The sequence below is a fragment of the Amblyomma mixtum genome, chromosome 10 (assembly GCF_055824585.1).
Source record: "Amblyomma mixtum isolate Tamu chromosome 10, ASM5582458v1, whole genome shotgun sequence".
NCBI classification, from domain to species: Eukaryota; Metazoa; Arthropoda; class Arachnida; order Ixodida; family Ixodidae; genus Amblyomma; species Amblyomma mixtum.
In genome coordinates this window covers 57201670-57259655 of record NC_143021.1, presented here as the reverse complement: position 1 = coordinate 57259655, position 57986 = coordinate 57201670, and the positions used below count along the sequence as shown (strand labels likewise).

General features: G+C 46.4%; 1 long non-coding RNA gene and 1 pseudogene across 1 annotated transcript; both read right to left on the bottom strand.

Annotated features, from left to right (window-relative positions):
* Positions 1-6398: 6398 nt before the first annotated feature.
* On the bottom strand, positions 6399-8708 carry LOC149325866 (uncharacterized; annotated as a pseudogene).
* Positions 8709-36252: 27544 nt separating this feature from the next.
* LOC149325865 (uncharacterized) lies at positions 36253-39443 on the bottom strand. The gene is made up of 2 exons (XR_016286582.1): positions 39144-39443; positions 36253-36421 (listed from the first exon to the last, which is right to left on the bottom strand). It is a non-coding gene; the product is annotated as an uncharacterized LOC149325865 (long non-coding RNA).
* Positions 39444-57986: the final 18543 nt, after the last annotated feature.

Below are 57986 nucleotides of genomic sequence, written 5' to 3'. Positions count from 1 at the left end.
CCCACACTTCAAGCTTTTCAGGAGTTTTTTCGCTACCGATGTGAGGAGGGGCTGCGGGTATCCCGAGTGCGTTAGCCTAATAACTTGACGGGAAAAACTGTCTGTCAAAAAGTGCTCACAGGATTTTGTGAGAGAACTTATGAAGGTTGATCTTACAATGTTTCTTTTTACCAGTTTCAAGTGAGCTGAATCGTAAGGGAATCGTAATTGTTGGCTTTTGGATCAAAAAACCAGCACACGTGATTTTTTGGAGAAAACTAACTGTACCTCTAGAAACCGAATTGCGTTTTTTTTCCGGCCATTCATGCGTAAGTTCGAGGGGTGAAACCATATCCGAAAAAAACTTGAAGAACTTTGGCTGCTTCTGAAGTGAAAACGTCACTGCTGCAATCCAGCAAGACCAGATAGTCATCAACGTAACGGAAAATTTTAAGAGCACGTGAGTTTTGAAGCTTGTCATTCAAAGACCTGTCATGCATAGCTAAGAAAAGGTCGCTCAAAATGGGGGCAATGCATGTGCCTATACAAATCGCCTGCTTTTAGATAAACCGGGAGCCATTCCACTCGGTTACAGTTGATTTTAGGTAGGTACAAAGCAGCTCAATAAAACCGTCCACAGTGATGCCGCAAGCATTTTGAAAGGATACCACGCCGTGACTGTCAATGGCTTCACGCACACATCTTATGAGGACGTCATGAGGTATGGAATAGAACAGGTCTTTAACATCGATGGAAAAGCGATTCAACGCCTTTGTTCTATTTTCATGCAGAAACCTAACAACCTCTTGGGCGTTTTTAACACGGAACGGGTCGCTGATCGGGAGCCTCTTGAGAAAGCCCTGAAGAAAATTGGCAACTTCTTTCTGCCAGGTCATCTTCTCCGACACGATCACACGCAAAGGGCAACCGGTCTTATGTGTTTTAGCTGTAAAGAAAATTGCAATTCTTCTTTGCTTCTATTTTGCGTGAAAGGCTATCTAAACTAAGACTTTGACATAGCTTCCTAGCGTTATTTCTGAGTTTTGATTCGGAGACACTGCATTTCTTAAAATTCCTGTTAACAGCTTCTGCGGCCTTGCTCATAAACACGCGTTTCGGAAGAACGGCAAACCCTCCTTCTTTATCGGCGGTTAACAATGACAGGTTTTTCTTCTGTAAGTAGGAAACGGTTTTCTTAATTGGGAATCTGTGCTTTTCGGTGCTGCAGCGCGTGACAAGGTCCACTCCGTCCGCGAGACAACGGTCCCCTTCCGCCTCTGGGGCTAGGCTGGAGACTTGCCTGACCATGGTCAGCATCTCTGGCGCTGTCCTCCTAGGTTCCACGGCGAACTTGGGTCAATGGCTAAGGAAACGCTGGACTTCCCCTGGGATGCTCGCACCTCCCACGAGGTGGACTTGATCCCCGGTCGCCTTCCTGTTTCGAGGCACGAGGGCGCGCAGACTCGGAAGTACCTGCTGCCACATCCACTCTGTCGTGCTGCTGACCAGCGTCGCAACTTCCCTCCACCTCCTCGCTGATGCTGCTGGGGATTACGGCGAAGCAGACGCCAAAAGCCGCAGGTGTTCTCTATGGCTTGCCTGATGCTGCCATTCCGACCGCAAGATTTTGCACAGGCGGGAAGCGTGGCCGGCTCTGGGCTGGAAGCCACCGAACAGCTTCAGAAGTTCAGGGAGAAGAAACTTCCGTCGGATGCAGAAGCCGAGAGTCCTTGCCTGGCAGGAGGATGCCGCGGCGAGGTGTACAAGGAAGCTAGGGTCGGCTTGAAGAAGGACAGGGCCCGTTGAACGAGAAATGAAATTGAATAACACAATCTGGCGGGCTAGTTGGTGGGAATCCATACGATTTCAGCAGCGCGAACACGGTTAGGAAAAGACAGACAGAAAGTGGGACAGGACAGAGCGCTGAACTATCAACTTTCTTTTCCTACTATCCAACTGTCTTTTCCTAAACGTGTTCGCGCTGCTGAAATCGTATGGATTCCCACCAACTAGCCCGCCAGATTGTGTTAATGTGCTTTTAAATCTGCTCTTCTTCATCACCTACGTTAACTACTCTCCTTATTGTATTTTATTTGTATAAGTATACTTACCACTCCTATCTGTAACGCCTCAACGGCCCCGATAGTAACGAAATAAATAAATAAATAAATAAATAAATAAATAAATAAATAAATAAATAAATATCTCAGTAGATAGGAAAAGCAATGCGAGAAAGTTGCGAACTTCTGTAGACACTTGCTTACTCTCCGCTGGATATTTACTTATTTAATCGGTAGTTAAATTATACGAACTTCAGACTTCATTCAATTTGCCCATTTTCACACCATTAGTAACATTTTGTGAAAAGCACAAAATATAAACAGGCCTAAATAGAGCCCTCATAGGCTACTAATATATCTAAGCATCACCTGCCATGTCACCATTCAGTAGCAAGATCGTGGCAGAGCGATGTGTAGAAGTACTGTAAAATATCCACCACATTGACTGCCCATCTACCATTGTTGTCCTGCACAAAACCTGTAAAATTGTAACCAGAAAGGCTGACAGACAAGCAGAGACAGACTCCCTTCTGCTGTTCATCGTGCGCTTGCGAGAGGTTACTTAGTAGAGCAGAACGGTGGGCCAGTTGGTGTACCGACATATTCAGCAAAACTTTGCGCAGATTAACACAGTACGAGAGGGAGAAACACGCACACACACACACCAGCGCAAACTTGCTACTGTATTCTTTATTTATTTATTTTTATTTATTTGGTTACTATCAGGGCCGTTGAGGAGTTACAGATAGGAGTGGTAAGTATACTTATACAAATAAAAAAAATCTCTGCCTCTCCCGTAAACGAGAGTAGAGTAAGCATGAAATGTTTACGGGCCTAATGTCATCTCGGTGGACACCCAAACCGCACCGTACAGGAAGGGAGGAACGCCACCACCCGTTCAGCGCGATGCCTTGCCATTTGAACGCAAGGTTTTTTGAGGAAAGGAAATGGCGCAGTAATTCTCTGCCATCTCGGTGGACACCCGAACCGCACCGTAAAGGAAGGGAGGAACGCCACCACCCGTTCGGCGCGATGCCTTGCCCTTTGAACGCAGCGCTTCTCCCCCGGGCCCCTGTGCGCCTGCGCGGCTTTGCTTCGATGCGCGAAGCCCCTAAGAGATCACGTATGACAACAAAGTGTAACGTGGCATTTATGTGCTTTTTGCACGCGTTATTAGAAATCGGAAATTATAATTCCGTGCATTATCAAACCCACAGCTCCACTGATATCTTGATAAACATTGAGAAGGCACTGGCAGCAGTTATTTTTTGTCTCGTTTGGAGACCAACCGGCGTTTGCATGCCGGTCGCGTAGGAGGGCTTAGAGAGTCTCGTTAAATCTCGTTAAGTCTCGTACGGTGCCCGGATGTTCTCGTTTCAGAGCCCGGATGAGTGGATTTCAGTGCCTGGATGATGGCTCTCGGTCTCGGCGTGACGTCACCACACTGCCGACAACGGGAGCTAAAAGCATTTCATGCTTAATACAATAAGGAGAGTAGTTAACATAGGTGATGAAGAAGAGCAGATCTAAAAACTTCTGGTTCAGAGATGGAGACGATGCTTGCGGGCAGGTGGTTCCAGTCTGAGCGGGTCTTGGGCAGGAAAGAATAAAATACTGGTTAGTTCTGCAACTTGGAACACTCACTTTGAGTCGGTGATCAATGCGAGATTATACATAACTTGGAACAGCGAAAAGACTTTGTTTTAGCGATTGATTTGTGTAACATATTTTTTGGAAAGTGAAAAGTCTAGAAAGATGACGCCGGAGTGAAGAGAGAGAGAGAGAAAACTTTATTTACAAAGGAATTCGGGGCACGCCCCAGGGTCCCCGCACGACCCCACTGCACTCAAGTGTTTATGTTCCTGAGGTCCATAACACTGGCAGCACGGCCGGTGGCGATGGTCTGCACGGCCGGGTCCTCCGAGTGCAGCAGGGTCTCCCAGTCCTCCCAGGTCTTGAGGTTCTCTAGGTCCCGCGGGGGAGGGTCCGCCGGGCAGAGGGAAAGGATGTGGAGGGAAGAAGCGAAGGGTTCAGGGCATAGGGCGCAAGCAGGAGTGGGGAAGGAGGGATGATAGTGGGTTAGGGTAAGGGGCGAGGGGAGAGTATGTGTTTGTAATCTGCGCCAGAGTGTTGCGTGTCTGTTATCTAGGGAGGGGTGGGGCGGGGGGTAGAGCTGGCGAGAGGCTCTGTATGCCTGGGTCAGCTCACTGAATGAGTGCATGCGATCCTTCGTGAATCCCCGATCCGAGGCCACGCCGGAGTGAAAGATCTAGAAGATCTAGAGTTCTCTTCATGAGTGTGACGCTAGAGAAACGCGAGTAGTTAAGTAGAACGTGTTGTCGGGCTAGTTGGAGTCCCACCTCTGACCTGAGGTGGGACTCTCACATTGCTAACATCACGTCTACTGCTTTACGGAAACTTCTCTTTATCAGGAGACGCTTGCGGTCCGCACCAGTATCTTCTAAACTCCTAGCCTACAAAACCCTTGTAAGGCCAGTCTTAGAATACGCGAACACAGTCTGGTTCCCCCAATCAATAACTAACATCACAAAACTTGAGGCTATACAACGCAAAGCCCTACGAATAATTCACAATAAATACAAGCGCACAGATTCCCCAACATTGCTTGCAGCTTCATCCGGTCTCTAAACATTATCCGCAAGAGCAAAACAAGCGCGCTTAAAATTTTTGTTTCAATTATTACACGAGCAGTACAGGATAGATGTGAAAAAATACGTGACGTACTCACAATCGCCACCTTCACGGCACAAACATACGAACACACTAACCGAGTATGTGTGCCATAATGACACGTTTAGGCATTCCTTTTTCCCTCTCTCCATTAGTGAATGGAATCGCTTGGATCGTAACATCACCTGCACTCAATCCTTATCATCATTCGTGTCGCAGATAGAGCATTTGTCGTAATGCACAGTGGCGATGCAGCAACCGTGACTGCAAATCTAGGCAAGAAGACAACCCCTTCTAACTTGTCATGTATGCGATTTTGAGTGCATTTTGAAATTGTGCCTACCATTGTCGAAGATCTGTTCTGTATATCCTTTTGCTATGGCCAATTCACTTTTCCCTACCTTTGCCTTTATGCCATGTTTGCTGCCTTTGAATAATATGTTTATATTTGTTTTTTGCACTGTACTAATTGCCCCTGCTATGGTCTTGCAATAAGACCAGCAGTATTGTAAATAAATAAATAAATAAATAAATGAATACTTCAGACATCGCAGTTGCGCGAAACACACACACACAAGACAGGTTACGGGACGAGCGCTCGTCCCGTAACCTGTCTTGTGTGTGTTTGTTTCGCGCAACTGCGATGTCCCGAGTAGTTAGACAAAATAAAACGGGCTGAACGATTCTGAATTGATTCTAAAGTGTTAATCAGTGACTTAATGTTGGGGTCCCATAGAGAAGACGCATATTCTATTTTAGATCGGACGACCGTTTTGTACAGTAGTAGTTTTAAACTAACCGGAGCAAGTGAAAAGTTGCGGCGAAGGAAACCAAGCATTCGATTAGCATCGTTAGTTATGTGTTCGATATGCGTTTTCCATGAGAGGTCAATGGTAATGTATACGCCAAGATATTTATATGCAGACACAAAAGCTAAGGGGGAGTCATTTAGAATATATGGATGCGGGTTCGCTTTCTAAGGTATTCGTGTTACTTTTATTGCTTTACATTTAGATACATTAAGCTTCATTAGCCAAGTGTCGCACCAAGCAGAAATGTTATTAATGTCAGACTGAAGAACCAAAGTATCGGATGGGCTGGAAATTTCTCTGTAAGTTACACAGTCGTCAGCGAACAACCTGATAGATGATGTTATGAGATCAGGAAGGTCATTAATATAGATTAGGAAAAGGAGAGGTCCTAGAACAGATCTTTGAGGAACGCCCGATGTTACTGAAGAAAGATTAGAATCATGGTCATTAACTGCTACATACTGAGTACGAGCGGCCAAAAACATTCAATCCATTTTAATACATCACAATCTATGTTTAGTTTGCTGAGTTTGAGAAGTAGAAGAGGGTGAGACACGGTATCGAAGGCTTTAGCAAAGTCAATGAATATGCAATCAACAATCGAAGAACCATCCAAAGCTGCAAAAAGGTCGTTAGTAAATGCGATTAACTGTGTTTCACATGAATGATTTCTTCGAAAACCATGTTGATGGGGTGTGAAAAAAGAATTGGACTCAAGGTGACTCATAGGGCAGAATAGATTGCATGTTCAACTAATTTGCATGGAATAGAAGTTAATGATATTGGTCTGCAGTTAAAAGGGCTGTGAACATCACCAGACTTGTGTACTGGAACCACCTTGCCCACCTTGCAGTCGTCAGGGAGCATGCCGGCCTGCAATGACTTCCTGCAGAGAAAAATTTTCGGACAACATGAGTGAAGAATAAGTAATAGTGCTTTTCAACATCTTGTTGCTGATACCATCAGCACCTGCAGAGGATGACACTTTAGCACTATCAATAAGTTTATGAATTCCCTCCCAGTCAATAGTGATGGCATCCATGAACTGGGAGTCAAAGGTAGGCATGTCGGGAAGAGTAACTGGCGTGGTTGTTACGAAAGACAGATAAAAAGTACGATTTAATAATGTGCAACATTCGTTTAGTGGGATCAGGGCACCTTGGTTATCTTTCAGTATCATATATTTTATTGGTTTCACGTTAAGGATATTCCAGAACTTGCGTGGGTTTGTAATCAGTAGACTAGGCAAGGTATTTTGAAAAAAGTTGCATTTCGCGTTGAAAAGAGCCTTTTTGTATTGTGATGCCACAGTACGATAAGCATTCCATCGCTCTGTACAGTTAGATGCTGTAGAGCGCCGAAAGATGCGTTTTTTTTTTAGCAGTCGCCTCAAGGAAACACTGAACCATGGTGAACGTTTGGTGCACATTATTCTTCGAAGTTGGATGTACTTATCAGTGAGGGCTTCCAGTTTGTCTTTGAAAAGAGACCAGTTATCGTGCAGTGAACTTTCCCAAAATGTGGGGAAAAAAATGTCAGCAAATTTTTTTAGTTCGGTGTTAAATGCAGAATAATTTCCATTTTTGCAATCCCGAATTACCTTATAATGTTTGACTGGGTGGGGTGCACGTGACGGTAGAGTGAAGTTGATAACTAAATGGTCGCTTAGTCCAGGCAGAAGTGTAAGAGATGAAACGGAGTCAGGGCAGGTTGTTAGAACAAGGTCCAGAGTGTTGGCAGTGGATGCTGTAATGCGAGTTGGCTCTTTCACAAGTTGACAGAGGTTAAATGTTGAACATAATTCAAGGAAGGTTACCGATTCTGAAGAAGAACAAACAACGGGGTCGTCTTCCGTCCATGATATAGCAGGGAAATTAAAATCGCCTAAGAGAAAAATTGGTGCTTTTGGAAACCTAAGTACTATTTTGTTAAGACAGTCATGGAGGTTATCACAAAAACTGCTCGCTGATTGGGGGGTCGGTAACAGGCACAAAATATGGTTTCCTTATGGTTTATCTTAATACATGTGCAAAGAAATTCAAGCTCCGAGGATATAAGAACATCATAAGAAAGCAAGTCATCCGCAACAGCGATCAAAATCCCGCCACCCGACCGCCCAGAGCGATCTTGTCTATAAACAGTGTAATGTCGTTCGCAATCAAACAGGTCAGAGTTATCAATTTTGCCAGACAACCATGTTTCAGTGATAATAATCACATCGGCACCACACGTGTCTATCAGGGAGGATAGGGCGTCGCGTTTATTCATGAGGCTTCGAATATTTGTGAAAAGGAATCTGACATCACGAGTGCATTCGGCCTCAACGGCCGCTGATCCCTAATCACCGAGAACGGACGAGTTTGAAGAGCCTCCTGCTCCAGTGACGTGTGCAGATGTCAGCGCAGGCTCAATTTCACACACACGATCAGTTTGTGGACAATAAACGTAGCATTTCTTGCTCACATGTAGCTTGTTGTAGCGCAGATTATAGAACGCTCCGGTGCTTTTACCGAATTCAACCAGCTTTTTCCGCGATTGCCTGGTCGCCTTACAGAAATCTTCTTGAACACTAACACGGGTCTTTTTTTAACTTATCCTTTTGCGATAAGATGCAGTCTTTGGTCTTCGGAGAAATGAATTTAACAATTATCGGCCGGGTTTTAGCTTGAACGAAAGGCCCCAATCTATGCGTGCGACAGATGGCCTCATCACTTAGTTGCAGCGAGAGGGAATCTGTTAAAAGTGTTCGTACTTTTTGCTCGGTTTGGGCCCAGGTCTCATTCGCTTCATCTTCAAGTCCATAGAAAATTAAGTTGTCTCGGCGTGATCTATCATCATACTCATTGAGGCGAGCTTGGATCATGGAAGTCTCGTCTTTAACAGCATCTGTGATGACGCGACTAAGTTCAGCAGCATCATGGATTCCTTCAAGAGTGTCTACTCTGGTCTCAACCGCTGCCAGTCTCACGGTGACATCAGACGCACGTTCCTCGAGGATCTTTTGGCTAGATTTCACCTCATTAAGGGTTGACATTACTTCTGCATGACGCGATTCCATTGTACTTGCGAGTGCTTTGATTGCCGCCAAAATTTCGATGCTGGTGCCGTCAACATTTTCCCCAGGGCCGGGGTTGACCTCAACGTCACCCGACATGAATAGCAGCATCATAACAGGCGGCTCTAAACACGCACTTTGTCCTCCCCTTATATACGCTCGCGATATCACCCAGTCCACACGAACCCTTCCTGCACCCTCTGCCACCACCCCAAAGCCACTCTCGACCATATCCTTTTCCTCTGCCCGGCGGATCCTCCCCCGCGGGGCCTGGAGCACCTTACCACTTGGGAGGCTTGGGAGACCCTACTGCGCTCCGAGGACCCGGCCAAGCAAGCCATCGCCACCGGCCGGGCTGCCAGCGTCATGAGCCTCCGGGACATGAACGTTTGAGTGCAGTGGGGCCGTGCGGGGGCCCAAGGATCGACGTGTCCAAAACTCCCTTGTTACAAATAAAGTTTTCATCATCATCATCATCATCATCATCATAACATCTACGCAATCAGAAGCCAAAAATGACAGAACATGTGGGCATGGGATCACTTCCAAGTGGCTGTCCCGTGTTTACCCACTTTGCATCCCTGATACCATTCACAAATGTGAACACTATATCCTTTCCACGATATTTAGTGCTGCTAAGCACAAAGACACGGTGAAAGGAACTCGAGTGACGGACTGGGACCGATTTCGGCAATACAGGAATGACACAGTGAACGGGGAAATCGAGGACTTAGGAGCCTGGATTGTCACACTCAAGCAGGCCGTGAAGAGTACCACAGAAGAGGTTCCGACGGAGGAGGAGGGCTTTACGGCTGACTCTAGATTGTTACACATGTGGGAAGCACATGCGAGTCTCCTTCGGAGGTGGAGGAAACAAAGGCATAATGGTGTCCTCCGTAGGAAGATGGCCAAGCTAGAACGAGAAATCGAAACGTACACATTGGAGTTGCAGTGCAAACAGTGGGGGCAGATTTGTGACCGGATGAATGGGCAATCCGGATGCAAAAAAACATGGCAGTTGTTGAGGCACCTTTTAGACCCGGCGGCAACCAAATCTGCGGAAGAAGGGGCAAATGGCTAGGTTAGTGCATCGGTATCAAGGCACGATTGGGGAATTTATACATGAACTCCGAAGTCGTTACATAAACAGAGAGGCGGGCGGTTGCTTGCCGGATTATTCGGGGGAGGAAAACCTTGAATTGGATGCAGACTTTACGGTGGCGGAGGTAGAGTTTGCAATGGGCCAGCTTCGTACCACGTCAGCAGCGGGTCCGGACGGGGTTACTAATAAAATGCTGAGGAACCTGGATTTCAAGTCAGTGGGGGCACTCACGAATTTAATGAATAAATTTTGGGCGGCCGGGGAGATTCCGCCAGAGTGGAAGCATGCTAGGATTACATTTATTCCTAAAGCAGGGAAGAAGCTCTGCATTGAGAATCTGCGTCCCATCTCGCTAACGTCGTGCTTGGCCAAATCGATGGAGCATGTAGTCCTGAACAGGCTTCAGGGTTATGTAGAGGACAATGAGTTGATACCTGAAACAATGATTGGCTTCAGGGCTAATTTATCGACGCAGGATGTCCTGTTACAGCTCAAAAAAGACGTGGTTGATCCTGGGTACGGCACGGGCACCAAGGCTATCTTGGGGCTCGACCTCACTAAGGCCTTTGACAATGTTACCCATGAGGCAATATTGAGGAACCTATCGGACATAGGACCGGGGGGTAGAACCTTCCGGTACATCAGATCGTTTCTGGAGGGTAGGACTGCGGAGATTGTAGTCGGAGAAATGAAATCGGATCCCTTCCCATTGGGGGGCAGGGGGACACCGCAAGGGTCGGTATTATCGCCCTTCCTATTTAATCTCGCCCTGATCAAGATACCACCCAGGCTGCAAGGGATATCGGGACTTAAACATACATTTTATGCAGATGACATTACTCTATGGGTAACAAGAGGCAGTGACGCACAGTTGGAAGAAACTCTACAACAGGCGGTGGATATTGTGGAGGAGCTAGCAGGGGAAGCAGGACTCTCGTGTTCTCAGCCCAAGTCCGAGCTTTTTGTGCTGAGGGATAAACCAAGAGGGATACATGCGAGGCACTATGTGCCGCCACCACCTTTAGAGGTGAGAGTAGGGGGAGTACCGGTCGCTGAGGTCCAAACGATCAGGATCCTGGGTATGTATCTGCAGACTAACAGGAAGAATAGCGAGTCATTGCAAAGGCTTAAAAATACGGTCAATGCTACCGTGCGGCTAATCAGGAGAATCGCCAATCGTAAGAGAGGTGTTAAGGAAAAAGACTTGTGTAAGCTAGTGCAGGCATTTGTGCTCAGTAGAATAGTGTATGCGACGCCTTATTTGAAGCTGGACGCGGCGGAAAAAGGAAAGGTGGAGGCTATGATTAGGCAGGCGTATAAAGCGGCCCTCGGGTTGCCTCAGAATGCGTCTACCGAAAGGCTGCTGGGATTAGGGGTGCACAACACCCTAGAAGAACTACGGGAGGCGCACTTGGTTATGCAGCTCGGTAGGCTTTCAAAAACAAAAGCAGGGAGGGACATATTGGAAAGGATCGGCATTGGAGTTGACGTTCCAGCCGGTGACACGAAAATTCAGGTGAGGCGGGAAATGCACAAGGGCTTGTACATAAAACCTTTGCCCAAGAACATGCATCCAATACATCACGAGGACCGCAGGAAGGCAAGAGCCAAAGCTTTACATGCTAAGTACGGGAAGTACGACGGGGCAGTCTATGTAGATGTCGCCGAGTATAAGAACAAGGATGCATTTGCAATTGCGGTGGTGGACGGGCGGGGCCACTTGATCGCCTCTGGATCAGTCAAAACCCGCTCCCCAGAAACTGCAGAGGAAGCGGCAATAGCACTAGCTATGACTAGTAGTAATGCTGACCTGATCTTCAGCGATTCAAAAACAGCCATCCGAAATTTGGCGAGGGGCAGAATATCTGTCACAGCGGCGCGGTTGTTGAATCGGGCCACGGAGCGAGGGATTACGGAGGCGGAAATTGTCTGGGTACCTGCACACTCTGGGAACCCTGGGAACGAGACGGCTCACATGAATGCTCGAGGTTTCGTCAGCCGAGTAGGTGAGCCGGACGTCCCGGGAAGGTCCACGAGAGATGGGCTGGTATCCTTTCATGACATTACTACTCATTTCAGACTTAACCGGAGGATTTACCCACCCCCGGACAAGCAATTGGTGAAGGCGCAGGAATGCGTCTGGCGCCGATTGCAGACCAGATGTTTCTTCAACCCATACGTGTTGAGCAAAATCTACCCGGACATTCAGCCGGAGTGCAAATGGTGTCACGAATTGGCAACCTATGACCACGTATTATGGAGCTGTAGCATAGCACCGCCACCGGCGGACATTATGCGTGATCCTTCCCTCGAGCAGTGGGAGGCCGTGCTGGCCAGCTCAGACCCGGTCGTCCAGACCAGGGCCGTGGAGTGGGCCACCCAGGTCGCCGTCAGCCACGGGTTGATGGCCATCTAACACGGAATCGTCCACACATGCTCTCTGACGAAAATAAAGTTTTTCCATCCATCCATGTGGGCATGGGATGAGCAGCAAGCACCGGTTGCTTGTGCGCGTAGAATAAAGGGAATAAGACTGACTAACCTGGGTAGCAAAAAAAAAACGGATGATGCAGCGTCTGCATCGTTGCCGCTCTCCCATGCCCACTGGCGCGCGCACTTGAGAACACGCAATTTATAGGTGACGGCACTGCTGGCGCTGGCAATGTTCTTGTCTTGTAGTGACAGAGCACCGGTGGCGTTCCAAGGATGGGAGGTAGCAAAACCAGAACCGGCAAACCGCAAGCTGCTGGAGGAAGCTGACGGTCTTCGTCGGCGAATACAGGCGTCGAAAGTTCCAAGGGCACTCTAGGGAGGACAGCATACCATGGGTAGCAAAAAAGACCGGATGAAGCAGCGTCTGCATCGTTGCCGCTCTCCAATGCCCACTCTCATTCTCAGAAACGACACCCATGCCCATTCTCAGAAGCGATACACTACCGTAAGAAGCAGAGATGGCGCAAGCGTACAATATCCACTGCAACACCTGTGGGAAAAAACAGCCAGCACATGGGAATAGCAAATATTGTGTCAATGATAGGCACAAGCAAATTCATACCGGAACTCAGCGGAAGTGCCCAGAAACCAGGAACAACAAAGGCAGGTTTTCTATCCCGAAGAAAATCGTTGTTTTTTGAGAAGGGCTACCGATGCCTTACTCACGCAGACTTCCGTGGTACAAATCTCCGAGGCCTCCATAATTTCCCGGGACAGTCTATCGGAAGCTCTCCCGATAAAAAAACCGTAGAACGGAGGATAGGACGGCACAGCTGTTTCTTCTTCTTAATCCTGACAGTGTAGCGTTTGCCGTGTTAGCCGCCATTTGAGCCGAGGAAATTGGCACACTCCACGAGCCTATCATTTAGACAGCGCCCTGTCTGACCTATCTACACAGACTCACAGCTGAGTGGAACCTTAAACACCACACTAACAGTGCACAGCACAACCTGAGTTTGGTGTTGGGCGACACATTTTTTCTTCTTTGTACTTTTACCTTGGCACCTGCTGGTTATGGCGCACAGTTGGGACGATTTCAAGGCGGCTGTAAAAACATCAACTCCGAACTTATTAGTCACCCTTTTGACATTGTGCGATAGCTTGTGCACATATGGGTAGACTTGAAAAGGTATTTTTGCTCTTGCCAGCGTGAGGTAAGGAACATCGACGCCCCTCAAGCCTTCTAAATTCTTTAAGCAGTGACACCGCCACAGAACTTATTACCTAACCCGGGAATCGAGCTCGCTCCAAACTTTCAACTTGGTGGTCAAAACTGGATTTATACCCTGTGCGTGCGCGACTTTCAAAGACTGATATTAGACATGAAGAAGCGATGCCAAGTTTTATGAGCTTAGAATGAGATAAGTCAAATGGTAACAAGGCTTTCTTGGAACGCGGCATTTAAGCCCAACAAAGGTGTTTGTAAAGGGGTTTGTCATTAGTAAAAAAACGATTTTAGACCTAAAAATTGTAGACAGTTCTCCTGTGGTCGTTCAAACGTAAAAGTCACTCTTGGAGCAAGCAAAAAACTTTCCCAAAACTGAGTCCGCAACCGTAGAAACATCACTGTTCATATCTAGTTGTAAAAGGTTGTTGAGGATTTGCGGGGTCGCAGCGGAGCACCAGAGCAAGATGACCAGCGTGACAGGCTTCTAGTTCCGAACAGCCCGTGCCGGGCGTGCGCTCCGAGCACGCGCTGTCCATCTTTATTTTCTTCTAGCGCGCTGGTTACGCCGATCTCAGCGCCGGCGCTTTACAGCGTCGCCGGGTGCAATAGCGCCCCCCGCCTAGACGGAACGGCGAAATGTACGCGAAGACGGGGCACAGATGGAGGTCACACGATGGAGGGAGGGTCCGGTATGTTTATGTCAGGGTCCGAGAAGAGCCGTCGGGTGGAGGGCGCGGGCTCAGGTGAACGAGCCTGGCTGCTGCGCAATGGGCGAATGATGCAGGGTGCCGAGCTGACAAAGGATATTAGGGCAATGGAGGCCATGGTCGGGTCGTCACCGACTGTAGTGCTGCCCGCTGGCACAAGTGTCATTGGTGTTGGACAGTTGCAGCTCGTGTCGGCGAGAAGCTGGCACACAGAGTACGCCGTCGCAAGCAAGGGAGCGGCCGAAACGGCTCCGTGGACAGATGTGATCTTTATCGTGGTGTCGGGTCGCTGCTGTAGCGCAAGCTTCAAGTCGTCCAAATAGGTGGAAATGGCTGGCTTACATGGCGCAGGTGCCCCTGGTGTAGGGCGCGAGCAGTGCGGGCCGGCCACTAGGGTTGGCACAGGTGTGACGGACGAGACAACGGTGACAGCTGTGGTGATGACGGAGGAAGTTGCTCGGTTCAATGCCAGGTGCTTGGGTAAAGCGGGAGTGGCAGTCCGGAGCGACTGGCCAGTGCTGATGCGCGTGTGGGCATGGTCGGGCTTGAGAGCAAGCGCTGACACCGGGTCAGGAACCGTTTCAGGCAAAGTGGGGCTGGTGGCAACCGCCATGCTTGTTACTGCTGTCACCGGGTTGGCCTTCTCATCCTGCTCCTGATGACGATTATTGCTCTGCGGACTTTCTGAGGGGCTGGGAGTGTGACAAGCAGGCTTGGTCGTTCTCGAGGGCTCTTTAGCATCAGCGGGCGGCAGCTTCAACCTCACAGCAGAGGCCAGCAGAGCTGTTGGCGGTAGTGACGCGGTAGATGGAGATGCCGGAAGCCTCGGCACGGCTGCTGCCGCATAGTCGTCCTTGGCTGCAGGAGGCTCTGGCGACAACGCCGCTGAAGCGCAAGAAGGCAGAGCAAGAGACGCGGGTAGGATAGTAGTGGGAGCAGGACATGAGGCGAAGCTTGTGCGGATTCCACCTGGTGTGGCGTCGAGAGAGACAGCCGGGCTGGAGATGCTGTGCAGGAGTGGAGGCGAGGCGGCGAGGGGCTGCTGAGGCGGGCCGGGTTCTGATGAAGGCTGCGTGGGCGCGAGCGAGGCCGGTGCAGGGCCAGAGGCTGGCGGCGGCGAAAACGGGTCCGCTGCGTCGTAGAGCGGCGGCGGAACATAGTAGGCGCCGAAGTCAGCCAAGACGGCCGCACGCAGCTCATCGTATGGCCGGCAGCCCAAGGCAGAGTAGGTGAGCTGACGCAGGAGGTCGGGTGGCAGGATGTCGCAAAGGACTGCGTGTTTAAACGGCTGAATGGTAATGCCGTTCATTTACATCGCAGCCTCCAGTCGGGCGAACCACCCGCCGACGCCTGCAGGCCGGAACGCTGGGAGCGGCGGGTCGAAACTTGGGTCCTGCCAGTACGCCATGCTAGGACGCCGCTGGGATAGAAGGCACGGTTCGCGGGGTCACCACTGTTGAGGATTTGCGGGGTCGTAGCGGAGCACCAGAGCAAGATGACAGCGTGGCAGGCTTCTAGTTCCGAACAGCCCGTGCCGGGCGTGGGCTCCGAGCACGCGCTGTCCATCTTTATTTTCTTCTAGCGCGCTGGTTACGCCGATCTCAGCGCCGGCGCTTTATAGCGTCGCCGGGCGCTATAAGGTCTTTTTTTTTATTCATGAAGTCTCCCATGAGGCATAAGTTGAGAAAAGGGAAGTGGAATGTAGGTTACAGAAAGTTAAAAGAAGGAGTGTAGACCAGTTTCGGCGAGGTACTCGCATAGGCTGCTGGTGTAGTGATTGTCCATAGTCCACTTCACATAGTCCCCGTCGCGGTTCCACCACAAGCCGACCTCCCTGAGGAGCCGTTTTCTAATAGGGGCCGTCGCTGGGCAAGTCCACAACAGGTGCCGCACATCACAAATGTCCGGTGCAGAGCCGCAGTGAGGGCACCTGTCAGTTGCTGGCAGATATTTATCACCCCACCGATAACGGACAGATGGGGTCAGGGCCGCCCCTGTCCGAATCCGGCGCACTGATACCTCCTCCTGCCGAGTTAGACTACGGGGGAGAGGGTGCGAACACGGAGGAATTAGAGCGCGTGTTCGCTGGCGCAGAGCTTGTGAATCGGAAACATGGGACAGGAACGGATCTGGGGGAAGAGGGGAAGGTGGCGGGTCGTCTGATGTGTCAATGTGAGTCATAGCATCTGCTTGAATGTTATGTGGATCGTGAGCATGACCGCGAATCAGTGTATGCGTACAGGACATGGGTATTTTGCGCAGAGTAGGTGAATTGATTGTGTAATCTGGAATGTGCGTCGAACAGCCTTAAGCTGTTTAAGGGCGGCGAGGGAGTCTGTATAAATATGAACTGCATTGAATGTGGGAACGAGCGGAAGGGAAGCAGTGGCATTGTAAATGGCTTGAAGTTCCAATGCCAGGGGGGTACATGTTTCTGCGGTGTACGTCGCACGAGAGTTGAGATGCGGATGGTAGGGACTATATGCAGCTGTAACTCACCGCTCTGCAGTATGTGATGCATCGGTGTACAATATGCACCCTTCAGGCAGATGCGCGGCTGATACCGACGGGGAAACAGTGGAGCGATTGTCTGTGAGCTGACAATACGACCACGGAGGGAGCGAATTTAAACGATGAAGTTTTAGAGACTGTTAGCGAGCTCTGTTTGCCACCCGCTGGTCGATGAGTTCACTAAGAGTATTAATTTGGGCGAACTCCTGAAGCACGGGTATGGGTGTCAAACGAGGCAAAAATGTTATTGCGCGCATAGCCTCACGACTTATAGCTTCAAGGGAGTCCCACTGTCTGCGGGTGAGACGTTGAAATTGTGCCTGATATATTATCCGTGGCTGAAGGATAGAGCGCACAAGCTGGCGGGCCGTATGAGCAGGTGCGCCACCAGATCGCATAGCTATGCGACGAATCAGACCTATAGTAGCGTGAGCTGATTTACGTGTGGCTGTCAGCCAAGGGGTGCCAGTCCCAGAGGTATGAAGGAGGAGGCCAAGAATACGAACAGTTTCTACCTGAGGAATCGGAGAACTATCTACTGTAAAGTTTAAAGGGACTGCTTTCCGTAAGCCGGCTTTGTTTTCAATGCGAATGAAACATGACTTAGTAGGCGAGAGGGTTAGACCCAGAGGTGGGAGGCGAGATGTCAAGACATCTAGCGCATGTTGGAGGGCCGACTGATGGATAGACGCATCTGGGTGACAGCACCACAAGGTTATGTCATCGGCGTACGCAAGCACACGGATAGAAGGGATGATCTCTAGGGCTCTAACAAGAGGAATAAAAGCCACATTGAATAATGTGGGGGCGAGAACGGAGCCCTGGGGCACTCCTCTATTGGAAGTGAAGTTACCAAAGGGCTTTCCATGGACCTGTACACTGAAGGTACGATTTGTTAAAAAGGCGTGAATGGATAGGAGAAACCGGTGGGGCAGACCAAGAGTTTGAAGGGAGGCAAGAATGGCAGAGTGAAGGATGTTATCATATGCCTTAGTTATGTCTGTCGCGATCACCGTTCGAACGAGGTGACTCTGCGGAGAGTAGTGAAGCACGTCAGTAGCCAAAGTAGCAAGACCATCCTCCGTTCCAATTTGGGGATGGAAACCTATTTGGGAATCTGGGCAACAATCGTGTGATTCTAGCCACCACGACAAACGTGCGGCGAGAATGCTTTCGTAAAGCTTGCAGATGGTAGGCGTGAGAGAAATTGGACGAAGGGCCGAAAGAGATACTGGAGGCTGACCTGACTTGGGTATTGGGACCACAATAGAATGCTTCCACTCTCCAGGGATGACACCAGAACGCCACACTTGGTTGAAAGTATCCAGTAGGGTTTGCAAAGCAGACCCATCCAAGTTACGGAATAAAGAGTTTGGTATGCCGTCGTGCCCGGGAGAAGTGGTAGTTTTGAGGCGTTCAATGGAGGCTAGCAATTCTGCCATGGTTAGATAAGAAGTAACCTCATCGGAAGGCTCTGTAACCGATAAGACTGGAGGAGATGTAGGCGTGCAGACATGGTGTGGAAAAAACTGACGGGCCGCTTGTGCAAATGTATCTTCGTCCACATTCAGCGCGAGGCGAATGCTTTCAGTGTAATCTGCAACCTGAGAAGGGCGCTCCATGGCGTGAAACACTCTCCAAAGATGTCGATTGCCCTGCGTAGAGGACAGGCGAGCACACCATGCAGCCCAGCGTTTCCTGCCTAGTTGCTTTGCATAACGCCGCGCTCGGGCGGTAGCTCGGTGAAGAGAGGGAAGAGCCAAGGGGTCCTCAGGGTTGCGAGAAGCATAATGATCGGCCTGGCGACGAAGAGCCCACAGATTCAGGAGGTGTATGTCCGGGTTTGGGTCGCCTTCATTTACAGTACTGGTAATAGTATGAGTTGCAAGCACATCAGAGAGGGTATGCACTGCTGACGACGGGTTGAATGTTGATAAAGGATTGTCAGCGCGTACAGAGTCCCATGATGTTATGCGTACGCTGCGGCGTACTTTCCGTAGACGCGAAGGAGTGAGGGAGATAAAAATAGGGCAGTGATCACTACCCCAAGAATCTGATTCAACATCCCAACGAGGGTTACCGGGCCCTAACCACCAAGTCAAGTGAGGTGAATACGGGCCACCTCTTGGGCGGGTAGAAGTATTCGGGTGGTTTAAAAGTTGAAAGGAATTATCTGAAAAGCTGCCTTGGATGTGCGCACCCTTTGAGGAATCTGCTGGGTAACCCCACGAAGTGTGTGCGCCGTTGAAGTCTCCACCAACTAGAATAGGGATACCCGGGTTGGTACAACGAAGGAAACGTACCCATCCAAGATTGGGAGATGCGGAGCTAGGACGGCCATAAAAATAAACTAGAATAAGAGGGGTGCGTGCTGGTTTAACAAGAAGGGCGACGACCTCTTGACGTGTGTTGCACCACCGTGAAAGGTCTAGCGGAGTATGGGGAATGGAGCTGTGAATATAAATTGCAGATTTACCTGGGGTGAGGGAGGAGGCGATGCAACGGCGATCAGGGATCGAGGGTGAATTGTATGCGCAGAATCCCGAAAGGCGTGGTAGTGAATTATGCTCTTGCAACAGCAACGCCCATGCCTTCAACTTTCCGTCACGAAGGCGGATATTCACCTCAGTGGCCTTATTAGCAAAGCCTCGACAGTTCCACTGCGCCACCATAGATGATGCACTATCCATGGCGAGGCCGAAGAGCTTCTATGATGAGGGAGGTCAACTGCTTCATGAGCGCCAATATTTTATCCACTGTCGGGGTAGTCACGGTTAACGGGTGGTCGGCACATGATTGTGGTCCAGTGGTTACTGGGGGAGATTCCTGTGAAGATTGCTCCCGAGCGATTAATGTTCTTCTAGAGGAGTGAGAACGACGCTGTTCCCGGCGCTGGGTGAGTTCGTCTAGTCGACGGCGAGCCTCCACGATAGCATTTTCTAAAGCTGCGTCTTCATCTGTGGAATCCACTTGTGAGGGATGCACTGGTCGTGTTGGTGTATCATTTGATCCTCGAAGGTGAGCCGCTTGTGCGTATGAACGCTGCCGAGAAGACGGGTGCTGAGAAGACGGGTGCTGCGCAGCGGGGTCAGTTGAAGGAAGCTCAGGGAAGTCGTTGTCATCACATGCGAGGGCAACAAAACGATTACTTGTAGGAATATCCTGTTTAACAGATGGTTTGTGCAGCTTCTTCGCTCGCTTCTTCTTTGGACAAGCGGGAGAGCGTATATCGTGGTCCGGCGATTTGCATAAGGCGCAAAGAACTGATGGTTCATTCATGTCGACCACAGCAGCAGGATTAGGGCAGGTGGTTTGCATATGCTATGGTTGTTAAGATCAGCCTTCAATTCTCGGTCATATTTAGCTAAAAATATCTCGCATAAAACAGGCGCTTCACAGGACCCAATACAAATTCCGCGTTTTTGAACATAGCACCCATTCTAAAACCTGACTGCCATCGAATTGAAGTACAGGCTCGATAACTATATAAAGCCAGCCACTGAAACATGCCACAAGTTTTGAAAAACCACTGCGCCAGCTACTTCTATGCACTCACGGACGGCACTTGGCCATCCGTGAGTCCTAGATTGTTGAGTTTAAAATTGTGAGTCCTAGATTGTGATTATTGCATCCAGCATGCAGTAATGAAGCACTCAAAGTTGCTCACTCTAAGCTGCTGTTCTTGAAATGCGAGCGTGCAGTGACGTTCAATCCTGGGCATCAGCGATTTCTCCCTGTACTACACGGTCTTCAATAAAGAAGCAGATAATAAAAATAAGGAGTTTGTGTAGACCATTATGCAGATTACTGAAAGACAGAGAGCCGAACGAAGCCCTTGAGGCACTAAAGCTTGCAATAGCATATGAGATGTTGTAACCGTGTTAGAGCATTTCCTGTGTTATCGCTAGAAAAAGAGCATTTACAAAGTGCTTTGCTAACGGTGTATAATTTAGAGTCAGATAAGTTACTCTTTGGAAAACACTGACGCCAACCAGCTAAGTTTAAATAGCAAGCATAATGACCCGGAATGTCTAAGTGCCAACACAGATGAACACAGGAAATCGACACGGACAGGCGCTTACTGTCAACTGGGGTTTATTGAAGGAAACATACAGCGATACATATAATCAGAGTGTTGCGGCTAATCACAAGGTGTAAACGTGGCAGGGTGTAGAGTCATGAATTGAAAGATATGGAGCTATCCTCCAACTAGACTAGCACATGTCATCCATCTGCAACAAGAAGTCGTTCGACACTCCCCGGACCGCAATACGACAAACATTTGCCTCACGGTTTTCGTACGACTCTCGCCACATGAATGACGCCACATGAAGGTCCACCAGTGGCAACTGTATGCAGTCGAAGAACATGGATAGGACTGTCCGAAATGGCGGTGCTCGGCTCGCTCTGCGCGTCCTGTAGTCGCTTGAAGGTAACACCCTGTTTTGTAGCGTGAGCTACATTGGCCACAGTCTCACCGTTTCGCGTGCTCTCTTGCTCGAGCATACTGCGCATGCGCGAGGAGCAAGTGACGTCACTACGCACAACTGGCGTGTCTCGCCGCGCGCGGTCGTCGCTGTGGGCTACTGCGCATGCGCGAGGAGATTGCGCCACGTGTTTAAAAAAGGAGGGAAACACAGCTACTGCACCGTGTTCCATGGAGGAAAAACGTCAACGGCAATGAAAACAATGAATGCCGACGGCCTATGGCTTCAGCGCCGCGTTTCTGACAGAACCTTCTCAATGCCTGCAGCCCACATCTCTGTCTCTTCACTCCACGTACCTATAGGCAAGATTCAGGCGTCCACTGACCCAGGTAGCCATTATGCGCACTTCCTCTGCTTAAAATGATCGGAGTGAAAAAAACGTTGTCAACGCCAACGCCAATGAACACAAAGAACGCCGACGGCCTATGGCTTCAGCGACGAGAAGAACAAGAGAAACCATAAGAAATAAATAAACGCTTCACAATTGATATTGCACATTGACTCGTCTTTAATTTAGTCATAGTTACGTATACGGGAATTTCAAGGTTTAACAGGGGGGAAACCAAGCTAATATCAACCAGCTTAACCAAGGTAAACCAATATCTCACGCTACGTATATCGTGGCATAGCAGAACTAAGCCACTGGAAATTTTTTTTTGCCATCGCTGGAATTTGGTGTTCCATCTGCGAGTACGCACAGCTCATACACACGCGCCACCTTTTCTCGCAATAAGACGAGTAGCAGGCTGAGAAAGCATCCATGGGAACGCCCGGCTCGACAGGAACGTGACGGGAACAGGTTACTTGAAGCCCTACAATCTGAAATTAATTAGGCAGGTTCTACCGGACAAGTGCAGAGAATTGTAATGCGACACCATTACTCGTTCAATTACGAGAAAAGCAGTCGGCGCACGTGTGCGTGTGTGCGCGCGCGCGCGCGCGTGTGTGTGTGTGTGTGTGTGTGTGTGCGTGTGCGTGTGCGTGTGTGCGCGCGTGTGTGCGCGCGTGTGTGCGCGCGTGTGTGCGTGCGTGTGTGTGTGTGTGTGTGTGCGCGCGCGTGTGCGTGCGTGCGTGCGCGCGCCCGCGTTCAGCGTCGGGTCAAGAATTAGGACGACAAGAGGTATATGTCATCCCGCATCAAAAAGAAGCCACGTTTATGCCGTACATGCACCGTTATCTCATGGGTTGCGAGGTGTCACCATATGCGGGCACTCTTAAATCGGCACCCTTGAAATGATCTCGTTTCTGTGCTTTGCTTTGCAGAAAAGCAGATGCGTTAAAAAGTTTACACCGTTGCTACTTCCTAAAAAAGGTGGGGTAAAAAGGGTGGATCTTCACGATTTGTGCTATCTGAAGACGCATGGACTAACAATACACTTTGCTAACACCCACGTAGAGGCCCTTAGTCTCTTTCAGAAAACTTACACTCTTGTTTACTGTGGTAAAACTAGTCCTGTTCCCTCGGCGCGAAGACGATGTGCAGCAAAGTATGCAGCCCTCAGCGCCTACCCTCCCTCTCGGAGACGGCCCTCTCCCGATAGCAGGGTGACAGGGTTATTTTGAGGACAATTAAGAGCTAAGCTGGCTTCGCATAGCCAGATCAGGTAGGCGTAAGTCGTCTGTGGGCACATGCTCGCCCACTGCGTTGATCTTTTCATGCGCGCTGGCGAAACTGATTGCGCCTCCTCGCTTCTGCGAGGACCAGAAGCACTGTAAGAACACGTACAGTGATCTTCTCCCCATTTCCGCCTGGCATGGTCGGCAATAATGGCGGACGAGGAGGCTTGAGGGATGCGCAGAACATTACTGGAAAAAGGTCCATTGGCCGCGATTGGCCACGACAACCATCACGCATGCAAACATGCTCTTGGTTGCTAACGATCAAAATAACATTCGGTGCATGTGCCTTCATACTCATGATTGGATATCGTTTCAAAAAGCAGCAAGTCAGCAAAGACAGACGGCATGATAGGTGCTTTGTTGCTCCTTTGACCAATCACAGCTCTGAACGAAATCAACATTTTAGCGCTTCACTCTAACAAATATACCACAGGCATTAGAATTATTTGGCCTGCAATTTACGGTTATGATTAAGCTTTTATGAAAGCAGTAATAAAAGCTTTAAAAGGAACCGTTCTGCTTCGCAGCCAGCTTAAGCTCTATTCGTTACGCTCAGTTCTTCAATTTTCAATAGGGTGACATGACCACGAGGCCACTTAGTTCCCCCCGTGCAGTTCCGAAGCACGTGAACTGCTCTTCGAGGAAACGCTGGTTATGTCATGGCACCTGTTCCTGATAGTGTTCATGCAATCAGCGCTACGCTCTTTCGTGAGACACCAGCCAAATCGCACCTTGCACATATCCAACACGTTCTCGATAGCGCGTTGCTAGTTACAGTCGCTCGAGTCTTAACTGGAATATCAGCGATGCCAGACGAATAACAGAAAAGGTTCAGGTTAACATACATACAAGTTAATAAATAAAAATCGGACGAACGAGCGAGATTGTTGACGCAGTAATTTTATGTCAACTTAACATATATTGTAAGGTAACGGAAATCCCGAATAAATTGCACTCTCATATTTCTGCTCCATTTCAACAAAAACGAGCCCTACTCGCTGATAAAAGTGTCTCTTCACCATTAATACTAACAGCGCTGAAAAACAAAAATGCAAGGCACTAGGGAAAGTATAATTCTGCAGCTTAACTGCATTCTGAACGTGGACTGAATATTCTGTATAGTATATATGTACTTTTCTTGCTTAGATCACTTTTACTATCACACGAGCTAGGTCTCTGAGTCCCAGTTTTGCTGATCTACTAGGAGATCACCAGAATTTGTACATCTGCTCAGAAACTTCTTGACGCAGCGTAAAAAAAACCAGCGCTTACGAACACGGACAGAGGACAAGTTAAGCAGAACGACTGCGCCGTCAGTCTGTTTCCCTTGTCCTCTGTCCGTGTTCGTAAGCGCTGGTTTTTTCTACAATGGATCGCCACCAACTTGCCCAATCCTCAGTTCTTCGGCAGCGTAAAAGACATTTCGACGTTTCCTTTTTAACATGTTTACGGATCTTTTCTATCGGCACAAGATAGCGAAGCCCACAGTAATCAGTTTTCGAGATAGCTGCATTTCCTGATCATGTTTTGGAGCGTACAAATTTTTCACATAGAAGCAGATTGATTTCAGCTTATTTTAAAGTGATAAACCGGGAGCGAGGCGGCCAACTCAATTTAAGTTTATTACGAAGTACTCTTGAAGCAGAAATTGTGCCGCACGCTTAAAAGAGCAGAAATTAGCTGAACACAGTGTACGTGTACGTAACATTTAGCTTTTTAATAGTTTCGCGCAGCTCTAATGCAGTCAAGTATTATTGATGGGCAGAAATGAAGCTGATTGCCTCCAATTGTTTTTTAATTGTAGCGCTATGAAAGCACCGAATTGAGCAGCAAACCGGGTGCCACAGGTGCCGAAAGACCCAAGCTCAAAAATAAATGAAACTATGGCACACAAACAGACAGATTTTCCTTCATCTTCGTAGGCTGCTTCGGTTGATTGAGACTTTTATCTTGTACGCAGAAATAATAGTGACCTAAATGACACATTCTATCGCCCTGATGAACCGATCTTTAAAAAAAAGCAAATTCAGCGGTGGTAGTTGCCTATATTGAATAAAATGAAAGCGCGTGTAATAGACGGAATCGCCCGAATCATCCGTCGGTTGAAGCGTCTTTACGGGTGCTTGGACTGGCATAGCTTGGACTGGTGCTTAGACTGGTGCTTGGAGTGGGTGCTTGGACTGGCATAGTGCTCAATTTTTGCTTAGTTGACCCATATTTGAAAATATTTCACAAGCTTCGAGCACACTTGAGCGATGAGATCTGCTACATCAGCAGTGGTCGACTGTCGTTTGAAACCCTTTTCTGCCCGATCTTGTTCAAAATTTCAAATGTCGTGAATCCCCCTTGTTTGCCTGAAACTTCTGATCACTCGGTGCGGCTTTATTAAATTCATATTTCTACAACTGTATCTATTTCCCTACAACTAAACTATTGTTGAACTCAGCTGGGATTTTGCTTTCTTCGGATTCTCTTAACACGTGCGGCCCCATAAGCAAAAAGAAAGCTAAAATGTCATATCAATATTACAAACTGTTATTGTATCTGACGTCAAATAAGTAATGCTCTAGCATTTACATCGCTTTTTTAGCCAGTTCTATGAAAGTCTTACAAGTACAGGAAGGGCAGTTTATTGATATTTATTTCGCAGTGCCTTCCGTATGCGGCAGTAAATTAGTGCTGACGACGACGTACGTTCCCATACTCTGAAAACTATTCTGTCGCATACAACGCAGATTTACGGCAGCATCTGCGTAATAACCGGCTGCCCTAAAAGCTTAAAACGCATACTGCAAGGCGCTCGTTGTATCCGAGAACGCAAGAGCTGTGAGCACGTGGAGAGCACGGAAAAATACGTGCCACGTATTTTTCCGTGCTCTGTCTCGTCTTTCTTTCTTCTCCTGTGTGTGTGTGTGTATGGTTTGGCGCCTTTGAATTTAATGATGAATAACTACCAACTAGCCCAACAACAAGTTCTTCTAAGTAAGCAGAGACGCGCACACAAATAGAAGCAAGCAACCCACACATTGCAAGCACCGAAGGTTGTTGGCCTGCACGCGGGCGGCGTGACCTTGGAACACTGCTGAGAATACTGCCGTTCCCTCAGTCAGCGGAGAAAAGGGAAAGAGGGGAAGCGCATCGCCTACCGAGCAAAAGAAGGCGCAAAGCAATAGCTTGTAGTTTTTCCCTTCACACTTAAGGTCATGTGCCTGTCTATTTGGATTGGCTATTTTCTCCCCTAGAGTCGAAGACAAAGCCGCTGTTTACACGTGGCGCTCGTCGTAGTTGTTGCATGGTGCCGTGCGTGTGAGTCAGGGCGCGCGTTCCTCTTTTTGAGCTGTACGGGCCCGCGTGTGTTTCTTACTCGCTTGTGCTCAGCGGTTACTTCATCGTGCAGGCTTCATCGATGTGTGACGCTGCAGTGGGCGATATCGTGAAAGAGTGAACGCCTGAAATAAACAGCGGCGCCAGATCGTCGCGGCGCATCTAATCGTGCGGATTCTTTGCACCAAATTTCAACCGCACAAGTAAGTGACCTTACGTTTGGTCATACGGGTTGTTTCCTGCCATCAAATTATCGTGTATTCTCTAAAGATGCTTCATCATGAATTGGCGCGCGAGCCGCTACTTGTTGCTATATGTTTTATTGAGCCAGTCGTGTAGCGGCCGGAGGGAGCCTATTCGTGTATACAACGCACGACCGCAGCGGCGCAATGTGCAAGCATATTTCTCATGCTTTCTTTCGCTGCAGGCTCTGATCCTTCGTCTCCTGTGCGCAAGAACATTGCCGGTCGTCTCTTCAACTTCAAGTATTTGTCCCTGCTCACGACCATTCAGTAAGGTAAGTCCAAAGCACAGTCTCCGTTCAGAAAGGGGCGAGTAAATTAGTCTGCGCTCTGCTCACATTTTCCGCAGAACTGTATGTGATTCTCATTGGACAGTAATCCTTGTGTAATTTTAGCGCTACAAGACGACTCCTCCTGCCAGGTCACTTTTTTAAGACTGAATAGACGGCGCCAATTTTTTTTTTACTATGGTGCAGAAAGGAAATGATAAAACAGTAAACGTGAAATGTTGATAGGCAAGAAATTAGCAGCTCATTTGTGCTCTGCGTTTCCCAGCATGCGGTCATTTACGCACACAGCTTGCAATATTCTTCGCTAACCCAAAGAGTGACTTATAACGCGAGCAGTTTTACTGCACTCGAATGGCAAGCTGCACGTGCTAATGGTGTTAAATTGATATGTAACTTGCTCTTCACTCAGGCTGAAAACTAATGGCGAACAGTGGATTTATTTAGTTCTTTTTACTAGGGAAATGGTCTGGGCTAGTTGGTGACCAAATATTAGATCACAAAGGCGTTTATGCATGTAAGCCTTAATGTGATGTGCAGATGTGTGAGGCTGTTAACCTTCTTTGCACTGTTCACACTTTTTTTTCAGTGGGAAGGTGATGTTTACTGATGCATATAATCTACAATAACTCACCAGAGCCCATACTAGTTTTATTTCGCATTGTAGTGAGCATAAAATTTAATTAAGCTCACGTGGCCTGGACGTGACAGCAGATATGAAAGGCAACTGCTTTAATAGCCATACCTGCATGCTGTAAGTCAGTGTTTACAATTTAATTATGCAAGGCATCTGAAATGTTGTTACATAAAGGTTGCATTCTACTGTGCTGGCAACACGTAATTCATGACTGCTGCTGACTGCTGCTGTAAACATTGGATGAAGCAGCACTCTCTATATAAAAAGTCGAGGTTTGCAATTTGCTCAAGCAAAAATAGCGTCTTTAGAAGGAGATTGTTTTATGCTGCTTGTGTAGTTGATGTAGTCTTTTCAGTGAAGGCCGATATAATTTAGAGGTGTAGCATGAAAAAGGCAATGAATTCAGTTCAGTTCAGTTTATTTACCTTAAAGGCCCCCTTGTATAGGGGGTATTACATAAGGGGTGGGATTTTAATGAAATGAGCAAACAAAACAGCGAATATTATTTAGCACTGAAGGTGATCGGTTACATGTTCTTAAAATTTACGGTTATTATAATGTGGCTCATACAATTTTGAGTGTATGATGTTACCTCATTACCACATGAGTGAATACAACTTTCTAGATGTGTAAGTTGACCTTGCTATTATTTCACGTTTAGCCCGAAGCTTTTCCGTGTTTTCCAGAGGCGGCACACTAAAATTTACAATACACATTCCTTGTGTCTTGTCCAGGTCTTTCTAAATCAATTTAAACTGTATCAAAAGGCTGGGACAATGGAATGCACCCAGAAATGCCATCATAGGCATAAGCTTCCTGCTGTTTATTAATAAGAAATGAATTCACAGGTCAGATATGCAAGGAAAGCAGAACACACTGAGAAATTACAGCAGGCGGTATCACTCATTGATTATCAAGAGCAGATAATCACCTCACCTACACTTCCATTTAAGAAAGAAAATTCACAATGTGGGCAACAAAGCATATAGTGGCATCAGAGACGAGAGCCATACTGTTAGCAAGGGCTGCATGAAACCTTAACCACCCTAAACAGGGTGAGCTCACGGGCTAGTTGGTCTCCTAAATATGGAGAACTAAACGCATGAGAATGGAGGGAGGGGTTTATTAAATTGCATTTCATTTTTTCACCTTTCATTAGCTTCCATTTCATGCACGTGTTTTTCTGTTTCTTGACACGGCCCTCTCACTAGTCTGGCATCCGGGGTGCCTATAGCTTGACCCTGCACCTGGGAACAATATTCTGGATTTTTCTAGTTCCTTAGTGTTGTTTTGTTTTGCTGTCCACTGCATTAATTTTTTTTTCCATAGAAGCCAGTGTGCTTGTGATTATGTCAGCATATGTAAGTGATTAAGCGGCTGTCATTTAGGTCATGTTTTGTTTTTCCAGCATATATTTTCTTTTTTTTGGTTCTCATTAATAAACAGAGGCCTGCACTTGTGGCATTACTTTCTTGTATTTCCCTTTATCTCTGCCTTTTTGTGCAGTTTACATTTTTAGACCTGGATTAACTAAGTCCATGGCCACGTCATACTTAGGTTTGTGGTTTCCAAGTTTATTACATGTTTTCTTCTCTGTGCAGGTCAAATATAAGGTAAATACTGCCCCCACCTGTATGAAGAAGACTGCCAGGGTTATTGCTGTAGTATGGTGTAGCATGTGGCAAAATAAATACGACGGTATGTTTCTTTCTCCAATCGTTTGACGAATACCTTGTATGCGTTCTGCAGTCGTACCTGCACCTGAACACAAAATGACACAGAACAGCTCACATGAAAGATTTGTGCAACATTTCAACATTGTCAGCACTTCCAGAAAGGCTATGGCTTATATTACATGGGTCAACTTTAGTGCTACGTTCAGTGGCAAGGTTTACGCTACAGAAGGGTAATAATACTCATGTTTGGCCAGTATATATATGCCACAAAATAGTGCATAGATACCCTTTGTAATAGGGCATTACTTTGTTCCACAGAAGGGTAACTTTATCCATCATGTGAGGGTATAAGCTTGCGCCATAGGGGTGCAAACTTTGCTCTGTTTATGATTGTATATGTTTAGTCTTTCACAATGTAACTTTACACTTCTAGACATAGCATAAATTTAACTGCTAAAGGTGCAAACCTGCACCTTTCATGCTAGGATATGTTTATGCTGTCCTCAGACTAACACTTACTCTTTTTAGAAAGGCGTCATATTATACCTAACTGGTTCAAAGTTGCTCTTCTTATGGCAGTGCAAGTTTAGGCTATTAGAAGCGTAACATTACACTACGTGCGAGAGCATAAATACTTAGTCTCCAAGAAACGGCGTTACCTCACCCCCAAAAAGGTGTCACCTCAGCGACAAGTGATTTCCCTCCGAAAAAGACTAAGAACACACCTTTTTTGTAGAATGTACGTCAACCGCAAACCTCGGTATATATACTGCGAAACGCTGTTTATTTACAAATTCCTCAAGTATTGTAAAAATAGTACTTTCCGCAGTCTGGCAATTGTTTGAGTGTCCACGTGTTTGAAAACAGGAATTCTATGACCCCAACAGCAAAAAAAAAATTACCTGAGCAATGCATTGCTTAGGTAAATTTTTTTCTTCCTGTTGGGGTTATCTTCTGGGTTATCCTGGCTCAAGCACTTCCTGAAAGGGCGCAAGCAGTTTACCTACATCAATAACCGCCCCTCACTTCTTAGCAACGTAACCTCTAGCGTCCCGCAAGGAGCAGGCTTGTCACCGCTGTTATTTCTCATCTACTTAAATGACCTACCCGCGGCCCCCAAATCTGCAATGCGATTATTTGCAGACACTGAGTCATTTACACCCCCATCCTGAGCTGAACCGACCCTGCCATCCTCCAACAGGATTTGAACTCCATCGCATCGTGGTGCGATAAATGGCACATACCTCTAAACCACAACAAATGCAAGTCTATGACATTCTCTCGCAAACGCTCAGGAATCGACAACACTTGCCTTATCAAATCAGCTGCCATTGGTCCAACGCCATGTTATAAATACCTTGGAATGCACATTACGCCATCGCTATCGTGGCCTACTCTTATTCAAACCATCTGCTCCAAGGCATCTCGCACACTTGATTTCCTCCGGCGCAATCTAAAACATGCATCTCGGGAAGTAAAACAATTGGCTTACACAACGTTCGTCCGCAGGAAGCTGGAATACGCGTCATCTGTGTGGCATCCGTCCCAAGCATATCTCACCTCTCACCTAGAAGCAATTCAAAACCGAGCCGCCCGTTTTATCACATCTAAATATTCAAGAAATACTAGCGTTACTTTGCTAAAACGACCTGGGTCTTCCAACACTAGCCATCCGCCGCGTAATCTGACGTCTGTGCCTTCAGTCTTTCTTTTATCATTCGCTAAGACATTCCTCACTAAAACCACCCCCAAGAACGTCATCGCGCCTGAACCAAAGTCACCCCATCCCACGCATGAGCACTCGCACATCTGCAGCTCATTTTTTTTCCGATGCCATAGCAGATTGGAATAAGCTTCCCGATAACATAATCACCTGCTCTGACCGGCAAACATGCCGCGACTAACTTGCGATAGTTGCACCAACCGGTTTCTTGGCGCTGCGCTGAAGTCTGACATTCAGGCATCGTCCAGACTTCAGGAGCATCGCGCCGCTGTTGAATCATTGGCGGGGGGGGGGGGGGGGGGGGGGGGCGGGGAATTGGCAAAACATTGTCGCCATTGTAGTAAGTGTACACCCAGGTTCCGCAACACAATTGTCTTAAAAAAATTGACGACCCAGATTAGCAGGGAAATCTTCGAAGCCTACTGCATAAAAAAAGAAAATGACCGTTGCATCTGCTCCACTTCGGTATCTTTATCTAAGAAAGAGTTAAACTATCTAGATGCTAACTTGTGCCACGCGCGCCCACGTGCCTGTGTTATTTGATGGTTTCGGCTGTTTATCAGGTGTGATTACGGTTCCTGTATAAGTGTGGTTTTCCTGTAGTAAACTTTAGTTAAGTTCCGCGTCTTGTCCTGTGCTTTCCTCTCTTCGTCCTGCGTCGTTTTGCGCGGTTGCAATATGCACTCTATTGTCAACCAACAACTAGTCCGCCTTCACTTGTTACTTATGCAATGCCTTCGGGCCCTTAAGGGACAAATAAATGAAATGAAATAATGCATTCCATTTTCTTTATCTTTACTTAGTGCCAACGGGATAAATATGTCCCTCCTTTTCCAGATAACTGCTTTTGCTAAAATTGTGAAATTTGTTCAGACTTCTTTCTGCGAGCCTCATTTGATCGGGAAACAAAAAATGTTTCATCTATTCTGCAAAAAATACACTCTGTCCTACAAGAGGTTAATAAAATTCGCAAATCCATTATGAACACTGGTATGATATATGCAGCGTGAACCCGAACTACAAATTTTCGCTTCCGGCACTTTTTAATCAGTTCATGCCTTTGGTGAAGAGTTATTGCTATTTGATATCTCATGATAAGCACGAATGATGAGGGTGTTGACGACGAAAGCTAAGTGACTCCATGCAATGCGCACCCAATGGAAATCTGTGCAAGCTCTGAATGTTGCCCGAAAGACAAGAATTAACTGTTAAGAAACATAAAAAAAATCAACCCTTCATGAGACATGAAGTTGTGAGCAATGCATGCCGGCTTTTCAGGGCGGGATGCTCGTTCTTATCAGCTTTTTATGAATTATGCGAAATTCGAGTTCTCTAGGGTAAGCGGTTTTCGAGATAAAAGTGGGACATAGGAGTCCCACCACGCCATGAGTGCGTTTGAGAAAGTTTGACATGTGTGTCCCGCTGACCACTGAAGCACAGCCGCTTAAGAAAAAGAAGTAGTCTTATTTTTTCAGAAGTGAAATTGCTGTGGGCATACAAGCAACAAAAGACAGAGCATACAAAAAATGGCTGAGGCTTAACTTGGTTAACCCTGGTCAGATGCGAAGCATATTGATGGCTAGGCTTGTTAATACATGGCTTTCCTTGGTTGAATACTTGATCATTTTAATACAACCACTAGAAGCCTTCGTCGCGGGGGAAGACAACGGCATGGCTACAGCGGAACGCCGACTAACCCCGAGACGCGCGTTGGGTGGGCGCCTGGATTGCCACGGAAGCCGCGTCCGCCTGCCCGCTGGAGCGAGCGTTTCACCTACACCGAGTGTGAAGGCGCGTTCGAAATGCGCGGGAATGCCGCTCGAGGACATTCGGGTGTCTGGGCGATGGCATCGTTCTCCCTCTCCCAGCGCGTGACGGCGATCTGTCGTGACGTCATGTGTCACGTGGTATGTCACGTGGTGTGTCGTCACTGTACCACGTGGTCTGCACGGCGTGCAACCACAGCGACGGCGCGAGGTGGACCCTCATCTTCCTCTGTCGTGACGTCATGTGTCACGTGGTGTGCACGGCGCGTAACCACGGCGAAGGGCTGTAGTGTACCTCTAGTAATATGCTTCGCATAAAACAGATGAGCGGCCGAAGCCGCACTCGCCGAAGCGAGGACAGATGCCTAGCAGAGCCAGGCGCACCCCCTTGTATACCGCCGCTCCAGCATCACGTGTTCACTACAGCGCACCTAGCGGCAGAAGCAGGAAACGCATTGGTCGCGACGCCTCGCGCGACGGCGCGAGCTGGGGCCCCGTTTCTCCTATGTCGTTACGTCACGCATCACGTGGTCCTCCTTGGTCGCGACGCCTCGCGCGACGGCGCGAGCTGGGTCCCCGTTTCTCATCTGCTGTGACGTCACGCATCACGTGGTATGACATGGAGGTCACAAAAGGTCAATGGTAACGACACCGCCGCGCTCGAGGAGCTCGTTTGGGCTATTTTAGTATGCTTCGCATAAAACCTACTTTCTAAGACGAAAAATCTAAAAAGTGTCATTCTATATCTTTGGACTCACTGTCACATTCGGAGAATGAACAGGGGCGCGCCTTCCGCTGTCTACTTTCTGTCGTGGAAAGGCAAGAATCAAGTTGGACAAAGGTGCACGTCATACGCTTGGCAGGTTAACCGTGTTCTAAAACAGCATGCAGCACACGCTATGGGATCGGTCCGCTTGAGACACAAGTATGTGCTTCCAACGCTCGGCTGCCTTCTAAGCAGCCATCAAGACAGCTTCTTCGAACATCCACGAAATGGCAGTAGGAGTTAAAACAAAATTGATTCGCGCGGTTTTCATCTCAAAAGCCAATGTAACCACGGAAAAAGTGGAACATGTGAGTCGCTAACAATGGATTTGCATCATCCTCATCCTCCGCGCTGTCTGCATGGATTTCACTATCACATAAGTCATCCGGGTGTCTGAACTCCAGCTAAACTACTTCCTTCATGGCAGTCTGAACACCAGCTCAACTACTTCCTGCGTGGACAGAGACTTCCGTGAATGAAGCAGAATGCAACTCCCAATCACCGATGAGCGGCACACAACGTTATACTTGTTTGCCTTACCTTAGTGTCCTTTTCTTGTTTGCCTTACCTTAGTTTTCTTGGTGGTTTTTGTTGGCCTTCGATTGGTTTCTCGTTAAATCAGCCTTTCTAATCGGTTTCACCAAGTTACTGGCCTTTCGGCTTCTAGTTGCCTCTTACTTTTTGACACTGCTATTGCTACGATAAGCAGATTTTAAACATTGACCGCTTTATTGCTTTTATTTACTTTGACACTGCTTTTGCTAAGAGATGTTTTTTGCTGTGTTCATCGTTTACCTCATGCATCATCTTTCTTTTTGTCTGTGTCATGGTCTTTTCTTGTATTTCATGTTTGTATTGAATGTTATCAATTTTACACGTTTTGTTATATGGTGGCACACTTAGCAGCGGGATGCTGACATGAACAGTGGGTATATTTGCCTGTTAATCTTGTGATTGCCCAGCGCCGCCTTCAACGAAAATAAACCAGTTGGAAGTTGCGCTCTGTATATGTCGTGTGTGTTCTTTTCTTCTCTCCCGTCTTCTTCGCGCAAGTACGTACCCATTCAAAAACGTTATACTGGATGTGCTTCACGAAATATATTGCTGAAAAATGGTGAACCTGACTTTGCAAAAACTTTTTTCCAAACAGTGCTCACAGGATAAAACAAAATGATGTATAAAGCACGTTTAAGAATTAGTCAGTACAAAGAAAACTTTTGAAACTTATCGTTCATAATGAATCGGCTGTACAGAGCGCCAAAATCTGCCCAAAGCAGCACGCAGCGCGCGGAATTGGAACGGTTTTTTTTTTAGACACATGTCTGTGCTGTAAGCGTACCGCTACATTCAACATAGCTATTAAAACAGCTTCTTTGGACATCCACGGTATTGCAGTGGAAATTCAAATGAAATTAACTCAGTGGTTTTCCGCTCAAAAAGCAAAATAAGACCGAAAAAATGCGGGACTTATCAGTCCCGCTCTCCCACCAAAAGTTTTAAGCTAGGAATGAGCAAAAAAAGCCAGCGCATCACGTCGTGCACGCAGCAAGCTTTTCACAAGGCAAGATTCCTTTGTCGAGTTAGCAGTAAATTGTTAGGTGAGAAGCAGCCGACATCGAATGGCATGGACGCAACAAACTTCTATGGTATTTCAGTATTTCAAGATTGCTCATAGTCATTTCTACCAGACTGCTTGCTTTCTCAGAAAAAGGTTGAGGGGCGCCGCCTCCATCGGCACCTACCATCTGGCATGCATAAGATTTCTACTGCATCAATAGGTGCTAGCACTATGCATCGATCGGCGCCTGCACACAGAGACTGTGTTCAAGAAATAGAGACACCTAATTTTCGCTGGCGTGTTTCTTGTTTTTTAGTGCAACGCAGAACACTACTGTGCGTCGATCAACCTACGGTATTCCCCAGCAACCGCTAAAGAATTTCGTAATAAAGCTTCTTCCCTGGCGTTAGGTTTTCACAACCGAACAATGGTTGTGAGGGTTAAGAGGGTTTCAAATTGCGCTAGTTGGTAGTTAACGTGGTCAAACATAATTATACTTTTGAAATGACTTGGGCAACACAAGGACGACACAAACACTGGTGCACAAAGACACTGATGGTATGATAGGCCCGATGTACACGAAATGAACATTAAGAGAGTTTCAAATAGGGCTAGTTGGTAGTTAACATGGTCGCACATGATAGCGCTTTTGAAATGGCTAGGGACAACGCATGGACGACGCAAACACTGGTGCGCAAAGACACAGACGGTATGTTGAGGCCCGATGTACACGAAATTAACGTTTCGATTTGAGCGAGCTGGTAGTTAACATGCTCACACATAAGGTCGCGTCAAAGGTGGGTTTAGGGCATGTGAGGCATGAAGAAAAATGGCTGTATTAATGCTGATGCGTCATATTAATTCGTTACACCACTCAAGACAACATGCTTCATGATTCCGATCGGCAACATACACTCCCCTTCGGCTTACACTGGTCTATCGTTCCATTTACCCTGCTGTTGTCGTAAATGAACCTCAAACCGCTCGCCCAAAATGTCCGTTCTGCTAAACGTGTCGAGATGCGCTACAAACAAACAGCGCCACCCTTATAAAAATTTCTATAGACAGTCCATAGACTGTCTATAGACTTTAGTCTATGAAGTCTATAGACTGTCTATAGACAAATCCTTTAGACTGGTCTATAGACAGTCTATAGACAAATGTCTACTGAAAGTCTATAGGTCTATAGGAAGTCTATAGACACAGGTCTATAGACAGTCTATAGACGATCTATAGACTTATAGTCATACATTTCCTATAGAGCTGTCTATAGACCGTCTATAGACATTTGTCTATAGACGGACTATAGACGACCTATAGACTTATGGCCATAGACTTCCTGTAGATTACTGTCTATAGACAGTCTACAGACAAAAGTCTACTGGTCCAGTAGACATATGTCTATAGACTGTCTATAGACATCCCATAGGTGTGTGTCCTGGCAGTGCTATAGACCTTTGTCTATAGACAGTCTATAGACCTCTGTCTACTAAACTATTAGTAGACCATTATCTATAGACTGCCTATAGACTGTCCACAATCATTGAAAAAGGTCACCAGACAGAGTTCACACATGAAACAATCAACATACTTACAAATTTAGTTTATTTCCAAGCTATCCAGGCTGGGAATATGCAATACATGCACCATAAGAATGCACCACAGTAACATAAAAGTTGAAAGTAACAGTCCGGCTAGTTTCCTCAGAAGCATTCTTGTGGCCTGTTGTCTGCAGTAAATCATCCGGGCATGTTCACCTGTACAGCACAAAGGAAAAAAATAATATGAGAGGAACTGAAAAAAAAAAATTCCCATTCCATCTCTACACATGTGCTTTACAATGCAAGGCATATCCTGGCTCTGCCATTCTAGAAAGGCAATCTTGATCTTTTGGTTTGGTTTTATGGGGTTCAAAGACCCAAGGCGACACAGGCTATGAGAGGCTGAAGTGAAAGGCTGGGGAATAATTTCGGTCACCTATGCAGAGTACACAGGCCTTTAGCATTTTGCCTCTATTAAAATGCGACCGCCTAGGCCGGAATCGAATTTGCATCTTTCAGGTCGCCATACGAACATGATAGCCACTGAGCTATCACGCCGGCTCAATCATTTCAGTAAATACACGACAGATTATAAGTGTCGTCATAAAACATTGTAACAAAGACCCCTAATCCCTGGAGCACTCTACTCTGAATCCAGTACTGATATTGATTTCTGTATGGCAATACTGTTACAGCCAATACTGATCTCTTTATGGCAATCCTTTTACACTATTTGTAACAGAAGACTTCGAACAATTGTGCCACATATCTGCATTGACTCGCAAGGAGCTGTTAAGAATGCCACCTCCATACAATACAGATTCATTGCACCTTACAGAGGGATCCAAAAAGAAGAATATTGCAGCATTTATTCTTATAACCGCTATAGAAGAAGCGCTTCAGAATACCTTGCGTGAATTAAGCCTGGTACACCCGGCCAAATTTTTAACTGGCTCGGGTGTTGCATCGCTAATTGCACCTTGTAAAATAGGTGCCTTTCGGCTACACTGCTGGCATATTCCTGCTGTAATTTAACGAGTCAAATGTCATTTCGTGGTATGTATGAGTGCAGTACTTGCGTGTTTACATCAACGTTATCAGAAACATTCGTCTGCCACTACGAACAGCTGAAACAAGCGGCATGCGCAGCTATATATGGTTCTGGCCCATATGGCCTCATATCCTCTGGGTAAAGTACCACTCCTTTCATGGCGAACAACTCGTTTACCCAGATTAGTGCAAATGCGCCACCAGAACCATTGCTGCGTATTCCGCTTGTTTCGACTCTTCGTAGCGGCAGACGATGAATATTTCTGATAACTTTGATCTAAACATGCAGGTACTCCACTCAAACATTATATTAACAAAAAGAAAGTAAGGAATGCCATCTCACGCGTCAAATTACAACATAAATATGCCAGCAGTGTAGCCACAAGGCACCTTTTTACGAGGTGCATTTAGCGATGCAACACCTAAGTCAGTTAAAGATTTGGCCGATTGTACGTAAGCCGATACTCAAACGGGCACAAGCTATACAACACCAGCAGGCAGAAGCAACCAGTTCACCACAGATTTGCGCCTATAACTTGAAGCACAAAGACGGAACAGCATACTCGTACATCTGCGCTCTTAGAAACAAGCGGGTTGCAGCGCTTCCATGCCGCGCTCATTATTCAGAAAACTAATACAGCACACAGAGGCTGCAGCTGCGCCGTTTCAAAAGCAGTCTCGAGGTTGAGACAGCAAATTACTGTCACGATAAAATACCGTCTGAAATTCACTTAGTTTTTCCTTCAAGTGCAGCTCCAACAGCGCAGTAAAGAGGTGTTTCTTGCATGGAGGCAGCCTAACCCAACGCTGCTAGAAAAATCAGCGAAAGCATTGAACGTGCTCAAAGTAGGAAGTATTTCAATGAAACAATTAACGCCTTCAACAGGCGCAGCTATAATAACACGAGAGCTTAATTCAATTTTAGGCTCAAATAAGCGGCGAGTCACATCGGCGCTTTCGTAACGTAGCAGTCTGAAATCAGAAACACATACTTTGCCTCTTGCGCAAATGGTATTCTAGAAATCTGTGCACACGTGAGCGGGATTCATGAACGAACCACTCGGAACGAAATGTAAGCCACCTCTTGTCGAGCCGACCTTTACCCAGCTTTCAAAATGAAGTGCCCGCAAGCCAGCGGCGGCGGCCAACGGCTCTGATGACAGACACGGACGAATCCATACGTGCGCAACGAAGGGGAGATGGGATGGAGCTCGTGGGTTCTTCGCGGTATTTGAGCACGCCGGCCATTCGCGCCGGCAACGAATTTTATTCACCCATCACACTACAAGCATTCCTCCAGCGCCTCTTGAATACAACTTTGACAAACGTCTCGCGCTCCAGTCTATAGCGTTACAAGACACCTTTGCTGAAACGTCGGCGTCCACGACGCGCACCGAGCGAGCGTCCATACGTAGCAAGCAATGCACACCTTAAAAAGAACAGCACTCCATGGTCCAGACAGGCGATAACACAAAAATAAGAAAATAAATGTAATCCACCGCTGAACGAGAGTGTATGTAAGTACGTTTTCGGAGGTGCAAAGTAAATTGAGCTCACACGGCGCTAACTAACACACAGTTCCATTTCGGCCGTCATTCACAGGCTAAACGACATTTCTGGCCGCGCATCTACCTTGAAACACGAAAAATCTAGTAGACAGCTCGCGAGGAGCGGCTTATCATCAAGGGCATCGCACAGACTGCCTTTCCGCGCGTTAGTAAAGACAGCGGGACAGAGATAAGCGGCATCAGTCGAGAACCCGATGGCTTCCGCCTTAGAAACGAAGATAGGACGTTTGTAACTGCGCACATAATCTGTTCTGCACACATAGCTCTGCTTAGAGTGGTTTAGGAGACCAAATGAATAAAATATAAACGTGTAGACTTACCGTAAGCAGACGATGAAGCTGGATTTTGAAGAAAACGTAATCCGCGAAACACACGCCAACGCCATTGATGCAGCCACGCACAGGGTTGTTTGCAGCCCGAATTATTTTCCGCCGTCTCGCGGTAAAATGGGTACAACGTGAAACAGAAACCCATTTCACGGTCGTATCTTTACCGCTCACACTCTTGCCGTGTGCAGCTTGATCTGATATCCAAGACCACAGAAGGCAATTGGTTTATAAGCTTAAATTCTTCGCTTACCCTCTAAAAATCTTATTGTTTTCGTGAAAACAGAACCGAAATCTAACTTCTTGTCGGTATACGTGCCGCATCTCCCACCGAATAGTATGTGGTACAATTCTCAAATAATAATTATAAGGTTGCATAGCATAATGTCTTTTTTGCGTGTGTTCGTGTTTAGAAAACTGATATGCGCCACATCAGCGTGTCATCGGCTCCGAAGAAACAGGTGCAAGGGTAGGAACGAAAAAATACTGGCTTTGTGATTGTTGCGTCGCAGCACTTATTCACGTGAATACAAACTGCAAAGGTAGAAATGGCAGATGTTAATCGCACAGAGGACCAGGCTCTTTGAGATTAATGTAAGATGTTTCTAAGGGATGGGCGCTTCCTTGAATTCTCACACCCGTATTTCCCCCTTTATTTTCAGGACGTTTTTAAGAGAAATGTAGAACCGTTGATGAAATGTTTCTGATTTCAGCGTGTTGGACAGTAACGATCGAAAGATGGAATGAAATTGTGTAGAGCGATTCCTTTCAGGGACAGCGTATTCGTTCGATGTAGTACAGTTTGCGGGCGCCCTTACTTCAAGAACGGCTGCCTTTCCTCGGCTTACTTTTTAGCATTAAATATCTAATTGTATTGACAATACAAATCACGGTATAACGAAAAGGAGCTTGTCAATGCTCCTGAAAACAATATACAGGAGGGTGTTGTAATGGCATTACGCAATACTTTGCCTGCCCTGTACGGGACCCCCAGCTTGCTTACTTATGTGATATGCTCGAGCGCGTCCAAAATAATGCTGCGAGATTTGTGTCCATTAATTACAGCTTCTCAACTAGTGTCACGTCTCTTAAAAACCACCTTGGCTGGGGATCTTTAGCTAACCGTAGGAAACATTTGAGATTACAAATCATACATCGCATCTATTTTGGAAAGCTGAGCATTGACAAAGACCGGTATCTGCTTCAACCTCACTTTTTTCCTAGACGAGTTGATCATCAGTGGAAGATCCGAGAGATTAAGTGTCGCACAGATGTTTACAAAACCTCATTCTTTCCACGGACGATCAATGAGTGGAACAGGCTACCAGCCGGCGTCACTGAGTGCTGCACGGAAGGTCAATTCCGCGCATTCTTATCTGATGTATGACGTGGCGCGCAGTTGTATTGCGCGTGTCTTAGTGTTATTTTATTCATTAGTGTTATTTTATTTGTGGAGCGTGGTTGTCTTCCTTCAGTGCATGCTTTTCCTCATCTATTAGTTGTGTGATTGTATTTCTGTTATATGTGTACTTTCGGCCAAATGAGGAGAAGTTATTGTGTCCCCCCCCCCTGCAATAATGCCTTCGGGCGCTGCAGGTATCTGTAATAAATAAATAAATAAATAAATAAATTAATTTCCGTAATAGCGAAGGAAGTGCGGGACTCCCGACATATTCACTTTTGAAACAGCGCAACAAAGACGGGACGTGGAAACTAAGGGGTAAAGACAAACAGGCGCTGACTAACGTCCCGTCTTTGTTGCGCTGTTTCAAAAATGAATACATACCAACTTGCCCAAATTTCTGCTTTACTCCCGACATAGTTGCGGTCACTAGATGCAGGTCCCCTCAACATGCAGTGCCAAAAGAAATTGACATTGTTCTGGATTTAGTCGAAAGTCAGTGTATCGAACATTGTTAGATAAAATTACGATTGTTATAGACTGGTCTATAGGCAGTAGACTATCTATAGTGTACAGTCTATAGACGAAAGGAAATTGAGGTAGTTGTAGACTGTAGTCTATAGAGAGTCTATAGACCGTCTATAGACAAAAGGAAATTGAAGCAGCTATAGACCGTAGTCTATAGAGAGTCTATAGACCGTCTATAGACGAAAAGAAATTGAGGCAGCTATAGACCTTGGTCTATAGAGAGTCTATAGACCGTCTATAGACGAAAGGATATTGTGGCAGCTGTAGACCTTAGTCTATAGACCGTCTATAGACGAAAGGAAATTGAAGCAGTTATAGACTTTAGTCTATAGAGAGTCTATAGACAAAAGAAAATTGAGGCAGCTATAGACCTTAGTCTATAGCGAGTCTATAGACCGTCTATAGACGAAAGGAAATTGAAGCAATTATAGACTTTAGTCTATAGACAGTCTATAGACAAAAGGAAATTGAGGTGGCTATAGACCTTAGGCTATAGCGAGTCTATAGACCGTCTATAGACGAAAGGAAATAGAGGTAGTTATAGATTTCAGTCTATAGAGAGTCTATAGACAGTCTATAGACAAAAGGAAATTGAGCCAGCTATAGACTTTAGTCTATAAAATGTCTATAGACAGTCTATAGACAAAAGGAAATTTGAGCCAGCTATAGACTTTAGTCTATGAAGTGTCTATAGACAGTCTATAGACAAAAGGAAATTGAGGCAGCTATAGACCTTAGTCTATAGAGAGTCTATAGACAGTCTATAGACGAAAGGAAATTGAGGCAGCTATAGACCTTAGTCTATAGAGGGTCTATAGACAGTCTATAGACGAAAGGAAATTGAGGCGGCTATAGATCTTAGTCTATAGAAAGTCTATAGACCGTCTATAGACAAAAGGAAATTGAAGTAGCTATAGACTTTAGTCCATAGATTTTCTATAGACTGTCTATAGACAAAAGGAAAAGTCTATAGGATGGCTATAGAGTCTATAAAAAGTCTATAGAAAGTCTATAGACCATTTTTATAAGGGCAAGGATGCCATCGTAATCAAATCGTCACGCAGGCCTTGTGTGGATTTGCCGCCACTGTATGTACTCCAATGGGGACGGAATATGCAGTGGACGCCTTTGTGCGTGCCTGTCTCATCGGCTTGCCGCCTCGTGAAAATCGGAAATCCTTCATTTCTCTCGAAGCATACATCCTTAAGAGGGGACACGGCGGTAAAAGCTGTGGTGTGCAGCTTTCGAGGTCCACTGTGCCTACAGTTTGGTAGCAAGCACAGCTCGCGAACGTAGGAACGAGGCACACAGACACAATTCATGACAGAACAAATTCAGCAAGCAGTACATATCGGGATATTACAGTCACGTGTTTCGAACATGCCGAGCGCTGTACGCCCAGATGGCCTCCGTCGTGTCATGTTAAAGCGTCCTATAGCAGCATGAGAGGAGAAATTAGTCCGTATATTTCGTGGAAGGCCCGCCTGTAGCACCCGTTCTCCGCCATGCGGGAGGGCCATACCTGTCCAAAGGACATGGATCGAAAAGCTACGCTCTCCTTCGTTGTCGGGTACGGCAGAGGGAAATGCCAGTGTCGAGAAGCCGGCCCTTCACGTGCATGCAGCCAGCGAGGCTCGCCCGTTGCGCCCAGGTGGCGTGCATCGCATGTCAGGCGGCCACATCAATAACTCGTGCGGACGGAAAGCACCGCCCGTTTGCGCCACTTGGACTGTTGACACAGAGTGGCGCCGCACGCGATTGTCACGCATCGATTCGGAATTGGCTGACGGAACCCAGCACGCGCTGCCGCCTAGTCCCTAACGCACCTGCAACGCATCATCGCCGCATCTCCCGAAAGAGAGCAGGTAGGCCGTCATTTTTCGCTCGGGGGCTCTAGTGGGCGTTGAGACACGGTGAGCTTGTTTAACCCTGCAATGTGCAGAAGTTGAAAACTTGATACAGAAGATATTTAATCATAATTTCAAAAGAATGAAAAGCTAGGACATGTATTTAAAACAGCAGTTGAGCAAAACTCTAGGTGTGAAAGGAGGGTACCGCGCAGCCGCATGCAGCAGATCGAGAGCAGAATTAAAAGACGAACCCTCAGCTACTAATGCGTCGTAAAAGCGCCTAAAATTAAGGTTGTTTTTCCTTTGGGGACAGCTTGTGCACTAATTTCTCTCCCTGCATATCTGGTTACTGAAACTACGACTTTTTTTAAACTCAAAATTTTCTTCATCGTCAAAGATGAGCATTGCTCCAATAACACACGTTGAGCCTAATTTCAATCATATTATCTATGTAATGAGCAGCATTTCGCATTTTTAGTTCGATGTGCCTCACTGTATAGAATTTAAAGTTGCACAGGTTCCAATTCTTACTATCATGCTAGACTGTGATTCCTTTTTGTTAAGTTATTCTGTAATATTCGACATGAAATACATTTGCCAAGTAGTGCCTTTCCGATACAGTGCATGGGGCGCTTTAAATTGCGCACAATTGTCACTTACGTTTTCTGAACGGAAAATGAAACTATTGGGTCTAAAGTAAGCAAGTTAAAGTATGGAAAACATTTCCTCCTGGGTGTGAATTCTTGCTTGATAATAAAGTATGACTCTTCTACTTTTTTCAGGAATAATTTGTAGCTTAGGAAAATAAGAACGAATTTGCTGCTAACTTTTAGTAGCACTAGTTTTTCGCTCGCCTTGGAAATTCAAAGAGGTGTCACATGAAGGGAGAATGTTTTTTTCCTAATTGAAATTGATTCCTACGGTGAAATGAAGAGTCGTAACTTTTCTGGGGGAAATCGGGGAACAACACAGATATGTGGGAAAAGAACATGTTTGCGAGTATGTTAACAATTCATGTACTTCTTTCAGCACATTTTCAAATTTCTGAACCGTTTATCACATATTAGACTTTGTAAATTACGATGTTAGAAACCCATTCGACGACCGAGCTTCGATCAGGCCACTCTTTCAAGTCTGCTGCACGGTTGAGGTTTGGCACCATGAATTACACTTCAGAACGTGCGCTTCTAGCTTCGACCTAATGAGAATTTGTCGAAACAGTTACCGTTACCAATTGCCATCCACATAGCCTTCCTGATTGAACGCGTGGTACACGGCGTTCGACGTCCTGTATCTGCACGTGGGCTACCAATACGCCGTGGTGTTGGGCTGCAGATTAATTCTAACCCCTTACAGAGCACAGTGATATTTCCCAGCAGAGTGGAGCCCTTGCATTTCTCCCTCGTCTAAAGGCGGCCGCTGCAGCCTTGGGCGCAATAACTTGACAGCAGCGAGTCACCGCGGCTTATTAATGTATGCACTCCAATCTGACACGCAACCACCCGTAGTAATTTCGAGATGGTACTATGGTGCTTGGCTGAACTGTGTATGCATTAGTATGCTTAACCTAGCATGCCGCGAAGTTTTGCACTGCGTTACGGGTCAGGCGCGACCGTAATTACGCTGCCGGCAAAATAAAAAAAAAAACAGGCCTACTTAAGCCCGTTCTCAAAGAAGATTCCATAGCATTTCGAAAGAAAAAACTGGTAATGGCGCAAGAAATGAGGACACGGAAGGCACACAAAAGACAGGACTGACGCCATTACCGTTCTCGTTTCTTCTGCCATTAACAACTTTTTCTTGCAACTTGAACCAACTCGCCCAAACTAGAGTTTCACTTCACCATAGCGTTTCGGTTGCCTGTTATGGCGTCTATAGTGAGCGTCTAATGGTCTAGCGATTTTCCCGCCAAAGTGATTGGAACGGTGCCATTGCGCTTATAAGTTATGCCCGAGTCCTCACCTCCTAGAATAATTCAGTACCTTCCATTGGATTATCATATCGGATTATGCTAATCCAACAACGGAATCTACCTTAATCCATTTTCTGGGCCGCCGCGGTGGCTCAGTGGTTATGGTGCTCGGCTGCTGACCCGAAAGACGCGGGTTTGATCCCGGCCGCGGCGGTTGAATTTCTTTGGAGGAGAAATTCGAGGCCCGTGCACTGTGCGATGTCAGTGCACGTTAAAGAACCCCAGGTGGTCGAAATTTCCGGAGCCCTCCACTACGGCTTCTCTCATAGCCCGAGTCGCTTTGGGACGTTAAACCCCATAAACCAAACCAAACCATTTTCTGGGCTGGGTCTACTTCCAAAATTTTTGGGACCCTTTGTAATTTTAGGAAGTGGGCCAACTTCCAGATTTTGGGGGCCCTCTGGTTTTCAAATTTGGCGGTGCCTTACGATGGGTATACTAGCGGTCACGTGGTGTTGATGACGTCCAAACCGTCTCGATTAATGAGGCAATTTTCTTACAAAGAAGGAAGAAATTTTTTGCGTGACAACGAACAGTTTAGTGCTGTAAAAAAATCTGTTCAGTGCTGGCGGCCGCGTTTACGTAGCCAGGAGAAGTGCGGCTTAGGTAGTGTTGACAGTCACTTAGTACAATGAGAAATGGAAGTCAGAGCTGGTCTTTCCTGTAAGAAATTCGTTAGCTGCAACTGTGGCTTTCCGAAAAGAAAAAAAGCGAGCTTTTATTAGGAAAACATTATAAGACCCATTGCGAGAAAATCCGGTGTGTATGGGGAAGGGGGGGGGGCGGTGCGCGTGCGTGCGTGATTGCACAGAAAATGGCAGTGATGGCAAGAAAAATATTATTGCGCTACCAAGCCGCCAAGTGAAGCACACAGCAAGCCGAGCACCGCCACTTCAAACAATCCTATAAATGAGCTGGGTGAAGCCAATGCCATATTGCTCAAGAGCACAGACCTTTGGGCTAGTTGGTGCATAGCAGACACGTACAGGCGCAAAAAAAAAACACGGACAGAGAAAGACTTCGTCAACAGGTGTTAACCGGGTGCCTGCCGGGTGTTCCTTTAGGGAACACCCCAAGCGCTCATGTTGTCGAAGTCCCTTTTTCTGACCGTGTTTTTTTGCGCTTGTGCGTGTCTGCCATGTTGCTTTCCGTTGTCTGGCAAAACTGTATTTCTTATATTGCTGTTAGCTAAGATTAATTATGCAAACTTTTATTCCTCTCTTTAGAGCCTCATGCGCTTCGCTAAGTTGTAGAGGTACTTAAGAAATAACCGCTCCAGTGTTTTGTAGCAACGTGCTGTCGGGGAGAAAACTCTCCAGCACGCTACATCGGGGAACGGAAGCTGACAGACAGCTCTGTGATCAGCCGCGGGCAGGAGAACATACTTGTCGAGGCGAAAGTTGGTCTCGCGTGCTGTGGTGTGTGCGAGTGATAGCAGTTGATCGCTAACAAACATGGCAACTATTAGCCAAAATTGCTGGCATCTCATTCTGGAGAGTTTCTCCTCCGTAGTGAATTTTTCCGGCTCTGAAAGAAAGCTCGCAAAATATAAAAAATAAATAAAAACGTGATTGCTCTCATATGCTCTCAAGATCTTTCCAACGAACGAAAGGGGCGCGCTGATGAAGTGAGCGGCGGCCGCTCAGTTCGGCCGGCTGCAAAATAGTGAAAAAAAAAAGAATAAAGGCAACCTGGAAATACCCGACATGACTGTTTCCTTTCTGATTTGCCAAGGCGAGGGCTCAATCGAGGCTCCTTCTTAAATGATTGCCGATAGCCTGCCTATCACATACTATCGCACACAACGGCGCGGGCTATCCATATTCGGGAAGAATGTGCTGACACACTTTCAGCGTGATGCCGCTCAGACTTCGAGACGGTGAGCGCGCACTTCTCTCACTGAGGGCGCCTTTGACGGTTCTAAAATATGGTAGGAGGAAAGCGCGATCACATGGTTTAGTTTTTTTTAATATTTCACGGGCTTTCTTTAAATACTGTTAAAAAAGGTCCACGTAGACGATACACTGCTGTAAAAAAAATTGAATCGCTTGTCTAATAACCTTTACAATTCAACTATAAGTACGTGTCCCAAAATGAATATTGAAATTATGACATAATTAACCTTAGGTAATTAACTAAGCCGAACATACTGCGAGAAGCGCCACAAGCGCGAAACAACTCCACAACTTCAGCAGCGCTGCTACGAGGAGCAAAGACAGAGAAGGAGCGACAGGGACAAGCTCTACTAACAACTGAAAGTTTATTTGAAAAAATACAGGTTATATACTCTGAAATGACAACCACAAGCGCCTGCGCTTCCTGCAAAAAAGCACGCAAAAGAAAGTTAGGAATCCAGATACGAAATTTCACACTCATGTATGGTTACAGAAGGTGTGCTAACGCACGTGTCGCTGTTCTTGTTAATGTGATAGGCTTCACACAACTCCCTAGTCAGCTGGTGAAGCGCTGGTGAAGTTGTGAAGATGTACCAACTAGCTCAGATCACGGTTTTGAGCGAAACAACACGTCGTAGGATTCACCCAGCTCCAGTGCGCCACTTTTGCTCTAATCCTTCGTTCGGGCTGCATGCAACACTCTGTATATTTCGCCGCTGTCCGATCTCCATGTGGTGCTAGTTTTCGTGACATTTGCGGTGTGAAGCTCTGACGCAACCGTTTGTGCTTATCGCCGTGCAGCGATAGGGTCCGAACGTTTGTGGCCTAGTGCGCAACCAAAACGCAAACATAAGCTCCTTTCAAAGAACTTCAATGCATGCACAGGTGCGGACAGGTGTAAATGGAGCGCGCAGCAAAAGAAAAAAAACTAGAAAAAACTGCGTGTCAGCGCCGCCTAGCTACGCCAAACGAAAGCTGGAAATCGCCGCAGGCGCGTGCACGCCCCCAACTGGCGCAACCGTCCCACTGCTCCGCTTGCCTCGCATTGGGCTGGCGTCAGTGTGGCGCTTATTTATTTATTTATTTATTTATTTATTTATTTATTTATTTATTTATTTATTTATTTATGTATTTATTCATTCATTCATTCATTCCTTCATTTCTTTCAAGATGCCCCCAAAGGCCCTCTTCACGAGAGTATTACATAGGGGGTGGTAAAAATTCGAACATCAATATATACAAGGAACATATAACATGAGTAACAGAGCAAAAAAAAAACGAAACAAGAGCAAAAACAGGTAGTCAGCAAGTCTCAAAATGTGACAGAACGAGAAAACGCGAAATGAACAAGATGAAAGAAAACAAAGACAAAAACAACGCATTAAAAAGAACAAAAAAGAAACAAAATTCAAACACATTACGGTGAGCGGAACAGAACTAGAAGAAAACTACACATCGCTTTGATTTTCTAAAGTTCAATAAATGATGTCGCATTCGTTTCAGTTTCGATTGTGGAAGCCAGCTGGTTCCAATCAATAATGGTTTTGGGAATGAATGATTTGGCAAAAATTGAAGTGTGACATGTGATGCGTTGGACCTTGAAAGGATGGTCACGGCGTGGAAACACTGCTGAGGGTAAGAGAAAGAAATCGTCATGAAGCAACGGATTATGGTAAATTTTGTGGAAAAGAGTTAAGCGAGCCAGTTTATAACGATGGGAAAGGCTGTCAAGTCCAGCACGAGCTTTCAACGCCGTGACGTTAGTAAAACGTGAGTAGTCAGAATAAATGAAACGAATAAATGAATAAATGAAGGTTCCGCCCTATGTAGCGAGGGGGCGTTTTGGAATGGGCAGACAACTACTGCCTTGATACTGTAAGAGCCAGGTGGCACTGCCGTTTTGCTGCTCCTTTGAGACAGGTGTAGGCGTGTTTCCACAGCAAATAGCCCGCGTGCTTCGAACTTTTGTTGCCTATGGGGTTCATTTGCGTCTCACTTTCGACCATACGTGCTCGAAACACTCAATGTATCACCACAGTTTCGGGTTCGTTTAATATAGTTAGCGTTCAATTTTCTACCAGGCGCTGTTGCCTGGTAGGCACCATGTATACATGCACCCTGTATGTCTGTCCTGCAGCACATTCGTCCGGCACTGGAACCTGGTCTAGTTGCTCAGCTTAAAGTAAGAGGAAACCTCCGCTCCTAGCGCTTACTGCAGCGCGATGCAGCGTCGCAAGAATAGTGAATCAGCTCCCGAAGGCCCCGAATGCAGTTTCTGCGTCTCAACTCGTATACTATAAAACACATCGGTGACTAAATGTCACCAGTAGCAGTGTTGCAACATAGTTCGGACAGAGGAGTTAGGATCACTGGCGGGTGTCTGTCGTGGCTCATTGCCTGATAAGTAGGAGCACAAGGGTTCGTAGGCCGAATTTCCAACACCCGGCAAGCAACAGATACGCACCGCTGCCGCGGCATTCACGTGAGGAAGTGAGACTGCGGCTGCTTACAGTCGTTCTGAGACCCAAAACGGCACGCTGGGTGTTTACCTGAGCTTTGCTCCCCAGATCACAGCGTGATTCGCCGCGGGCTGTCTCGATGGTGATAAGATAAGGCGATAAGAACAGGTTCGAGTATAGCGGCAATGTGCCGCGCGAGAGACCGACATGGTGCATGCATTGGTGCTACGTAGGCGCCTCGCAGATGGACAAAGTTTTAGGTCCCTTAGCCTGCCTTAGGCAACAGAGACTTGCAATGAACTTTCTATTGACATATTTAAAAGGCATTGGACATCTCGATAAGCTTTAAATTCACCTGCACGTTACCTTCATGCATTCTTCATGCAGTGAACTTCGTCAGCCCATTTGTCGGACTATGCACTCCATCATTCCATAGGTTACATCAATACTCGCCATTGCATCCTTAGTACCCGTTTCATGGAAGCATTTTATCTTCGTTTTTTTTTTACATCTTCCACTCTGCTCTCCTTCTGTCTTTCTCCTTCTGTCTCCCTCCCTACGCAGAGTAGCATGCCAGCGATTTTTCAACGCCGGCTAGATTCTCTGCTCTTCATTAAAGATTCTCTCTCTCTCTCTCAAGGCGAATTGTCTATAATAATAATAATAAACACCTTTATTTTCAGAGAACAGAATACAATCTTTAAGACAAGTCTGCCCAAGCCATAAAGGCTTGTAGGGCAGTACTCGGCAATCGATGAAAGACATATATTAAACAATAGGTGTTACAAAGCAAGCAAACAATGATAAACCGCAATACCTAAGGCAAAACAAGAACAAAGAAACAGTTTAGGTTACCGACATATGTGTTTTTAAGAAATTTTTTAATAGAGACAACGAAGAAACTGAAAAGATTGAATCAGGCAGAGAATTAAACATTTTTGGTATGTAATAATTACGAGTGAAGTGGCCATAGTGAGTGTAGCAGCGAGGTACCGTAAAACGGGGATGATGTCGAAAAGGACGAACAGGAATGAAAGGCACCAAAAATGTACTCTCCCAAAAGTGAGCACGAATGACTACATGATGGAAGAGGGCATCAAAAGAGGGCAGCTGTAAAAGCGAAAACAAATTGCAATCAGGTGAAACATTTGTGTTGTATGCCACGGATCGAAGGATGTTCTTTAGTATCGCATTTAATTTCATTCGCCAAGTCTTTGAGCAATGATAATAAACAGTGACTCCATATCTGAGAATCCCATAAATGAGAGCATGTGCAATAAGCTTGCGAGTCTGAAAAGGTAATAAATAACGAACATTGTACAGTACACATGATAAACCACGAAGCTTGTTGCATACTAGGGTAAGATGACTGTTCCAAGACATATCACTGTCAAAAAGTATACCAAGGTACTTGACACTATTTGAAAAATTAATTGGAATGCAAGAACAATTAAGACAATGCGAAGAATGTAAAAACAATGGTTCAACAAAAGAAAGCCTTTTATGAGGATTACGAAAACAAATTAGTTTAGTTTTCTGTTGATTAATTGTAATAGAATTATTTAAGAACCAATTCATAACATGCACCACATCTGTTCTAAGAGCATCCATGGCCAGAGGCAACGAAGTATTTGTTGACAACAATAACGTGTCATCGGCGTATTGAAAGATGTAACATTTTGCGACAGCATTCGATAAATCATTTACAAATAAATTGAAAAGCAAAGGCGATAAAACAGAGCCCTGTGGAACACCTGCCGACAAAAATGATTCAGAACTTCGATGCCCGCTTATTTCAACAACTTGAGCCCGATTAGAAAAATATTCTTTCAGCAAATCTTTAAAAGGACCCCTAAAGCCCATGACATCAAGTTTTTCTAGCAGTAGGTCATGCCGAACACAATCAAAAGCTTTGCTAGCGTCCAAAAACAGACCACATGCGAATTTGTTATTATCAAAGCATGAGTAAACGATATCAGTAAAGGTTTCTAATAACAGAACAGTTCCTTTACCTTCAATAAAACCAAACTGTGCCTCTGATAAGATATTATTCGTGAAAACAAAACTGTACATAACTCGGAATAGGTGCTTTTCAAGAATCTGCGCAATCGCAGGTAGAATTGAAATAGGCCTGTAATTTTCGATAGCTTTTAAAGAGCCACTTTTGTGTAACGGTTTAACTATGGCAACTTTTAAATTGTGCGGAATGAAGCATTCAGTGATAAAACCATTCAACATAAAAAGAAGTACCGACTGCAGTTTTGTGAAGTTCCGTTGGAGGTCACTCATCCTGATATTGTCAATACCTGCGGCTTTCTTCGAATTGAAGCTAAAGATTATGCTGTGAAGGTCCTGGGGTGTAATAGAGGGGAGAAAAGCTGAAGAAGCTGTGCAATATAAAGACCGAGGAACCTCATAGTGGGATAATGGAAACTTCCTGGAAACCTGAGAGAAAAATGCATTAAACTCAGAGGCAGCAGAGGGAAGGTCTTTGAAGGATTTGGCAAATGCATCGCTAATGGATTGTTTAGAGTTTCGTCCAAAAAGGCAATTGATAGTTGACCAAGTTTTACGCGAAGAGTGTTGGTTGTTACGGAAAGCCGAATTGAAGTAGTTACGTTTCGAGGCTCGAATCATGGCAGTAACTTTGTTTCTAAATAACCTGAAATTATCTTTGAGGCGTGTGTTGTTGGGAGAACGCTTGCAACGTGACCAAAGGGCGTCTTTTTCTGCAATGGCCTTTAGAATGTCACTTGTTAACCAAGGAAGGTTTGGGTTACGTTTTTTGATCACTTTGACCTTTTGTGATGAGGCTGTTATGGAATTGACAACCTGCACAAATCTATCGTATACGTTAAAAGAATTCGCTTCCTCGAGGAAAGAGGCCCAGTTAAAGTCGGCTATAAGTTTATCGAATGTGGCAGTGTCTGTATATGAAATTTGCTCCTTATTAAGGCATGATTTATTTGAAGAAGGAAAAAGGATATGAGAACCTACAAAGTAATGATCTGAAAGTTTGTATGTAATCACAGAAGAGAAATTCTGGGCAAACGGAGCTCTTATATTGATGTGATCGATACAAGAAGCTACGAAATGCTTTCCCAGGTACTCTTCTCTTGTGTAGTCTTTTATCGTTGGTTCAATACCATGTTTTGCCAAAGTGTTGAGGTACTCGCAAACAGATGAACGTGCTGGTGACAAGGTGTCAATATTGAAGTCTCCAATGAGGCATATAGCATGATTTGGCAATAGGGAGCCCAAAAAATTGTCGAGCTCAGAAAGAAATTCTTTCACATTTTGGGAAGGAGGCCTGTAAACTCCTAGAAGTGTAACCTCCGAATTTAAAAGTGATATCTGCAATGCAACACACTCAGCAAAGCAAAATGTTGACTTTAAAGGGTAAGCATTCCATTTGCTGTGAACGAAAACAAGAATTCCGCCGCCTATCCGATTTGAGCGTGTGAAAGAGAAACTAGAATAATTGGGTAACGAAAAAGAGGAGAGAAGTGTGGAAGGGATGTTAATTTCTGTAAGTATGAATGCATCTATGGTATTCTTAGTGTTGTCAACAACAGCCAAAAATTCATTCCAATGTTTTCGTAAGCTGCGTATGTTTACATGAACTACACTGAATGCGTCCACCTTTGGCGAGACTAAGTTACAAAATTCACCAATATTGGCGCAAAGGGAAAAGGTACAGTTCATGATTCGAACTAGTTTATCTAAATCAGTAGAATCATGGATTCGAAAAATAGAAGAGACTTCGGTCTTCCTAGCAAAGATTTTTCCATGTTTGACCCAAACAAATTTAAAATTACTTGCCTTCCCTTTCTGCTTAGCCTCCCAGAGCAGTTTCCTGTTTGATGTGGTGAGGTTGTCGTTAAAGTACATTTCAGATAGCTCTCCCTTTTGCACTAGGGGCGTGATCTGGCTTCGATGACTCATCCATTTTTCTTTTGCAGCGACAGAAGTGAATCTCACCAGCAAAATTTGTTTTTTTCCTTTTTTCTGCGGAAGACAATGAGCTGCTTCGATATCTGAATCAATTAGCTCAATTTTCAGCTTCTCTGCCAAGTTCTTTAGTGCCTCAGACACCTGCTCACCTTGTTTAAGAGAGAACCCCTGTATTTCTAAGTTCTGCAGCCTACTGTATTGTTCCATGTCATTAATCTCTTTCTGAAGGTGCAGTAGCTGTTCATTTTGGCCCGTCACTGTGGTGCTCAGAGTAAGCACTTCATCCTGAAGCTTCTGGATTGTGGTCTGCTGTTCAGCAGTGGATTTAACTAAGTCATCATATTTCTCAGAGAAAAAAGAAATAGAGGCGTGTATACCTTTAACTGATTCTCCCAGCGACTCAACATTAGATTTCAGCAACAACAACTCATCCACTCTGCCAGAAAGTGAGCTGATGGCGTCCTTAATTGGCAACAAGCTCTCTATCTTGGCAAAGAGCTCCTCAAGAGTTCTTGACGAGCTAGCCTTTTCATTTTCTGAATCTGTACCGCTCTGTAAGCCACACTGCAGACAGCACCAGTCAGCGTATGCTTCAAACCCTCTTTCGGCAGCAGACTTTGCCGTAACCCCTGAACATTTTTTTTTTTATAATGAAACACCTTATCACAACCCGAACATGTTAAGTAATTGCCTTCGGAGGGCAATGCTTCCGAACATTTGAAGCAAGTTGACATGGTCACAAAATAAAACGATTAAACAGAAACGCAGTCGGTGGTGGGCAAAAGGCAAATCTGAGAGTGCAAAAAATACAACTCTCACCTGCAATAAAGCTGTGATCAGCTCCAGCCAAACGCCCGCCACCGACTGCGCGCAGTGCTCGTTGACAGCGCCTTTTATCCTCCTGGAATTCGGCGGGGGCGGGGCAGGAAGCGCTCAGCACGATGCCCTGGTGATAGTGACCACGCTGCGCAGTGGTTTTCCAGGCATGCTCCGTCTTACTTCAAAGATGATATGCATCGCAGGTGATACCATCCGCTTGGTCCTTGTAGTTCTGCAATAAAGCTGTGATCAGCTCCAGCCAAACGCCCGCCACCGACTGCGCGCAGTGCTCGTCGACAGCGCCTTTTATCCTCCTGGAATTCGGCGGGGGCGGGGCAGGAAGCGCTCAGCACGATGCCCTGGTGATAGTGACCACGCTGCGCAGTGGTTTTCCAGGCATGCTCCGTCTTACTTCAAAGATGATATGCATCGCAGGTGATACCATCCGCTTGGTCCTTGTAGTTCTGCAATAAAGCTGTGATCAGCTCCAGCCAAACGCCCGCCACCGACTGCGCGCAGTGCTCGTTGACAGCGCCTTTTATCCTCCTGGAATTCGGCGGGGGCGGGGCAGGAAGCGCTCAGCACGATGCCCTGGTGATAGTGACCAAGCTGCGCAGTGGTTTTCCAGGCATGCTCCGTCTTGCTTCAAAGATGATATGCATCGCAGGTGATACCATCCGCTTGGTCCTTGTAGTTCTGCAATAAAGCTGTGATCAGCTCCAGCCAAACGCCCGCCACCGACTGCGCGCAGTGCTCGTTGACAGCGCCTTTTATCCTCCTGTAATTCGGCGGGGGCGGGGCAGTAAGCGCTCAGCACGATGCCCTGGTGATAGTGACCACGCTGCGCAGTGGTTTTCCAGGCATGCTCCGTCTTGCTTCAAAGATGATATGCATCGCAGGTGATACCATCCGCTTGGTCCTTGTAGTTCTGCAATAAAGCTGTGATCAGCTCCAGCCAAACGCCCGCCACCGACTGCCAACTATGCTAACTATGCTAAACGAACCCGAAACTACGGCGGTACGCGGAGTGTCTCGAGCGCGTAAGTTGCTAGCTAGGGGCAGATAAGAGCCAGAGGAAACAAAAATTCTAAACAAGTGGGCTATTTGCTGCGGAAACGCGCCTACAGCAGTCTCAGACGAAGCCGCTTAATGGCATCGCCGTCCCCGCGGCTTCTGGGGTATCAGGGAACCGGTCTTGCATATTCGAAAATAGCCGCTCGATACACAGGATTGAAGACGCGTAGCTTGTTGGGCCAGTTGGTGCATGGTAAGTGGAAAACCAGCGGAAAAGAGGCGTCCACAAACAAGAGAGGTACCCAGGACAACACTCCAGCGTTGTTCTGTGTACTTCTCCTGCTTGTGAACTCCTCCTTTCTGCTAGTTTTCCACTTATCGCTACACAGGGAGCGACCATCCGATCATGAGAGTCATACCGTGTACCGTGTTACCGTTGCCGGAGTACCGGAAGCCCGGCCACCATCGCTGAGTACGCGCTGATTGGTCCCGATGCGGCAGGCGCGCAGTCAGATGGATGGATGAATGGGTGGATGGATGGATAGGATCACCCCCTTTGAAACGGGGTGGTGTCAATTGCCACCATGCTCAGCTTTTCTTTCGTTATTTTTGTTACACTGTGTTGTTCATTCTCATTAAGGTTCGCCATTTTATTTCACTACGCTTTCGTACTTTTCTTACCTTATGTCACGTCTCTGCTTTTCAGCCACCAATCCTCCAATCGATTTTTGCTGACTTCCACTGCAGATTTATTTACATGGCGCAAATGGCGCAAAGCACGGTGAGAGTACGTGTACGAAATTACTGTCAGCAACGGTCTGGTGCTGAACGATGCAAAGTAGTTGGTTTCTAGGCAATTAATAAAAGCTTTTGAACCACGTGATTGGGTTTGGCCAATGGAGGCGCGAGCGGCTCAAGAAAAATAGAAACTACTTTTGGTACTTATATATTAGCTCTCGCTGCGACCTGCGACCTGCCAGGGTTGTCAGTTGCCAAAGTGGAGAGAAGAAAATTCCCTCTCCTCCTCTAGGGAAGACAAGGGAGCGACAGGAAGCCGTCTGCCATGGGAAGAACGCTGTCTTTAGCCGAGGTTGGTATTCGGAAGAGTCAGCTGCGACCTGCCACATGAAACGGCGTGCAAGTGGCAAAGTGTAAATCCCTCTCTCCGTTTGTATGTTATGCATGTTCGTACAAGGCAGCTCTAAACCAAGTTGTCCTTTATGGCATTGCCACTGGTATTGACTGGTGTGCTCGATGTCTATGGACGCAGTCATGGCCACACGCGCTAAGGCTGAGCGTGATGTCACGCAGCAGCGCCGCGCTGTTAACATTTTCTTGTGTATGAAAACTTTTATGACACGCTGCATAGACGGATGGAAAAGCTTCTTTGGCAAGAAAATTCGAGGCCCGCATATTCAGACAGACAAGAATGACGTTTATGCGAAGTTAAGTCTAGGGTGCCACAGGGGTAAGTGCTTGGCCCCCTTTTATTTCTGATATATGTGAATGACCTGATTCAAGATTCGCCACTAAAAGTAAGGCTATTCGCAGACGACTGCATCATTTATAGTGAAATTAAATTCACTAGTGACCAAAAGCAGCTAAACAATTTTTTATTTCCAATACAGAACTGGTGTAAGGAATGACAAATGACCATAAACCCGCAAAACACAGTCTGCATGACGATTGCTCACAAGGCTGAGCCGCTTCACTATGCATATGCTTTGCAAGGTAGTCCCCTTTCGCGAGTAAATGAGTACAAATACCTCGGCGTGACCATAACTTCAAAGCTCAGCTGGACTAAACATATCGATAACGTTGTCGGGAAGGGAAAGGATAGGCTAGGCTACCTCAGACGCGTCCTAGAACAGGCTTTCACATACGCAAAACTGGCAGCGTACAAGATGCTTGTACGACCCTACGACCCTTACTTGAGTAGGCGTGTGAATAATGGGATCCCTGCCACAAAAAGCTGATATCTAAACATGAGCAGGCACAGAGACGGGCATCACGCTTCATTTTCTCTCAATACCGAAGGCTGGATTCTGTGACACCCCTTTATGCGAAACCTGATTTGCCTCTCCTTTCTCAGAGGCGAAAAGAAAAAAGACTAAATCTTTTTTATTGCGTCATTAATAGTTTAGTGCATGTGAGAAAAGAGCGATACGTAAACGAAACAAGAACACGCATAAGCCGTAGTAAACATAGTAGGCATGTCCAAAAGAGAAGTTTCACAAGGACTCTTTCAAATATTCCTTTTTCCTGTAACAGCGTCCGAATGGAATGGTCTGTCAAACGAAGTTATAAATGCACAATCTCGAGAACAATTTTCCGTCCGTCTTGCTAAACATATAAAGCAATAAAGCATATAAAAGGAATATTTTTTTACCTGCAATTTTTCACCTGTATTTTATGACTGTACTTTTTTAACACTGTTTTATTGAGTCTACTGTATTGACTGCATCTTGTTCCTGCTGGTCTGCATCTGCCACAAGTTTGGTGTTGTGTCCACTCCTATCTTGGTCCAAGTTGGACCTATATATGTACAAATAAATAAATAAATCAGAGAAAAAAGAAACAAAAGGGACGATTGGTCAAGTAGTCATGCCAAAAGCAGGAAGATCAGCCCTCCATGTCTGACGGTGGTTCCAACCCCTGTATCGTGCTCGCGTGGAGCGCGAGTAGCAACGCCCACCTGTGCTTGTCGCCCGCTGGCGTACTTGCTACGTGCTCTTCTCTGTCCGGCCCACTTTTCGGTCCTCGCCGCTGTTCCCTGCTCCAAACAGACGGGAGAGCAACGGTCACGTGACACATCACCCACGGAGAATCCTATGGTGCGATCATTTCACAGAAGAGGCCCCAAGAAATTAAGGGAGCTTTTTCATGTACAGCTGCGTACTTCAGGTACGCAGCTGTACATAGAGCGTATCGTACACACGGTTAA